Consider the following 66,664-nt stretch of genomic DNA (forward strand, 5'->3'; position numbering starts at 1 on the left):
ACTGTTTTCAAGAAATTGAAGTATATATTTATAATCATTTCAATGCTGCAGTTGTTTGACTCAGATAAGTATACAATTTTTGAAACAGATGCTTCAGATTATATAGTAGATGAAGTATTGATATAATATAATAATAAAAATATTCTATAATTCTGTATTTTCACTTCAAAGAAAATGTCATCTACTGAATATAACTATAAAATTTATGATAAGAAGCTTCTGATAATTATATAATATCTTAAAAAATGAAAATCTGAGCTCATGAGTATTGAGAAGTTTGAGATTGTCACTGATTATAAGAACTTAGAATACTTTACAATCATTTACAAGCTCACAGAGAGATATATATACTGATTACTATTTCTCAATTGTTTCTCATTTGTAATTCATTACTGATCAGAGATAGAAAATACTCTTACAGACACTCTATCTCACAGAGAATAAAATATATTCTCTGATAATTTAGATGACAGATGAAAGCACTGAGAATATCAGTTAATTAATCTCATAATTATAGAAAGTCTTATATAATCAGATAGCTTTTATATATATATTAATCTGTTCTGAGCTCAGAAATTTTTACTCAAAAAACAATGAAAGTAAACAGCAGAAACAGATAAATTCTGATAACAAACTGTGAAAATTATATAAAATAAAGTATCTCAATTTCTTACAGATGTATACTCAAGAATGAATATTTCAGCATACTCAATTAATAATAACAACTGTTTATATTTTTAAGATAGATAATAAATTTCTAATTCAGAACTTTTATAAATATAGATTATATAAAATATTCATAACTTATCAATAACTGAATATTCAGAGTATAAAATTATATACAGTATTATTATCTGAAAATTCTACTGATCAGATATATTAAAAAATATATATCAATTTATATACAATTGTAACTGCTGCAGCTCAGTAACAGTCTGATATAAGTATTAAAAAAAAATATTAAAATCTCTATCTATTTCTGAATAAACTTGATATGATATAGCTATTAATTTCACAGTTTTCTTATCTAAAAGTAATAATTTTACAAATATTCTAATTATTGTTGATTGTCTCAGTAAGAATATAATACTGCAGCTCTGTAATAAAATAAATACTGAAATTATTATAAATATCTTCATCAGAAGCTTATTCTATTATATATATAGTCTATTTTTATTCATTATATCAAATAGAAATAGTCAGTTTATAAGTATATTTTGAATCTGTATATATCAGCTACTGAAAATTGAGTGAAAGTTGTTAATAATATACTACTCAGAGATCAATGAAGTCACTGAAAGAATAATATAGATAGTTAAAAATATTCTTCAAAAGTTCTGTAATTATATATAAAATAACTGAAGCAATCTGCTGCTGTATATTGAGATTGCTATAAATAATCAAGATTCTACTACAATAGATATAAGCTCATTTTTTCTTCTATATAGTTATAATTTAGAGATTCTGAACTTCTCTAAAATTCTCTGAGAAATTATATATATCTGCAGTTCTGTACAGATAATAGAGAATATAGTCAGTAAGTTTAAAAAAACTCATAAATAAGCTAAAGCTTCAATAATTAGTATTCAATAAGATTATAAGAATCAAATAAATATCAGAAGAAATTCTACAATTCATTATAGTATAGAAGACAAAATCTGATTAGATTTCAAGAATATAAGAACAGATTATCTCTCATATATATTGAACTATCATCATATCAAATATATAGTAGTAGAAGTGTTAGATATTCACAACTATCAACTGAATATCTCATCTGATATTTATAATATCTTTCACACAAATCTGTTTTAATTCATAGCTGAGGATTCATTCTCTTTGCAAAAAATCTTCAACTGACAATCATCTGTCATTATAGAAAAAGACAATGAATTTGAATAAGAAATTGAAGCAATTCTCAGCAATAGAATCAATCATCATCACCACAAATATCTTGTTAAATAAGTAGAATATAATCACTCAATCTGAGAATCTGCATTTATTATAGAAGACACTGTTGCACTCAATGTCTACAAATTCTCACTCATCTCAGTAGAGAGAGATAATATGATAGATTAACATTTATTAGTAGTTAACTTACACAACCAACCCTCTATCACTCATTCACCCTCTTATATACTATTGTATAATCTTTAACAATTCCTCTGCATAACTCTTCTGCTTCACACTCATGTAGTCTCTAACAATTTCTTTATATAATTCTTAACATTCTTCCACTCCATACTTCACTGCAGCATAATCTTCAATATTCTTTCATTTCAATTCTTCTTCTATAAGAACTCTTTTATACAATCCCTTCTTCTGATTTTTCTTCTCTTTCTTTTCTTAATCAATTCATAAACTGTTATCAGAATAGTGTCAAGTCTGTTGATATTGTCATTGAAACAGATCATACAAACTGCACAGATGATATGAATGGTTTAATCTGCAACATCAGTAACATCTGCTTAATCAGTAGCACATTCATTACACTAAAAAAAGAAAGAAAAAGAAAAGAAAAATGTGCAGAGTATATATGAATATATATATATATATATAGAATTAGTGATAGTGAGAATATAGCAATAAAAGATAACAATAAATGAAAATAATATATAAGAAAATAGTAAGTGAGTGTGAAATAATAAGCAAGTGCATTATAAAACTAAACAATGTCCCACTGAATCTCAGTGCTATCTTTTGCAAGCATGACCTTCTCTATAAATACTGCCTGTTTATCATGTAATTATTGAAGTTAAAATAAGCAATTCAATTCATCTTTATTGTATTTAGAGCAATATTTGAACCTATTCAGTTTCAATATAATGAAATCTCTGCAGCAGTCTCAACAGTAATTCTATTAATTATATTACTTTTATAAATAAAGAGCTCTCTATTCAGAGAAATAATATTCAACTCATTTAATAGTATATCAGTTGCAATATATTCTAATTAAAATATTTTATTTTATTTAAAAATCTGCTATTCAGATCATAATCTGTGGAATGGTTAATCTTTTTATTGTATAATCACTAGCTAACTATATAGAGATGTCATCTGAGCAACTAGTACCCAACAATTTTAAGATTTCACAATAAAATGACTTAATCAAATGATATTCAAAAAAGATTGCTAAATAGAAACAAACTGAGTGGTTAAACGAGGTCTTTGGCGTGTGTATGTGGTATTACACCAAAAAAGAAAACAATTTTTATCGCAAATCCGGAAAAGTATCGAATCACACAAGATAAAGGAAAAGGAAAAACTTGTATGCAAAAATTCGAATGTGAAGATACCGTCCCCAAACGTTCCACATATAAACCAAAGAAGTGATCTCGTGGTATCAATATATAGCTCATGCAACATGCCATACTTCTAACCTCGAATCAGAATTACCTCCCCAAATCCAAACTCGGCACAATAACCGGTCCGAATTTAACAACATTTCCATAGGCACCTTCCCCTTGCACCAAGAAATCTACCGCAAGACTCAACTTGGGAAACGAGCCCGGTGCCGCCATCATTCCCGGTGTTGTTGGACTCATTAACCCGTAATTCGTCTGTACATTTTCCGGATCATATCCCACGATGGCCACGTAATTACGGCGGCCCATGAGTTTGCGGTGTTCGCGTGGTTGACCCGTGACATCCGTCTGGAAGATCTCCATCATGTCTTCCTTCGTGTCTGTGACGGTGCCAGGGGTGGCTCGTTGGCCGTTTGCGGGAATGTAGAGCGCTTTATTACCGCCGTGGAGGAGTTTCATGACATAGGATGGTGGGGGCGTGTTGACGACGGAGGAGGAGATGATCTGGTATATGGTTTTGTGGTCAGTTGGGTGCGAGGGGTCGTGGACGAGGCCAGCGCCGCAGCAGTTGACAGCGCCTGAGAGGAAAGTCATTCGGATGCTCTTTTGGTGGGCAATTCCTTGGAGGGTGCGGATGAGATAGGTTCGTTCAAGATCCTGGCAGAGAAAGGTAAATAAATTATTATCGTATTGACAGCAACTAAATAAATGATAAGAAATTTACCTTCGAGTCATGAGTCCACTGATCCCGCAGTTCATCGAGGATTTCAATTTCACCAAACGGACTCAAAACGCTACCCATTAGTCCGGACTTGCCAACAGCTCTTTTTACAGAGTTGAACCCAGATCCCACTGCGTTCTTAGCGCCCACAACACCAGCAACGGAGCTGGTCACTTTACCGAGGACATTGTAGGCTCCAGTAACAGCTTTTTTCCCGGTAGCTATCGTCTGCGCGAGGTGCTCTGTTGACTCTAACCGTGGGTATATAGGTGGTACGGAGATCATCCAGATGCAATGTTGCACGCTGGGAGGTAGCGTTACAACTTTGGGGAAGAGACCCTGATAGGTAGGCCCTGCCATGACTTGATGGGGGTTTCTTTCCGAACGGCAATCAGGCCCTACCACAGCGATGGCAGGGCCAAGGAATTTAACGAAATGCCACCCTGTCCCGGTTATAGTAAAAAGGTCCATATCGTTGCTTACATGGCGCAAAATCTCTAAAGTTGTATGGTGCTGGAAAAGGAGATACATCTCGATGCCGATTCTGCCAATGTTCTTGAACATATTCGAGAACTGCATGTGGTCCGGATATGAACCGAACCCGTCGAAACTGAAAAAGAAGGTATATTAGAAAAAGGTATGCAATCAAACTGTGCGAACATATATTGAATGGGGAAAAAGGCATACATATCATGATCATCAACTTGTAATACATGAGGAATCTGAGCAAATGCTTCGCGCATGTGCGGTTGATCAAAGTGGCTTGTATAGTAGTGGAAATACGCATGTGTAACATCCTCCTCATGGGCGGCCGTCCACACTGCGCTTTTCCTCTGCTCCTTGCCGCTAATGGTAAGCCATTGTTTGAGCGATGGGATCTCTTTCCAAATCCGATCGGCATTGATCTGGCTTCCAAGTCCAAGGTGGACATGGAAGCCTCCGCATTCCGTATGTTTTTGCATGATATCTTTCCACATGTATCCAGCACCACCAAGGCGGGCCCTCTCATTGGCACTCACACTAAGGGAGAAGTCGTTTCCAGATGTTGCAATAAAACGCCAGTTGGTTTCATTACGACCTGCGACGAGGAATTCATATCTTGTGCATCCTAGGTGCGAGGTGATCGCATATGTCCATTTGGCAGGGTACTCTTCCATGGTCAGATCAATGCTATATTTGTAGAAAGTCCACCGCTGGTGCGTTGAAATTGGCAGTCCTTTGAGTTGTCTCGGATTTGGAGACAAGTCCACGCTCTGATGAATGTGGATAGTTGGCGGCTGGGGTGCATCAGTTACCAGTAGAATTGAGCCCAACCAGAGTCCACGTTCCATGTCCATATTGGTGTAGCGAAGATAAGGGCCAAAGTATACTCCATTGGTTGGGGCAACTTTATACAATTCAACGCCGCTGGCAGGTGGTGGGCCAGTGAAGGCAGTACTCATACTCATAACGCTTCCCTCATACCCGGGTGTCATAGGGAGACCCGGTGACCCTAGTGGATGTCCAAAGGTAGATAGTCCAGGCGATGCCAACGGATTAGGCCCAAACGTAGAAAGGCCCGGGGAAGCAATTGTGTGGCCACCAAAAGTGGTGACTCCGGGTGACATGGGTTCATTCAAATTGAGAGGAGTCGGCCCCTTCGGAAATTCCCATTGGGTAGATTGAGAGGGAAGGTGAATGTAATAGTATTGTCCGGAGTTGGGATCCAAGTGTGCAATCCAGCCTTCAGGGAGTGGAGGAGGGGAAGCTGGGGAGGGCCCAGGAGGTGCAGGCGAGCCGTTAAGAGGAGCTGGTTGGACACCAGGATGTCCATTCTGGGTATTTGGTTGCGAAGTGCGAGGATCAGCTTGTCTGGGGTCATTGGCAAATGCTGGATGGCCCTGAGTACTCGGAGCAGGAGTGTGGGAATGGGGTGCCAGAGTAGATGGCGTCATAGCTGCATTGCTCATCGCGATCATTGAGGCGGGATGAGCGCCTGCGATAGCGACAGCGCCTTGCTTTTCATTTGGGTAGCTGTGGGGCGCAGGCCCGCCAGGTCCTGGTCCACCAAGGCTGGAGTACGCGGGAGGAGGAGAAGCAGTCAAATTCATTCTCTGGAAATCTTCCTCTAGTGGGTTGTGGTTCTGATGGTAGCCAGCAGGGTGGCCTGGGGGTGGATGGCTGGCCGGGCCTGAAGTCTGCGGAGGAGGCACGGATGTGGGAACGGGTCCCTGATATACGGTTGGTGGACCATGCGGTTGGCTACCGGGTAATTCTGTCGGCGTCCATGGTCTGGGAGTCGAGTTCTGAGGTTGGGAGAGGTGGGTTTGTGTTTGGGGAGCGGTATACTGCTGGGCACGCTGTTGCGCGGCAGCACTCTGGGCCTGGAGATTGGTGAGAGTCGAAGTGCCGGCGATTCCTGCTGCAGCGTATCGGGATTCAATATCGGAGCGACCTGGAGGCACAATTGGGGTTTCTGGTGGAGGAGGAGAGCCGCGGTTTGCTTTCGTCGTTGAGGTCGAGGCGGTAGAGCCGAGACGATTGACCGAATGGGTTGGCTGTGGGGCTGCTAGGCTCGACGAAGCCAGAGCATTGCTTTGCGAATTCCAGTATTGCTGGGGGACATCGGGATACGAGTTCACCTCCGTAGAAGGTTTTCTCCGTTGTTCTGGCATGCCTCCAGTGTGCGCGCCTCCTCCTGGTGGGCGCTGAGGAAGTTTTTGAAACAATCCTTCTTTATCTGATGTTTGAAGTATTGGAGACTCCGGTAAGGGCTTTGGGCCAGTTGTTCCTCTTCTCTCCGCCAGACTAGACTGGGCTGTCTTCGAATTTCGTCTTTCCCGAGGCCGCAGAGAAGGAGGTATGTCAGCAGGACTCGATCCTCCTGAACCAGAATAATGCGGCGAGGAGGGTTTGGACGATTGTTTTACAGTGGAGGGCAACGGCCCATGGTCAGGATAAGGGGGCCTGGTATTGGAGGGGCTAAAGGATTGCATATGATGCGGCCGTGGACGGTCGTCTGGGTATGGCAGGGGGTTTTGCGGGGGTGGGCTTTGCGGAGGCGGACTGAACGCGGAAGGCTGCGTGGTATTGCCAGCAGTTGGGCGGGGGGAGGGAGTATCTCGTTTGACAATTCTCAATGGGGAGACAGTCGGGGGGTCGCGGTCAGATGGGGAGGTGAGAAACATTTCGTCGTTCTGATCCATGCCATGGCGACTCATGGCGGGCGGACTGGCGCTGGTCGCAAAAGAGTATAAAGGTTTGCTTCAAGCTCTAGGTAGCTGTATAGTAGACGGGGAAAGAAGCACAGAATATTTATTTATAGAAGTCCGCACAGCGGAGGTTTCTGCAACATGCAGGCTGTTGCGGGCGCTTGGAGATGGTGCGAGGGAGACGGAAGCAAGGCGCCAGGTAAGTGGGGTGGATGGAATCTGTGGTTAACTTAGCCAGCGGTTGGTTAGCGCAATGCAGAAGGAGATATAAACTACGTTTTCAGAACGTATCAACACGAAAGCGGGGATATATATGCGAGTTTGTCCAAAATCAAGAACAGGAGATGAGAAAACAGTCAGAGAAGATGAAGAGAAAATGAATCGAGGCGAGGTTGAAGCAGTCAACGAGGAGGAGGAGGAGGCTGATTGTGTGTATGTATGGCTGTAATGATGGTATGGCGAATACGACAGGCTGAGACTGCACATGCCAGGCCCTACCATAGCTGGGCACCTGGAAGCGCCAATGACGTCTCCATACCCAGCCAGAGAGGAACCGTGCTGGTTGCCACAGGTGGCTGAGACTGCGCCTTGGGCCGGGAGTTGGGCGTCAATATCCGAACGGTGTGGAATATCGAGGCCCTGTGTGGAGGATCAAGACGGATATACGAAGACAAGATCACTGCAGCGTTCCCTCCAGGTCCAAACTCTGGACAATGGTTTCCCCAGACGGCAGAATAACCTTATCCGTTCCGTGGATGGTCCGGACGGGTGCCTGTGTGTACCGTTGTATTGTCCCGACCGTACCCGACCGTACCTGACCGTACCTGACCGTACTTGATTCCTGCAGCCAATCACGTGCTGCCGTTGCTGCCTCGACGACTCGGGTAAGCGCCGGGACAAAAAAGTTGAATGTCGGATGGATGAGTGGGATAGCCAGCGCTTGTCATGGCGAGCAGTTGCTGGCCATCATTGGCCTGTCTGAGGCCCAAGACATTTTGCGGTGGAGTCTGCAGCGGGATCACACACACAGTCCCGCAGATTGAGGGGGTGCATGGTGAGAAGTAAGACTGCCATTCAAGAAAAGTCTTATGGATATCCTTGTATTTACCCTGCGCAACATGCATCTGGGCATTGGACGGCTTTGTGGGACCTTTGGAGAAAATTCTTCATGAATTGGAAATGATGCAGAAGCAACTGGCCATGCTGGAATCGACCAAGAACTCGCGTAAGGGGCCTGCCTCAACAGGACCAGGGCCCAGTGTGGTCATGAAAGCTGTTCCCTGTTGAAAAGGTCACCAGCAAATAAGAACGGCCAATGTGACAACACACCGGCTGCGAATGCTTGGATGATGACCGGCGGCAAGAACTAAGTGCTGTTTCGCACGCTTCTTCCCGCCACGTTCATAAATGTCACAGGAGCATAGGAATGGACAAATTTTGCTTTGCCAGTGCACCCACAGCTGCCGGTTCTACCACCCAGAACTACAATTCGTGAAAGCTCACAGGTTCAGGCAATCATGCCGAGATCTCCGAGCTTTCGTGCGCGGACTGACAGAAATGTTGCTCTAGCCAATGAGACGACGGATGCCGTGTAGTGGCTAGAGCTAACCATATTCCACCCCCGACGCACTCAAACACAGGAACACTGTCGTCTCAAGAACGAACCCACGATCATAGCGAGATTGATAAACTGGAAATCCACCAGCATCGAGCCAGCATTTTACTACGCAGATCAGATACTGGATTTCACCCAACTCTTCCCCCCACCCTTTCCTACCCTACAACAGTCGAATAGGCGGCTGACCATTTTGCCATGATGTTCAGGAGCACGACGCATTACGTCCCTTGTCCCTATCCCTTCCCAAGCAAAAGAAAAAATCCCAGCCTGTTAAATAGAGTTGGGACTTCTACCAAAGGGAACGAGATTTCCAACCAGATATTACTCGTCTCATGGAAGTTACTGAAGATGACGGTGTGTCCTGAGACCTGTCGAAAGAAACGACATAGACGCATCAGCGCTTATTTGGGATGGCGATTGTAAGGAGATTAATGATAAGGAAAACGACTCATCCTGTGTTTCCGAGGCTTAATGAGTGTCAGTATTGGCTGCTCCCTCGGGGTGCTGGGGATAACTTGGTAAAATCTTCGGAAGGAATACCTTGAAATAACATTATATTTCTGGTGAATAATTGAAAATTACTATATACTGTATTCCACGCCGCTGCGATTTAGATAGAACGACCAGGCTTGACATTAATATGAGGGAGTGGTATGTACTAGTGGGGCCGTAGGCCCAGTGGAAAGGAAAACATTTAACACCGAAGGTGAAAGTATTTGAACTGTAATGGAATAATAAGGACGAAACTCAACCTGACAAACTCCAACGCTACAAATTAATTCAGAGACTGGATAGCGAAAAACAAATAAACAAGCAATAAAAAAGTGAATATGAATATGGAAATAAGAAATAAAAAGGGTATAAGGTAGTATGGTAACTAAGTACGTGGGACAGATGAACGGCAATTGAAGAAAGAGATGGGATGAAATTGACACAGCCAGATAAATATGGACCAGATATCAAAAGCCAAAGGGGAATCAAAAATTGGAAATGAACAGGAGGATAAAAAGCCCATTTAAAAAAAAAAAAGAAAAAGAAAAATCATAGCCCAAAATTCACCATCTGCAGGCCTTGTTCAATCATAATTTCCATCCAATCCACATCCAACGCATGTCCCTTCCGCATGTATCCCTCCGTCTGTCTCTGGAACACAATCTGCAGTACATGTCTCGTCGTCGTAACGTTGCGACCAACAGACTCATTCCCCTCAATACCAGAAAGCAAGTCCAGCGCGAGCATTTTCTGCGAGCTGGACGAGGACGCCACACCCGCCATGAACAGCGGGAAAACGATGAAGCGCAGATCAAAACGCCCTGCGTGTACGATACTCGAGGCAACGTGGAGGATGGCGGTGGTCCGTTGGGAAATTTCGAGCGCGGGGCCACCGCCGGTCTCGATGCTTTGGCTAGACCACATGCTGGTATATGAGTAGATGAGGCTGGCGTGGAAGAGAGTGGTGGCCTGCGGAAATGGAAGGTAAAAGTTAATTTCACTGTTACCATTCTAGCAAGGTACATTAAGGAGGGGCATGAAGGGAAGAGTGGGAAAAACGAACATGTTGAAGCATCTCCTTCGACCGACTGGGGAGCAAATCCATTTGTTGTTCCAAGATAGCAAGATTAGAAGTCTCCCATAAATGCCGTAGTGCTTGCTGGATTTCAAATAGGCGCTTTTCCCTATCGTCAAGCATTTGAGGAGGGAATACATGGGAACCACTTGAATTTGCGTTATTAATTAATGCTCCATTTGCATAGGCGCTCTGTGTACGGAATTCAGATGCCAGCAGCCCCAGGCGGACCGCCAGGACGAATATGTCATGGTTAAGCTGCAGGATGGTGGGAAGTATATCCATCTCCTCCGGATAGATAACGCTTGTCCCATCCTGGCCGAGCGGGTAGAGATGGTATCCTGGAGATGGGATCATGTCGTTTTTCAAGACCGTCGCAATGAATTCTCCCGTTCCTGTACCGCTGAATAACGCATATAAGTCGATGGAACAAACCCACCAGATGATAAAAGGGAATTTTTCTGTCTTAAAAATCTCATTTCGCATTAAGATGATTCGTAACAGTCGTTCCAGATGGTGGGACCAGAGGTTGGACCCTCCTGGTTCAGCTGCAGCTATCTAATATGTGACTTAGAGGTTATTTTCTTAGCAGAAGAGTTAGGGGAGTGACAGATACTTACCTCGTAAATTAGGAGCAAGAAATGGGTGAGGAACACTCCATCCGAGGAGAGATCTTGATGGCTGCGCATACTGGTTTGTAAGAAAGGAAGAGTTTGCTGATAGTGTTGTAGAGCAGCGATGCTTTGGCCCTTCCCTTGATGGGACAAGCTCAGAGCAGAAACGGCCATCATGGCGTGGAACAACTATTGGTGGAGAGTTAGTATTTGAGCCCAGGGGCGTCGAAAAAAATAGCCACTTATTAGACAGGGAGGTTACCGGGCGAAAAGTGGCCGCCTCCTGCTCAAAGATATCTGAGCCAGGAGCATTGCAAACGTCATAGACTGGAGATTCACAGCGAGAAGCTGTTTGCACGAGATGGCTCCAGACCACTCTCCTAAAATGCAAAAGTAGTCTTGTATCTTCCACATACTGTTCCGTGGTATCTATGTATGATTGATCAAATGATTCCACGGGATCCTGAACAGGCACTTCATCAACCAATTCCGCAGAGGACTTGGACCCAGACGTACTCGACCTCGACGGGGACTGCCTCATGTTAGTCCTCCAGTGGCCAGGGGATGAGATTGGAATGGAGTCCTCGAATTTCGAGAGAATGACCACATTCGGGTCACCCGTTTCTGTCAACGAAGAATTATCCCTATTGTGTTTTCTGCCTCTCTTCCTACTACCGGCATTGGTGGTATCGTCCTTACCAGAGCCAGGAGAACTCGACATGGATGTGTTGTCAGTTGTGTCGGAATATTCAGGCAGCGATGAAAAACTCTCTGGGTTCACAATAACGTGATAGGTGCCCGGAGAATATGCCTCAGCTTTCATCTCTCGTTCCAAGTCAGATGTTAAACACGCGAATGGGGGTAGCGTATCTCCTCCGATGGACGAGTTTGGGCTACTCGCGGTCAGACTTGGCGATGTTGCTACCATTAAACGTATTAGCCATGTGAGTGACGACAAGTGTACCGGGAGGTATAGAAGCAGCCGCAGAACGTACGGTCCCAGACTGCATTTCCAGCAGTGGAAACGGCCTGCATACGATGTTTGATTCTGTATGTATCGTCCCGAAACGCTAACCTTGGACTGTAATCGCATTCGTGCCCGAGTCTTGAGCATTGCTAGAGTGCAGTTTCAATAGTTTGTTGCATAAATTCTATATCTTCATGCTTAGTTGACTTACGCCACAGGTAGGATGACCCTCATCACATTTTACTGAGAACAACAATCAGCAAACCGCTCCCGCTGGTATTTATCACCTAGATGGTTGAGCAACACTGACCTTTGCGACTCTAAGCAACAGAAATCGACGGAGTCAGCAGTGAGTTTTCGTAGCCACAAGATGTCACAACAAGATATATAACTCACCCGACAGGTCCTGAGCCGAGAATCAAATGTTAGAAATGTATAACAGCGAAGGATTCAGGTTGCACAGGTCACGCAACTCCCTTACACGCATAAAAAGGATAGCAGAGAGAATCGACTTACCAGCACCCAGTCCTGGATCTTGGAGGCAAACGGACTCGAACAGGCATTTTCAGTTTCTGCTCATCCGCGGTTCCTGATTTAGCTCCGGACTCGGACGATCTCACCACGGCATCATCTTTCGGTGCAATAAGTGGAAGATGCGCGGTGTGCTTTGGTGAAGGCATGATTCGTTTGTCTGGAGTCACAACAGCGCAAAATTCATGGAGTCGACTTTCATACACTTGCGCCGTCGTTCCTCTTGAATGTTCTTTTTGAGTCTCTCATGCCCCGTTCTACCCTCGAGGCCCACTTTGTTTCCCCTGGATATGCAGTCTTGTATCAAGGGCGAGTGAAAGTTCAAGACGCAGCAGGAACAGTAACTAGAGACACAAGCAGGATCTGGCTAAAGATATATATCTATATCGATCCAAGAGATTCATGAAGAAACGGTGGCGGCCTCAAAATGGTTATGGAATGTGCAAGCCACTGCCACTAAGATGAGACAGGATCAAAGTTCGTTTCTTCAAAATCACTCAGGCTCGTCAACCGAGCCGTCATCGACTGAGATTGAGAGTACGTGGGGTTTTCTCGATCCGCTTGGTTTCGGCTAGCGACTGATCGCAACCATGAACGTCAGGCATTGATAGAGCGAGAAGGATATATATGTACGCGAAGTACACGAGGAGATTCGGGAGGGATAGTTTTGGATTTGAGCCAAGGGTTGAAGATAAAAACTCCGAGGGAATATGTGTAGGCGTGCAGGAAAGCTTTGACAGAAATGATAAACCAGAATATTCTTTGTTTCACAGCATAAAAAGGAATAAGAAGTGAAAAGAGAACGGATGGATATGCGCAAGAGACTTCTGTGGCGGGTCCACAAAAAGTTGTGAGAGATATATACTCTGTTAGTGGAGAGGAGCAGGGGCCGCTCAGATGCATAATGAAATGGTTATATTTAAATATAATATATCTCCTGTGCATTGTTCATTTTGTGAGGCTAAAACCCGCGGGAAATAGGCGAAGCCAATACCAAAAGGAGGAATTGCAGAGAGCGTAAGAAGCGGAGAGTGGAAGGAAAAATTTTCATGTCAGGGACACACTATCAATAAGGTCGGATCAATATGTTTTAGGTGAAAAAAAGTTGTCTGCAAGTCTGGATGCTTGCAGGTTTTTTTTTCTTTCTTTTTTTGAACCCCCATGCAGTGCCGGGCCTGGAGATCTGTCTGTGAGTTCAAGGAATCAAAACGCAAGACCATCATGAATAAGCCCATTATTTTCCAGGATGCCCTCGGTTTGACAGCGAACCCACGCAGGAATATCATCGCTGATCGTCAAACAGGGTGTTCTACTGCGGCGCTAGAAGGATTTCGAAGAATGAGGTGGGGTCAAAAACCGGGGATAAAATGAACACATCAGAAAAGAGACGGGCAATGGCTCCACCACCCTCTCGTCGTTCAAATTTTGAGAGGCTTTGCGTCATCGTCAACCGAGCGATCTGATCCCAACACCGAAATCCCACAGCAACGAGTTTGCTATAGGCTGAGATACCGGGGCTAAGGCATGCAGTCAGCACCGGGGCGCCCGACCAGAGCATCCCGTTGGACTGCTGGGATGCCGGCGAGGTTCTGGAAGAAAATCGAAGGGTGTCACGGACTGTGCGCAGCGAGAGCAAGTCGAAGGCCCCGGCGACATTGGCAACGCTGGGATCCAATGGGCGATGTTGGTTTGTCGGCTGAATTGGCCAAATCCCACATTGCCTGCCTGCGTGGAAAGGCTTCTGGATTCCTTCTAGAATGATTTCCGCAACCTTGTGGAGGCTTTTTCTTTCCCGCTTCTGCATTGTTGGATGCATGCACAGGGCAACATCAGGCTTGCATGAATAGGATGGTTAGCTGTCATGTCCCCCGCCCTTCATGCTACAGTTTATCTTGGCTGCGAAGTGCGCAGTGTTGTCTGAGGCCGACGGGGAATTTCTCGATTCTTCTCATGTACCCGGTAAGGCGAGTTTTTGGGGCTCTTGAGATGTATCCGAGCCATCTGAAAGAAATTATTGAGTCACGGAAATGCGGTTTGTGGCTGTTGCTCAACTTCACGCCGTGAATAGAAATGTCTGATATGCATTTCATGTTATATTATCTGTTTATTCTATTGGTAACCCGCTGGCTTCACACGATGCTGCAATAGATGACAAAGTGGGTAAAATAGTTGTTAGAATAATCATCCTAAGATAATTTTATAATAGCAACAAAATAATGGTAGCGTAAAAATCATGATTTTATAGTGAAATGGCGGAGGGGTGGACTCGCATTCGTCCTATTCTTAGGGAATAATTAGCATCCGACATTATATTGTTCTCTTAATTGCACACACGCTGGTTCTGATCCCTGTGGCTAATTAACAGGCAATAATAAGTCTCAACCACTTAGGTTGCATGCCGGGAATTGAAAAAAAATATGTTTTGTGCCATGCACGCGCTACGATGCAACTTCAATGTCGCATGCTCACTTCTAACTGGCTGAAAAGATCAGCCCTATTAAAAGTCTGTTTGCTTCGTGCAGATCTTCGTTTCCAGCTGGCAAACCCCACAACGACTTTAACCGGTGCAACGGCTCAAGAATAGATCAGATGCTGCTCTGACATGTCAGGAACAGGTAGAGGATGACCGAAAATAAAAAAATAAAATAAAAAACTAAACGAAACATGCGACAAAGCCGAAAGTCCGACATCAGACGCATTTTCATGTGACAATGACAGGGACCTCCTAGGGTAGAGCTCATTGCAGGGAGTTCTTCTAGGGCTTCGATCCTTCCACCATATCAGAGCTACCAATTTTGAGACATCCCTGCAATTCAAATGGATTTTGGCAATTTAACTGGCCTGATGGCAAACTTTAGGCGATCTTCTCCAATACTTGGCGCAGGGCCACTTGCACCTGCCTGGATCGCTCCGTTGCTAGCCACTCTTCAACTTGTTGGCGCTGTTCGTCAGGAATTTTAATTTCGATTCCGTTGCAGATTTGTATGTATGCAAGTGCGGCTTGAGCACGACTGTGCCTCGTGTTTTCCACGGACAGATTGAGGCCCCGAAACAAAAGTTGGTCGGCGAGAGAGAGTAATGCAGTCCGGAACTCAGTAGTTGATTTTCCATTGGGCAGTTTAGAATCGGGTTTTGAAACTTCTGCACCGAGTTTTTCGAATGAAGATTTCAGTCCGCTGTACATGATGCTATATATGGGCTTACCACCGTATGTGACAGCCTTGTCGATTACAGGGTTTATTTGAGATATATGATCGGCCAGTACTGTAGCCATTAGTAACGAGAGCCAGTCTCTTTGGGTCCCTAATATTTTGCATACCTGGTAAGGGAATAGTGGAATTAACGCAGTTGAAAATGCACTCCACACCAGCTGCAAGAGTTTGTTCCTCAACCCTGCAAATCTACAGTTAGTTTTAACAATAAAACTCATGAGTCTTCGATCATTTGACCCACTTTGAAGCCTTGCCGCCTGCTTCTGCATCTACCTCCATTGTGTCTTGCGTGTCATCAACTAGATCCTCAACCACTTGAGAAACAATTTTCAGAGTATCAGGCATGAGATCTAAATCATCTCGATCCTTGGCAAATTCACCAAGAGACCTGAGCGCATGAGGTCTATATGCAGAATTGTTTCGCTTAGCTTCTCTCACTACAATAACCTGCATCGTGACAGTCAGAATACGTTTGCAAACCCTGCCGATCAGGCGACGGACTGAACCAACCTTTGTTTGCTCACGGATTTCGCTATTTTGCGCCCAGAGAGCTTTTGACTTGAGAGAAAATTTGACAAATCCTTCCAGTACCATTTCTTTTCCTTCCCAAGTCTTCCCTGAAACCGCCTTCTCGATAATTGGCCAAATGCGCTCTGCTGTGCCAAGATCAATGTTGTCATCTAACGACGAAGCCACCTTTGCAGTTGCAAGGGCGGCAGTGTGTTTAATAGCCCACCGTGGTGAGCCTAGATGGATGGACACAATATCAAGTATTTCCCGAAGATACAATGATACAGCGCGAGAACCGCTGACATTATTATTCCATGTTTTTGAAAACAGCTCCGCAACCTGCGCTTCTGTATCATGCATTGCCACGAAGATGAAAGGAAGAAAAGCTGCCGAAAATGCCGCAACACGGTCGTTTGCAAGTTTAGAAATGGAGCTTAAGATCTCCCCTGAGATGACACGGTGAGATGTGTCTTCGCAACCAAAATAGAGCGATTTTGCAAACTCGATTGTTTTCAGCATCTGGTCATCTGATGCCAACCGCATGAGATAACCTATCGATGAGCTGTATGCAGCGCTGATTGTATCGTTCCTGTCAAGCACATATTTGCGCATGAGTTGAACGAAACGATCAGCATGGGGGCGGAAGAGAAAAGTTTTGGAACTGAGAATAACCAGGACACGGCTGACGCCAACTTTTGAAGGAAGGCCGATTGCTGATCGCAGAACGTCTTCCAGTTTATTTGAAACTTCCTTCATGGCTACATCATCTAGAGACTCGAGAAGATAGAGCTCTATAGCCTCCATCATTGGAGATGTTCGAATTGCCGACAATCTCATTTTATCGATGTCTTGCCCGGTCAAGCCATATTTGTCGGCGTTGAGGTGGATGTAATTGACAGCTTGTGGCTCAAGCGAGCTCAAAGAAGAAAGAAATCTCTCTAATATCTGAGGCACAAATTGGCGGAGTGTTTTCCCGGGGCTTTTCTTAATGATCTTCGTTAGAGTTGCAATTGCATAACCTTGCACTTCTTCCGCGGCAGACTCCATGCCCTCATGACTAAGCAGAAAGGGAATGATATGGTTTAGCATGACCTTTGCTCTTTTCGAATCGGAATCTCCTGACTCTAAGGTTCGGATAACAATGTTTGTGAGGACTTGACATAGTCTAAGCGCTGCTTGGCGGACAGAGGCCTTAATATCATCTAGAACCTTGAACGCTTTGGTAAGGATATCGCTAAGATATTTGTCGTACTTCTCAATAGGTCGCCCTTGGATAAGGTCAGCAATTGCCGCACAGCTCGCCTGGCGCACTCTCCACTCTTTGCCCGTCATAATACTTTTGAGCAGGTCATCCATGATGGCGTCAAAATTTGACTCGATTACGGCGTTCGAATCTTTGACCAGGGCGTTCCAAATGTCATTCATTGAGCGCTGCACATTCGAGTTGGGGTCGAATCTGTACCGATACAATTTGGGATAAAGCTTAGGATTTTGCGCGAGGTATCCATTGACGCTTGAGTCGGACAGCACGTTGCTTAATCCGAATCTGCCGAAGGCCGCACGGCTTGACCAAATAGCGTTATTTGAAGCAAGTGACATGAAGCGATAAACGAGACTCGGGTCTCCTACTTCAGATGCTAATCCAACAATATCCTTGTAAGTGGTGACGGATCCCTCGCCTGTCGGTAGGGCACCGGGCTCAAAAAGTTCTGTATCTGTGGAAATTTTCCCACCCCCGAGATTGGAGCCTTCCATTGTAAAAGATCGAACAAGATCGCGCACCAAATCATCTTTGAGGTCCTGGTTGCCCATCTCGTATACCAAACTCAAACCCCTAGAACCTGTCTCCTGCACAACTTCATCTCTGTCTGATAGGAGCCATACAAAGGTAGCTTGGCATTTCCTCAGGCGGTTTTGCACCTCCGAAAAGCTTCCACAATATTGGATTAAGCAGAGAAGCCAGATGACAGACGCCTTTCTTAGCGATGGCTTCGAGGCCTTGCAATCGACAATGATTTTGTCAAGCATTTCCGAAAGAATATGCGAGGGTATATCTGATTTCGGCCAGGCAGCGTCTACGTCAAACATTGTAATTAACGACTTCGACAACCATCCAACTGCCACTGTACACAACCCCTCTCCTACAGAAAATTGGACCTCTGGCCTCCTAATTTCATGGAGATCATAGAGAGATTTGAGTAAATATCTGAACGGGGAGCCTTCGCTGACGTCCTTGGGAAGTACCAGAGAGAGACGTCCTAAAGCCAATATCGCCGTTTCTTTTTCTTTTTTTGCTTCTTCCAATAGTTTTCTTATCACTTTATTCACAGCCTCATCTTTATTCTCCCCAGGGAACGATGTGGGGCGTAAAATAGATGCGAGACTCAGTTGCCCGATCGACACCTGAGCAGCCTCCTTGAGTGCGAGATCTCTAGAATTGTCCAACATATCAAACGTGATATCTACAAGCCTTTGGATCCGGTTTTTGGATATAGAATCTAGTCGACCCCGAAAGGAAAGGCGGGAGGATAGATGAGTCAACGCCATCAACGCACCTCGGCACTGATTAATGCCTTGACCGACCGCAGTTTTCCAACCCTCAATCAAAACGACAAAAGATTCAAACAATTGTTGCAACTGGGGGGGAGGATAATCCATGTGAGATGCTAAGATGCCTAATGCCTGTGCTGCTATGTCCTGGTTCGCAAGGTTATTTGACAGTATAGGATCTTTAAGGGATGACGCGTGAATGGCGAGAGGAGCCAGAAGGTTGTCAGATGCGAGCGCGCAAATTTCAACAAAATGAACACCACAGCGGCCTAACCCTTGACCATGCTTCCAGAGGAGACCGGCTAGAGAGGCCTTCAAGAACTCAAAAGTTGGCGCACGATCGCATTGTTCAAGGTAAGCCTTAAGGCTCGCCCTTGAATCTTCCTTTGTTGAGATAGCCACATCAAGGCGGTGTTCCCAATCCGGTTCGACACTCAGGGGAGAGCCAGCAAATTGATGGGATTCGCAAAGGAGAATATTGCGAATAAAAGCAATAGCTGGTGCAAACGAGGTTATGTAGGTGTCGGAAAATCGCATGGGAATAAAAAATTTTCCATCATTCATCTCAATATCATCGCTACTCGGATCGTTGAATAGAGAGAGTACTAATTCTGTAAACCGAGGAAACCGATATCTAGGGGGAACATCAGGTCCCATGACGGTCGAAGCTACCCAACTCCCCTCCTTGAGGGGATTAAGCATCCTATACCAGTATGGGTCCAGACCTCTCTGGCCTTCTTCTATGATTTCAGATCTCCCACTAGACTCCCCACCAATAGCCATAAGATCTATCCAGCGAGCCTGCACATCCCAGTACGGCAAGCACCGATTTGCAAATCGTACAGCAGCAAATCTCGTACTTCGGACAATACGGAACCCTGTATCGCGGTCTTCCGTGTCGGGTTCGGCGTTCATATGGTGGATTAAAAGGGGACGGATTTCATTTTGAAGATATTCAGCTGCATGATTTGCGATAGAGTTGAGGATACTCCCCAGAGCTTGTTCGATACTCACGAATATCTGACCACTTGAAGCGTCAGAGCTCAGGGACGTGAATAGCCACCGGAGCAGATCAAGATCAAACACCCGTTCCTCATCGTCCTGGGAAGTTCGGTCAATTTTCGGGGCTAGCACGCCAATGGTTTCATACGCAAGACTTCGAAGACTAAGTTCAGCAGAGCTCAGGTTCTGTGCGCTAGCGCGAGGATCAGGCCATCCCTGGTAGGAAACAAATTCTCTTAAGCCTTGAATGGCACGAGGTGCGACGACATTTAAATCCGCGGAAGAACCCATACGTGCTATCCACGTCACAAAAGAAAATATCTGGTTCCGGAGCTTCGACGCTTCGAGACCCTTGGCAGCCGTTTCATCATTCGACAAGAGGCCTTCATCAAGCAGCTGATTAATCCGCTCAGGTTCGGCGGTAGCTTTTACTGATTTACTTAGAAATCCGAGAATTTTAGCTTGTAGCGCTGGCCGTGCTGGTGGGGCCCCTTCCGGCCCTTTAGTTCCAAAGTAAAGTGTAAATAGTTCATCCACAACTTCCGCGTTTTCCAAATCTGGACGGAAACGTTTGAGTATATCTTCCCCAACATCTGAAAGACGACTATTTGGGTCAGCAGAGGCAATGACAGCACCGATAAAGCGCTCAGAATCGGTAAAAGCCCCGCTGGCCAAAAACTTTGCGAGAGAAACCTTAGTTTCGATCAAGTTAAGACCGCCAGCTGCCGACGGATTCCAAGTCTCGTCAGGCGGTGAATCTCTGTTCACAAATCTGTACTCCGAAGGAGTAAGGCCGGGACATTTCGTCGCATCCTTTCTACCGGGGAAGAAAAGAAGGATTTTAGAAAACCATTTTGCCAGGAATGCAGCGTCTTCATTCGAGATACCTAGTTTTGTTCTCAGTGCTAGATCTTCTTCGCTACCTCTTCGTGGCAGCTTCAATAAAGGTAGCAATCTCAGTAGGAGATTGAACACGATGGAGCCTTGTGATGAAGCTGAAATGGAACCTCCTACCCCGGCAATGCCCTGGATCAGATCTGGTATGAGATCGATGCGCTCATTGGCGGGAATCCGATCAAGACCCTGCTTGATATAAATAAGATCGAAATGTCTCACCAGCGGTGCATTAACATCTTTAAACTGTTTCAGAAGAGCTGCGATAGGCAGAGTGATAGATGCTGGCCGGATTCGTGTGTTGATATGTTGGCAGATAGAAATGACTTTGTTGCGCACTGCAAGACTTTCTGAAGCTAGTTTTAGGAGGAGGGGACCAAGATATGTCTGGAGAAGAGACTGTAACTTGGAATCGCTGTCTGCGAGGGCAATTCTAAGCTCGAGTTTTGATATAAGACTTAGTTCTCTGGCCTCGTCTGGTTTAGACATGACGGATTTCACTGTAGCACAGATGAATGGACAGTGGAGTGGTATGGTTATATCATGAATGGGTATTGTAGAACGAGAGAAAATGGAACTCCCTCCTGCAGGATTATCCCGCGATATGAATGCAAGACTTGGTTGTGCAACACATCCGGGTGTACGTAGACAGATAGATACCTGGCGTGTTGGTTCTTTGATAGCTTCGTGATTGGTCATCGAGAATACTGCTCGGAACTGGTCTCATTTTGAGTTAGTGCGGCTTGTTGCTTCGATCACATGATATGGCGTCTAGCAACCAGACCACTACGCCCGAACCACTTGCTTTATACATATCGCATCTGGGATGAATTTGGTACCTTCACACAATAGATTGATCGGAGCTGGCGAGGTGGGGTGCTGCTATCTCTTCGTGCAACTCATTTAGGATGGATGGTCCACATCTTGACGATCCCAGATCCTCAAAAGCGGGAAACAACTCGCGAACCTCTGGAACACTCCTGATTTGCTGGCTATGAGGTGGCTGTACCATGATATCTCTTGAAATTTTCCGCGCTGCTTCAGGATTTCTGATGCCATGCCAAATGAATGGGAGGCGTTGCTGGGGATTGGGACGTCTGTAAGATAGTATAGGGAGGTTTGCCGTCCTCCAGCAAGTTTTGTCGAAACGCAGGTCTCAGTCAACTATGAAGAGTGTTTTGTGTTTATTCCACATCAAGTAATTACATGAGGTAGTGGGAGTTATAGTAGCTAGTTTTGAAAGGCCAATGAGCCTGACATTTGTGTCAGAATGATAAACAGGACCGTGGTAGAATCAGCTGGTAGATGGACAAAACCAGTGAGGCACGTAGGAGTTCGGCGCCCCTATTTGCGGGCAATCTCTCATCATGGAGGAAATTGTACAGGAAGGGTGGAATTCTTTCAGCCCCCCTCTCTCTTTGCGGAAATTTCGACAATAGGCTTACCAAAGATACATGGCGCAAGCGGGGTGTTGATATGGAAGTGTAAAGGGAAGTCAAAGCGGCGCGGGACAATTGTTCTAGATCAGCGGTGATAGGATTATCTTATCATGAATAAAGCATTAAGGGACATAGGCTTGCAGGTGATTTCGTATGCAGGACCATGCAATGCACATGTACACATCATGCCTCTTTAATCCTTTAGCGGTGTTGTAATTTATAATTATCAAAACCAATCTGTATACCATCAGATGGGTTGCGTATTTCTGTTATCACCATAAGGCTGGAGTCGCACACATAAATTATGAAACTTTATACCCACCGCCAACGTGGTCGCACATGGCTGGGATACCTGTTCGGCCCAACTACATCATTATCGCCATTCCCAGCTGCTTCAATCCTCCCTTCCGCCGCTTCAGCCCTCAAAAGCCGATCAATATTATTTGGCACATTCCCTGAGTCCACCCTCGATTTCGCCCTCCTGTTACTCTTAGCAAACAAGCACTGCCACAGATCGTCGTCAGGAACCAGTTCTCCCTCAGCCGCAGTCCCCGCCATTAAATTGCCCAGCTTCGCATCTTGTATTTCTAGAGAGTTTGCAGCCTCAATGACTGTCTCTATAGGAACATGTCCATTTTCATCTTCATCATCTTCTCCTCCTCTTTCACCAATTCCCAAATTGTGGTTCTGGCTTTTCACACTATGCTGCCTGCGTTTTTGAGCAATGTGAGCCAGCCGCCGCGATACGGAAATATCGTAGATAGATTCCTCGACGGAATCAGATACGAGATACATCCAAACTGTTGTTTCCTGTTTCTGCCCAATACGATGAACACGGGCGATGGCCTGAAGCTCAATTGCAGTATTGATTAATGGCTCGCAAAGAAAAACGTGCGTAGCGTTGATGAGGTTTAGCCCCGAGGAATGAGCTTTCGCATGCAGGAGGAAGCACTCGACCTGTAGCAGAAAGGGATCGAAACATGAGTCAAAATATTAGACATAACATAAAGGAAGCTACCTCTTACAGAAGGATCAGTTTTAAACTGTTCAACCCCGTCAGAACTGTCAATGCTACTATATCCAATTTTGAAGTGCGAAAAAGCACGCCCAAGAATCCCCAGGAAAGGCTTATACTGCGAGAAGACAATTGATTTTGCACCCGGATCGTGTTGTCGTAACCAAATCAAATGGCGACCCAGAGTATCAATTTTTGTTCCGAAGGAACCTTCAATTTCAATATTTCTAATTTCCTTCAACATGCCTGAACTAATGTCGGAATATATCAAGTTCTCCAGAGAATGGCCAGAATCCCGGACGTGTGCTGCAATGGACTTTTCTTCCTGCGCGACAATCTCTGTGGGTTTGTAAGCAATTTGATGGAAATCGCTGCCTTTCAGGCGTATCTTGCACATCGGACAAGTTTTGTGTTGGCGCCACCAGGATCGCAGGCAGTCGCTGCAATATTTGTGACCACATACGGTCAAGACACCTAGTTATTTAAAACAAAATTAGGCAATGCTCGTACACCAAGTGGGATAACCTGGATGGGGTGGCGATTTTTACCGATTTCAAAGGTCGATTGGCATATGACACATAGTCTTCCTGACTCCTCAGCCCCAGAATCATCTCGAAGATGGATAAGATACCTATGTTTAGACTTCAATACTGATATCTTCTCCTGCATTTTGTCCTCCAAATCAAGCATGCTGTCAAAGAGAGCGGCATTAAGCGGTTTGCCTCTACTATCTTCATCGTAAGGCGCGACAGTATCCGAAATCTGCTGTAGTTGCCTATAATACTCCAAACGCCGATTCATGACATTGTGGAAAAGCTGCACTTCCTTCTCCAAATCCAGCGAAGTCTTTGCTTGCTCCGATGACATCTGGCTCGAGTCTTGCAGAATACGATTGACTATACCAAGTTCAGCACGGGCTCGAGTGCTACCCCGGGCTTCCTGCGATTCGAGAGATACCACAAGGCTACGCAATTCTGTAAGAATACCGCGAAGCGATCCGAGCTCATTCGGAGGCTTCAGTCTTTTGCGCGTCTTCATGATGGAGATGTAAACCTTAGGTGATGGGCCCTCTCCGATTTCTGCAAGATCTAACCTATTCCTAACATCATGCTCGATCAGGTGGTTTTTCTGACCCGTGATAGCGTCATGATAGTCGGCGAATAGAACGCGTAACGCTTCCATGTAGACATATACCTCATCCTGATGACGAGTGGAAGATTCGTACTCGTCGCCCTCCAACTTGGCATTATCGTCTTCTTCGTCTACTAGCGGCTCCAAGAGTAGCTTGAGAGCATGTGCGCGCCACTCAATATACTGCCGTGTAAGTTTATTCGTTGCCTCACAAAAGTCTTCAAGCTTGTCTAGAAGTCTTCGACTTTCGATGCCACTGAGATCCAGCCTTGGTGACATTTCAGGGATTTGTACAAGTCTTTTGCTATCAACTTTCGCTTGAAGCTGTTGGATAGATCGACTGGTTCTTTGATCTATCTCGGCTAGCATCTCTTTTCGAATAAGCTTTGCTGCCTCGTAGTTCTCTACCTCGAGCTTTTCCAGAGCGAAAAACTCTTTCGAGTCAGGATCTGTGAGTTCCGCATTAGTTTTGATCTGATAATACGCATTTGCAATGAAAAATTTGCAAATATGTTCGATTTCCAAGGCACTCCGGAGACGACTGCGATAAGCCGCCATCTTGGAATTCATCTCTCCTTTCCCGTCATCAGCATCACCCTCATCATCTGAGGAATTTTGCACACCACTCGGCCATGCGATCTGCTCCTTCTTACGTTCATTTTCAAGCTGAACTCGAGAATCCTTAACATTAGACTCAGCCAACGCCAACGCGGCTTGCCACAGCTCCAAGGCCTCCTTGGGCTGGCCAGCATTCTCCAGCAGCTGGCCGCGGCGAATTTGAGACAAAAGAAGTGAGCGTTCCTCTGTACGGATACGAGCTTCATTCTGGTCAATCATCACCTCCAAAACCTCTGCGACGGAGCGAAGTGGACCGCTACTCGCTCCCAAACCCTTGCGGCCAGCACTAGCTACTTCAGGATGGAGACAAGCCTGGCGAAGCCTTGTTAACCAGCGCCTCATTGCGTCAATGACGTGTTTCGAATTAAGATCCAAATCTGCTGTACGAGGGTCTCCTAATGCGTCGACTCCGCATTCGTCGCACATTTGTTCAAAAAGTTGATGGTAATGTTGTTCTTCCACTGGTGTGAACGGGATAGTTATAACAACGCGCTTCTGAAGAGGTAGGTGTAATTCATCACGTATCATATCCTTATTATGGCGCAGGACAATGCGACCAACAATTTCTTTGAATAGGGGCTTGTGGATCTCGTATAATCGAACCCATGCATCCGACCAATCGCATAATGGGTGAATATGTAGAAATGAAAGTATACCGAGCAAGTCATTCATATCCTTTCGAAGTGGTGTACCTGTTACTGCCCAAGCGTTGCGCCGCGGAATAAGCCTCGCCACCCTCGCCGCATGGCCCGCTTTAGTTTCAATCATTTGAGCTTCATCGATACAAACTCTCCACCAAAATATTTTGACCAGGGGGGATTTCCTTGGAATCGATTTCTTCTCACTGCGTAGTGAACGGTCAGGTGGATCTTCCGCGTAATGAACTTCTCCCTGTAAGATATTGAACGTTGTGAGAACAATGTCACGGGATGCTAGTTTTTGTACCAATTCCTCATCGCTCCCTTTCATGCGATTGATACCCCGATAGTACGTATATCGAAGATGTGGAGCACGAGATGAGATTTCCTGTTTCCATTGTTCAAGGAGAGTAAATGGAGTGATGATCAGGGTGGCACCGGATTCGGTAATGGCAGGCGGTTGCCGAAGTAATGGCAGGCCCTGCTCAGAAGCAGGCCTCCGGTGCAATAAAATCAGAGTGATAATTTCCACGGTCTTGCCAAGTCCCATTTCCTCAGCGAGAATACCGCCTTTCAGTGTCGTAGTACTGCTCCACTCCTTAATCTCGGAGGTCATAACCCAGTAAAGGTGACTGAAATAACAGATATGTCCGTCCGCATCTGTTATCTGAGAGAAAGAGTCGGGAAGAGCAGAGCCCGGAGGAGGTGAAGAACAATCCTGCACTTTACCATCCGGAAGGAGCTTTACACCTTCTCTTTCAAGTAGCCACCTAACTGTTCTCCTCTGGAAAGGGAAAAGCTGACATTGAACCGGTATAGTGCTTAGCGGCAGATCCAAACTTTTGGAAGGGACATGAGCACTCTCGTAAAACTCGCTAGGGCTCCAGATTCTCTTTTCAACGCGCCACTGCCGCCAATCCCGACGGGGGCGTGTGGTTTCGTGACGTTCCTGTGGCGCGCCTGGCAGATATGTTGAAAATGCTTTATTCTGCCAAAAGCCCCTTTTCCCGAGCTTAACTGTATCTTTCCAAAACACCTTTGTTTCAAGAATGAATGAAAGTTCGTTACCCTCAACCTTCCGCAGTGTGGACATTGAAAATACTGTTGGGGGATCTTTGCGCGGCGGAAAGGCTGAAGGCAGCTTCCCCGGGAGGATAGGGTCGTGATTCCATGTGTGGAAATCGAGTGTCTGGTCAAAGATGACATCCGAGCTACTAGTTCCAAGCTGAATCTTATATTTTTTCACAGGAGCATTGGATACGCCAGAGAAATCGTTTAACTTGGATACTGCTAAAATGATAACAGGAATTTTATCCGGAGTGCCATTTTCAAAGACCGAGGGGACAGCACTGGTGCCAAGTGCCGGCGAGGAAAACGTCTAGACAGAGAAAATAAGCGTCAGCTTGCGACAAAGGAGACGAATTCCACAGTCCCTCACTCAAAGGTATTGATCGTCATGCGGCTTCCCTTACTATTGTCAATTCTATGTGCGCCAAAGTCAAATACTCCGGAAACATAGACGAAGGAATGTCCTTATAATTCCATATCTTTGTGTTTAACTTCTGCCGCTTTCTTGGGTGATCTTGACCCGAGTCCGGTTCCTTCGATTTTGAGAAACACCCTTGAAGAATGTCTGGCACGGGGCCTTCATTGCATCGCATGTTAGTTCCCATTCACATAAACCTGAGATCAGCGAATAACCGTACCTGACGCGAAAGCCACATCTTGAAAAATAGACATATCAATATGGTCTCCAGATGAGCCCCGCCTTCAGTCCTGCCCCATCAATTGCAGATGAACTGTCCAAGACGTCTGACAAGAAAGGCAACAAACTAGGACAGCGCTTTTTGGGCGTCACAGCCCCGCACGTGACTGGCGAATACGGAGGTTTCTCCATGCATATAAGCACAGGTGAGCATCCAACACCGTGCTGACCATTCAAGCCTTAACGGGGGGAAGAAACCCAAATTTGGTAGGCATATTCAGTCCGCAAGGTCTCGTTTCGTAGGTGTTAAACTATGGCGAAATAAATAAACCATTCTTGTTGGGTTTCACCATTTGTGCTATTTTCACCCACCGGATAATCATGAGGGTGGGTAAATTTGATAGTTATATACCCTCTCTCTCGCACTATCTTCTAGGGATGAAAGAAATGGTTCTTGGTTACTTCCAGCCTAGAAATGTAGAATTATATTCGCCATGGTTCGCCAAATGTTTGGAAAAACCATCTGCGTTCGGCTATTTGGGCCCGGCAACTTCGGCAATGGAGAAGTGTTGCCGATCATTGAATTAAATTTTTATCAATCTCATATGTATGTGTACATGTACAGTACGACTATCACTGATATCAGACATGAGACTTCCCCCCCCCCCAATCCCCGGATCTCCTGAAATGCTTACATCGTTCGTTTGATGAGTTCTAATGTTGACGGAAATTATTGGTATCGTAACAGCAAAGTGTGAGGGATGAAATAAGCGTGGTGTCTGGGCTAACAGCCCGAGGGCTATTTTCGTCGTTAATACTCCCCATGTCCAAAAAAATATGTCTTAAGTCAAAGTCTACAACAAAGCCCCTCAGATAGAAGTTCTCCCGTTAAAATCTAGGAAGCTTCCCTAAAGTTCATGACGTGGTGAGTTTAGCAAGCTTAGTTCCCGATATCCCGGAACTGGCTAAATCGATGAACTTTCTCTGCACTGGTTTGGTTCTCCTTCTGAAACCACCTTATGAGCCAGAACTCCCAAACGCTCCATGTCTGGATGAATAGAGTTCCTGGAAAACATGAGTCAAATAAGAATTATATATACGAGGCTGCGATTTGGATTACCGAAGACTTCTCGTTTTGGTTCTCCACGACTTTTATCTACATTCGCAAGTCCTCGTCTCGCTGGCGAAGAGCCCGACTTTTACGGAGTAGGTGGTTTCCATCGTGTTGCGCTTGGAGACACCTTTGATGATGGCAGATACCGTATCCTAAGGAAGCTCGGCTACGGACAGTATTCCACAGTGTGGCTTGCTAGAGATTCCAAGTACGCCGTTTATTCTTGTGCTTTTGCATGATACAACACATGCTCATCCAGACTACAGGCATCAGAGATATGTGGCTCTTAAAATACCGAGAGCCGATTGTTACGGTGGCCCTGAGCGAGTTCTCCTCTCGAAGATCACAGAAACCTGCGCAAGAAGCAAACACGAGGGCCGACATTTCATCTTGCCCATCCTGCATCAATTCAAACATGCGGGCCCAAATGGGGTGCATGTTTGCTTCGTCTTTGATGTTCTTGGACATCATCTGTATTTCCAATGCTCAAAGTATGAGGACGGACGACTTCCTGTGCGATCCGTAAAACTAATCGCACGTCAGCTTCTCCTTGGGCTTGACTTCCTTCACACAGAGTGTGGTGTTATCCATACCGGTACGGTAAACTATATATTGATATATATATTAAATTAACCCATTTTTTTTGTGGAGCCACGGGGACTAACATCTCTCCAACTCATGAGTAGACATACACCCGAAGAATATCCTTTTAGGACTGGAAAACCCACACGCAGCAATTTCACGGCATCTATCGGAGGTCTCTCCACGGACAGATACTCGGTCTGGTGAAGTATTACCGCTTCGGGAAGTCATGAAAATTCCGCCAATTTCTGAAATCAAGGAACCTCACATTAGGATAATTGACTTTGGCGTAGGTGAGGAAGTTACAGTATTTTTCTGATTTCTTGATTTTATATCTGTCCCTCTCAATATTCCCGCGAGGAAGCTAATTTTCAAAATAGCTACGTGCAGACACGAACATCACTCACATAAAATTCAACCACCAGCCTTACGAGCACCGGAAGTGACAATAGGAGCCCCTTGGGACGCAGGAGTGGACATATGGAGCGTCGGATGTCTTGTTAGCAAACCTCTTCTTTCTCTATACATAAACCCGTTTACGACTTAACCATGACAATGATCATTTTTGCAATAGATCGTGGAGTTTATGCAGGGAATAGTGCTTTTCTCAGGGCAAGAATCAAAACATGGAGACTGGACAGCTGATGACGACCGATTAGCAAAGACGATTGAGGTCCTCGGCGCATTTCCTGCTGAACTTCTCAAGAAGGGAAACCGTACAAGAGAATTCTTTAATGAACATGGTACACATACCCAGTTCTGGGGGGCTATCATGCCAGTTCTATGTATTGATGCAACTTTTGCTACAGGGACTCTTCGAAGAATTGCGAATTTGAATCCCACCACTCTCGAAAGTATTATCGACGGACCAGAATCCCCTTTCTTAAAACCAGACGACATGCCTCATGCGGAGGTACCAATTTTTATCGATTTTCTTAAGGGGATGCTTGCAATTAATCCCGATCATCGACGGTCAGCAGCTGAGTTACTGAGACATGGTTGGTTGAAGCAGTGATGTTCCTTAAGGTATGGGGGAGCATGTAATAATGGGCTGTGGCCCAAGGCGGGGATTCTCTGCTCATTTTTGGAGTTAGTGAGTGCGGAAATAAATTTGTGACTTGTTATCTCACAAAACGCCCTGCTGGGATCTCGAGGAGAATGAACTGACGTTATCATAAAACTATGCTCTATAATTACACTGAGTCTTCATGGAATTCATGTTGCTAACTTGAAGCATTATACAACTCGTCCCACACACTGCATCTCGCGTCCACATCCTTGGAATCTATGGTTTCTAATACCTTTCTGTCTTCATCGCCTGTTCCTGTTCTTGCACCACCGCCAAACACCCCGAGTTGAGGAACTTTCTCCCATCCCGGCCCCTTATTTGGATTCTTGGCAAAATTCGCCCAAGCCTCCTGCATCCCCTTTCCAACTTCTATCTGGAACTTCGTGGCCCCTTCTTGAGGATACGTTCCAAAAATCGAATAGACTTCCAATCCATGATATGCTCCGCCTCCTTCGGCTAGCTCAGTGTTTGGAAAGCTCGCGTTAAAATAGTACCGCCATACATCAATTCCCGCGGCTGCGCTGTCATCTGTGTCTAACCTCGCTGGGCACTGGAAGGAAAAGTCAGTAAGGATGGCGGAGAGACGATGGGATTCATCGCTGATTCCTGGGGAACCAATAGGGTATGTATTCAGGATGTTTTGAATAGTCTTTTCAGGAACGCCCAGTAAATATCCACGGAGGAATCCCTCAGTGTCATTCATGCCTGCTGCGAAGGGAAGAGCTTCGTCAGCGTTGCTTCCCATCAACACCGGTACACGCGCAATAAGTGATTTTTGATCGGCCGAATCGAGACGCCTTTTGCGAGGAGAGTCTGCCCAGGTGACGCCACCATCAGGTGTCGGTCCAAATACTAGCTGTTGCCGTTCGATGATTTCTTTCAACTCCAAGGCAGGAACTGCGCGAACACATTCGAGAGCGTCATTTGAGGAAGAGCATCTAGTCACGTCCAGGAGCTTTTTCCATGCGACAGCGGGGTCAGGGTCGAGAGCCCTTATCGTGGACTGGCCAGATTGCATAATTGCAGCGCGGAAGGGAACAGGTTCAGGAGGAGCGGTAATTAGACCATCGACGCTCCCTCCTCCTGCGCTTTCTCCGAAAATTGTTATTTTCTCTGGATCCCCGCCGAAGGCTGCGATATTACGTCGAACCCAATCCAGGGCGAACCGTTGATCCAGTAATCTGGAACTCATATAATTAGATTTCAACTTTCTATTTCTTGACGAATTTGAAACTCACCCCAAGTTCTTCTCCGCTGCTGGTAGCTCAGGGGATCCAGGGAACCCAAATAGATTTGTCCGATAGTTGATAGTTACCACCACAACATCTTGATTAGCAGCCAAGCTGGAGCCGTCGTAGAGGTGCAAAGAGCCAGACCCAAAAAGGTAAGAGCCTCCATGTATCCAGACCATCACGGTCTTGGGGCTTCTGTATGAGGACGCTGGAGCAAAAACATTGAGATTTAGACAATCTTCGCTCTCTCCAGCGGGAGGCGGAGGCGTGTTGAACCACCTGATTGACTCGTTGCGCACTGCTTCCGGGTAATTGAACTGCTGGAGACAAGCGGGCTTGTATTTGGAGGCGTCATACGTCCTTCTCCATGGCGTGACTGGCTGTGGAGCCTTAAATCGAACAGGAGGTGCAGCAAAGGGAATACCGAGGAATTTATTGACGGAGCGACTGGAAGATGGAAGACAGGCGACAGTCCCCGCAATAGCCCCGGAGTCTATGGTAACCGTAGGTCGACTTTTCGGGTTATGGCAAGGAGTTGAGCTGGCAGTGAGCGCGTAGAGAAATGTAGTAAGAAGTAGGACGGAAAAATACATGGCGTTTGTTTTGGATTTTGATAATTAACTGAGGGCTTGGAGGAGCGCAGCCATGCCCCAAGAGAGATACATTTATATATATATATATATATATTGCGAGCCCTTTATATGTGAGGCCATAAGGTCTCAATCGAGCTGGAAATCTGTCGAGAATTTTACCCTAAACGAGTCAATCCTCTGCGTGGGACTCCTCTTTTCTTGGAGAAAACTTCAGCTCAACTTCAAGCCCGAACAAACTTTCACATCCTCTTTGAGGCATCGGAGAGCTGAATCAAGTACATGCTAGCCCTCTGCATAGAGCGATCCTTATGCGCCCGATTCGGAAGGGATCGCATGGCTTAGGTCCGCTTGTTCTTGTGGATCCGCGTATCTTGAGGAGAGAATCCGCCTCGGCTGAGATGCACTGGTATATCAGCAGCGTGTGCCAAACAGTCCAGCCTGTCACTTGTGAGACGCTGTGTCGTGGTTGATTTAACGTCTTGACAGCCAAGCTCCTGCTGATATCTGTTTTCCAGCATTTGCTCCGACTTGAGTTGGTGAGTTACTCAATTATTAATTCCCAGGCGGCGGTCTGCAAACAAAGCTGTCGTGAAACCTGGATTGCCATACTAGCCAATGGCATCAGAAACCGCTTCCTCGCGGGACATCCTGGCTACACAGATGATGTAACAGCGCATACGTGCTTCGAGGCTGTAACATTGCATTGCCACACCATTCTCTCCACAGCTCGATGGATGTGTGGGGGCAGGTAGTATTGTGAGATAAAGCCGAGTTCTGTATTTAAGTTACCTTCACTGATCCGCTGGATAAACAGATCTCCAAGTCTAAAAAACATATGAAAGTCTGGCAGCCTAGTGTAAGGCTTTTTGGAATTCCTAGAGAACCATAACTAGCGATCTCAAAGTCATGATTTCTCGGGCTGCTTCTTTTTCGTGACCGTAAGACTTCCCTTTCAACAGTCAACGAAATGGAGTTTGTTTTAGGCAAACAAGGACACACAATCTTGTTTGGTCCACTGCCATTCCAGGGATTTTCTTCCCGTGTCTTCTCATTCCGAGAGTTCGAATGTTATTTCATTTCTACCTAGGGATGTGCTGTATCGCATCGACATCTTTTGACGACGTCAGCCCAGATGGCGCAACGCGCTTAGCGTTGCTGGTTTTCAGGTAGGACCATGATCAGCCACCCGTAGCTGGCAAGGGCTTCCCTAACAACAGGAAATAAACAATATCAGATATCAGCACCCCACACCAGTGAATGAACTAGCAATATTTGGATGTAAGCCCATCAATCACTTGCTCGGTACCGGCATCTGTATTCTTCCAGCCTATCCATATCCTCCTTGTTACCTTGGGTTCCCATTAACGTAATAAGATCCTGCAGCGTAACAATACTTGCAGTTGGGACGCCGAATTCTTGTCTAATCTGACCCATAGCACTCATCCTCGGCTCGTCGTCGGTTTCAACATCTTTCGGCCCGGGCATTTTCTCCTGTCGGTCAAGCGCAACTACAAAGCCCACCACTTTGCCGCCTTCTTTATCCACTAACTTTAACGTCTCTCGCATCGCAGTACCGGCGGTGATCACGTCGTCTATGACAAGAACGTTCTTCCCCTTTAACGGGGATCCCACGATGCTCCCACCTTCTCCGTGATCCTTGGCTTCCTTCCGGTTGTAGCTGTAGGAGACTGAGGACCATGTCGCCGGGTCCATACGGTGAAGTTCAAGTAGCGTTGCGCACGCGAGAGGGATTCCTTTGTAAGCAGGCCTTAGGAATTCTCCAATCAGTAATCTTACGGCTTCTGCGATCGGTATCAAAAGATTTATGTGCTTGCTTACCCGAAGATTACATCGGGCTTCAGAATAGAAGGATTGGAGGCGAGGTAGGAAACGATAGTGTTAGCGTAGGCGGTAGAAATAGCGGAAAGGAGTGACGATGTATGAAAGAGGCCCGCATTGAAGAAGTAAGGCGACTCTAAAGCGCTGTATATATCAGCAATCGGCAACTCATGCGTATCAATCATGCGGAGAGTAAAAGTATATACAGACTTCGCCCGGATTTAAGGGTGAAAACCCCGAATTTCAGCACATTGGCGGAGAGACAGGACTCGAGGAAAGTCGTTTTATACGCAGGAAGGGGAGAGCTTGTGGACTGTGCCGAATACATTGTAGCAATTCCCGCTGGGTCCTCCGACTTGTTAGATTAATGTTAAATTCAAGTTCATATCATCAGCGCAAAAAAACGAGGGGAGAGGGGTGTTGGTGACTAAGCAGATCTGATAAAGTCAACCTGGGCGACTTCCAACAATCTTTTTGTAAGATATGAATTTTCCATTTTGATGACTCTGGGAAACATTCATCTGCATGGGAGTGGAGTGGATCGCCAGTATTAGAGCAACCGGGTCACATCACGGAGGGCATTTCCATCCGAGGATTCCTCAAACTTGCACGGAGAGGTTTGCGGCTAGAGGGTGATTGCAACTCTTCTTCCACTTGGAAGAAGAACGAATGGCTGAACACGAGTAATTGTCTATCGAAAACTCTCAAGTTTATATAAAGCTTCAATCGAGTCAACCACATCGTAAGGTTTACTCGAAGCACATCTGAAAAACCAAAGATTGAAAAGGAGCGGATTGGAATCCTAGTGAGTATTCAGTTGATATCGACACCTACAGAGTAAACTGCTAAATTTTCGTCAGACCCAAAATGGGAGCTCCTGCGACTTGAAGTCAACACCTGAACATGGGGCCCGCCGTTGCGCTTTGATGAAGACTAACTAGGTCTTAACTAAACACCGGGTCCAAGTCAGCTACTATTCTTAAATTTTCTAGCTAAGAGTCAATGGTCGTTTGGCTCTACATAGTAAACTAAGCACACCTATTGCCCAGACGTCACAACTCCACTAAATCAACCCCTGGCAAACGCTGGGGTAAACAAACTGCCTAAGTTTCAGTTTCTGCCAGCAAAAGTTTAGCGCTTCGCAAAGAAACAGAACCCGCGCCAGACGTCAAGTGCCAGCCTGATTGGCCCAAGCAGTCAAACTGGTCAGGGCATGGATGGGGGACGTGCTGTAGCAAGAAAAAGCAATTATGGACACAACATTTCATTTCGTTCGGGGACAGGCGCGGGGAGTTCCTTCTGTGGATTCTCTCAATCCTACTCTTGTTGATGACACCAGCAGTTTTATTTTATTTTCGTCATCCTACTCAATATGGCATTTAATGGATTTTCGACGACCTTTAAGAAGTGTATGCATTTCCAAACACCGCTTAAAACTAGCACGTTTTTGCTGACTGCCTGAGAATGATGCCAGATCTCGACGTTGTTGGGTATCACCATGTTTTGATGTTTCTTTTGCTTGTTCCAATTGTATTTCTATGTATGTTTCGTCGCCCTTCCTCTTTCGTCCCTGTTTGTATCTGTATGGAGCGAAATATTGATTTTCTTTCCAGCGGTTCTTGTCGCAGGCTGCTCGAACTCTGCTCTCATCAACGTTTATTTAATATCGTTATCATACGCTACGAATATCACCTCTTCGCCGCTTCAGGATGAACACCCAGCAAAGCTTAATCCAAATATGCCAGGGATATTCGCAAATTTAACAACTGGAGCGCGAAATAATGCAGATTCGTTTGAGATCAGGACAGGATATCTGAGCCATTGCTTGAAGCAAGCCTCAGGGCTCTGGGTTTGTGCTCGAGACATACAGCCGCTAGCAAAAGTCATCAGTGACCAAAAAAAATCAAATATCGACCCGTTAAATCTGATATATATGTCCAAGGCCTTCAAGGATCGGATGGTTTTCAGCGGCCTAATGTAGGAGTCGCCCATATTCACTTTCATCGCATGCGCTCTCCAAGAGCGGCCATCCCATGCGTCGATAATTCCTCGTGGAGAATTCACTAATTTGTCAACATAGATTTGCATCTATTCCGTTTCTATTTGTCTGTTTCCTGCTTCTCGCAACCTTTCCCACCTGGCAGGATGAAGTTGATTCGAATGGCAGCGAAGTTCAGGTCAAACCATTTCCCTCAAAGGTGGTGTCTCGTGTCACGACTGTTTTAGTGGTGCTTGCTTCCTTGTTAGCCTTTGTATCTATATTTTGGCAGCATATATCGAGCTCGGCAAGTGTTACCATGAATGAGGAGCTCTATTATGGCGTCGTCAGATCTCACAGCGGAGTAGTTGCTATGATACTTGGCTGGGGTGGAGTTTTTGCTGCTTTTCTTGTTGTCTTAGGGTTGGTTGTCATGCTTGTGAGCTTAGACCTTGTAATAAAGCTTAGCGATTAGCGATTTGGCGTGATTTTATCTCTTGTTTACGCCGTTTCTTTTCGTTTAGTCAAATCTTTTAAGTCAATATATGAGTTATGCTGGGACAACTAGTCTGGGAATTTTTAAGCTAGATGGACTCTGAGAATGCAATGTTTCAAGCTATGACCTAACAATCTATTCAAGAATATGATGATGAATAAGTAGAAATGCTCTCGTTCGCATGCAACTTGTTGAACAAAGGGTATATACTGCGAACTGCAAGAGCCAGTATTGTCAACAAAACAATGAAGACAGTCACAGCCGCTTTCATTCCTGGCGCCAGATCCCTGGTCCAAATGACTGAAAGTAGTATTACCAGCGATAGAACGATAAAAACTACAGTCGCCGTTGGTTTTCCATGGCTCTTTAAAAATTCTGCAATGCGATCCTGGTTCAATGCAATCAGAATAAAAGGGATGGATATTGCCCCGGATATGCTGACTGCTAAGTATGTTAGATACGTAAAGGACGATAGGTTGTAAAAGGCACAGGAAATTTTGCATACACATGTATCTCAAGACGTAATCCATTGGGAGCTTATCTCCTTTATTCCAAGGGAAAGAATCGATATTAATGGCGAAAAACGCAGCCATAAACGATAACGGAAGCTGAATCTCTCGATTAATTTTTAGATCGGGTTTAAAGCGCGGCAGAGGATTCCTCACAAATATAATAGTGACCACGGTGAAAACTAGCACTGTTCTGCCTTGCCGTATGGATTCATCTGCTTGCTGGCGGGCAAGGTCCGCATTCTCCAGACCCCGCTCGGTAAGGTCCTTGGTTGCTCTTGCTTGCTGCGAGGCATTTTCGGCCTGTTTACGTGCGGACAATGCTTCAGAGACATTGTTTTGTTTTTGCTTCAAGTCGAGAAGATTATAGAGCTACAAAATATTAACAGGGGGATATCATTTAGTCTGCTTTCATGCACTTACGGCTTTGGAAGTCTGGTTCGCGAGCCGTTGCATTTTTTCAACCCGATATAGATGGCCCTCAAGAACTGGAAACCGTACTGGTGAGGAATGGTCATCACTCGGATTTGCATTTTTAGGTTTCTTGTGCTCCACCAAATATTTGGAAAACTCCTCTATAGGTATTGTCTGGTCGCTTAGGATCATGTGTAAAATTCCAAGTTCGTCGATGATGTCTTTGATTTCGACAAGCAATTTTGTTTCAGCGCTGATGCTGAAGACCTCTGAGCTGGGCGTTATCCGCAGGCTTGATCGAGCCAGTCTATTTGCAAAGTCCTCAAAACATTGCGTTTCTTGGTCAATCTAGTTATTTCCGCAAGTTAGTTTGGACCACACTCTCAGAAGGGGTGAAAAACCCACCACAGCACCAATAGATCGTTCGAAGAAGTCAAAAAACTGATACTCATCCGGGACCTGATACTCATCAAATAAACATATACAAAAGCCGGTAATGAGCTGCGCTAGATCGTGAGCTGATCTGAGAGGGTCACGCGTTTTCAACCCAATGTGGCTGAGTATCATTTGGTGAACGTTCAAGGGGTCGCGTTTGAGCAATGCCAAACGCTTCTTTTCGATAGAGGACCCGCCGTTGCTACTGGCCGGAGATCGGTGATGCCGTTCCTCGTTGATTACTGATGCCCTCCATCGTTCTGTTCTAATATGCGAGTCCTTTCTGCTAAACCCCGATTTCGGTTTTTTCCCTGTCACCCAGCCAAGCATAAATCCCGATTCATTCTTGTTTTTATCCTTCATCTTACCATGGCTAAAGTGGTCATGCCCCTGTCCACGACCGTGAAATTGTGAACGATTAGCTCTGGTATCAGTATCCTGAAACGGCGGAATGTCCAAGATGGCTGGATCAACTGGTGAGGTTTCGAAACCAATGCCGGCGGCTGGTGGGGATTGACCAGACCAGACATCCCATCGCTGTGGAAAACAGCTTATAACAGTATCTGAAATTTGGTCAGCCCGTTGAACAAAATCCAAATGAAGACATCAGGTAAGTGGAGGTAGGCAATTACTGTCGTTCAGTATCCAGAGCCACAACTGATCTACCATGAAAATCTTAGGCTCTGCAGAATTCTTTAACGTGTATCGATAGACTACCTGGCCGCGGTCTCTTGCAGCAGTATCTGTGAGATGGGCATAGAAATATTGATCAAGCGTTCTTCTTAGGTGAAGTGGTGAATCTGTAGGGCTCAGTGGAGACAAATACCCTTTCACGAGATGCTCGTCGAAGGGTATAGCAGGTTTCGTGCCTTCAGATTTAGTTCTATTGGCTGTTGCATCTGCCGGTTGGCCGTCATCCCCAGGTATATCAAAAGCAATTCCACCTCCGGTGCCTCCGGGCACAGCATTAGCAGGGACGTCGTCTCCCTCAATTTTATAACCATCAGTCACAGGGAGAGCAGTATTTTGGTTCGCGGCAGAATCATCCTCGGCGTGGAGGTCCAGAGTCGCATCTGCCTTTCCTGGCTGGCCAATATGTGTCGAAATATCCCTAGCTTTTCGGCCGGGGGAATTCGAATTTTCAGCTACAGAATTTTGCGAATGGTTTTTTGCAATATTAGTGCTCGGGGATGGTAACGGTTCGGCGACCTGGGGGCTTGCTGTATTCCTTGCTGGGATATCGGTGCCTGGTCGGGCTAAATCTTCCACATGGAAAGAATTTCGCGTATCATTGCTTGTTCTATTGATTGGCGGCATTTTCGGATATCCTGTCTTGTCTTCTTCTATTTTGTCTGCCGGTGTCGACTCCATAGGTTCTTTATTTTCATCACGCACATTTCCATCACCAGAATCGATATTTTGAAACTCATATTCCTTGCCAAGCTTTGTTCGCTCTGCCTCAAGTGCGTCCTTTTCTGCGGGTTGACCTTCATCCTTAGCACTTGTTGTGCCCCCGCCTTTTTCTAGGTCGTCTTCATGGTCTGATGATTTTCGTGGTGGCTTAACAATGTGACCCGACTTTTGGAGAATTTTACTTCCGAGAGTACGAATAGTTGACAGTATATCCATCCCCCCGTGAAAAATGTTCCGAGAGTGAGAAGGCTCCTTGGTGTCTTCTGAACTGGAGCAACTGGAGCTGTATTGGCTATCTACAACGGTCTTAACTGACCTTTTATTGACTCCCCGGTCTCCTGGTCGCGCGCGGGAAATGCTTACTCTCGCCCCGGGTCTGATTCTACCATGACGAAATTGCGATACTTTTGAATGTTGTCGTTCACCGTCGTGTACAGCTCCTTCCCTCCTAATCTTCTCGTTTGTTAAAAATGCAGCCATTCGTTCGTAGCCAGCATGGGTTTCGAAGTGGAGAAACGGAACCTGCCAGGGACTTAGTAGATGGGTTCAAGAGCTGCAGCAATCATCTGGCTTACGAATAGCATGAGTTGATCTGCTTGGTCGTTTCCCAGAAACAAATCAGGGGACTATAATTCAGATATTACTAACTGTAGTAAACGGCAAATATAAAAGAGTAATGTTATATATACCTTGATTGTTCGACACAATGGCCTCATATAAGATGAAAGAGTAGAGGAAGCTCTATATCGTTGGCCAATCCCATTAGCCAGAGCTAGTTTCGATTTCGATTCTTCGCTTAGTACTATCGCGCCTGACTCCCTTTCACCAAAATGTCGGCTAACTAGAATCTGTTGATTATTAGTGTCTTGGGTCTTAGTTTTAGACAACTAGGAACGATGAATACTATACCTCAACCCATTCAATCTACAAAATAGTTAGCATGTAGTATTGCGCTTGCCCAAGGTAAATGCACTTACATTGTTTGCGGGTAGGTGATACCACCTAAAGCTTGCTTGCTTGTCCATCTTACTTTTTTTTGCGGAATTCATAATTGCTTCCGGGCCTTTGCCGTAAAGCATGTCATAAACCGACGCTGTCTTCTCGATCCTCTTCTCCGTTCCTTCAAGAAAAAAGTCAATAATAGTGCCTTGAAATCCCTGGCAAGAATTGAATTTGTCGGTCTCCTCAGTTGGAAGAGATGGAACCGTATAATGAATTTCCGGTTTCTCCCTGCCCCTTTCAATTGGCGGGCCATGCAATACCCTATCCGATCGAAGCAATTCAAGCATATGATCGCTCGTTGCTAATTTGTCCACTGTTTCGCCATTATCATCACGTAAATATTTATTGGCGCCATTATCTAGCAAGAATTCAGTGATCTCCAAATCGTCGTGCATCACGGCACTGAACAATGGCGTGTGCCCATCCGGAGTTAATGCGTCAATATTGGCTTTGTTTTCGAGGAGGGCCATGGCAACACCGGCGTGTCCATTTAGAAGGGCCTGGTGAAATGCTGTATATCCAGTTTCATCATTGTGCGATTCGACATCGGCGTTGAATCGCAATAAAAGGTTGACAAGGGCTAGACTTCCTAACTCCGCCGCAATATATAAAGGCTTGCTTCCGTTATGACTGGCACTTTCCGCGTTGGAACCGGCCTTGAGCAGAAGTTCTGCCAGCAACTCATGATCGTTTACCACCGCTAGGTGAAGAGCTGTGAGTCCATCGCCGTTTACAGCTCTCAGATCAACACCATTGTCTAGAAGGCGCAGCAGCTCGTCTTCGTTGCCTTCACTCACGACCTCAAGAACTCGTAGACTCTCAGAATCGAACTCGTGTTGCACATCATACTCGTTCAGGGGTTCGTCTGTCAGTTTAAAATGAGTATTTTCCTGGTCACTATGAAAAGCATTGGAAGGGCTATCCATATTGAAAGTAACATCCTCTCCTTGATTTCGCTCTCTGATGGAGGAGTCTTTCGAGAGTTCTCATATTCTCGAATGGAGCTTTCATTTTTACATTTTGCAGCACTAGCACATCAGGCTAGCAGGCTCAGGTTAACAGCCCGACCAGCGAGCGAACCAGCCATTGCAGCTTGCGGCAAGTGGGCAGGATCCTTCGGGCTTCATGGTCATTGGTCATATCCGCATTTTCAATATTTTGGCGACAGGAGAATTCTGTCTGATCTGGCGGGCTGAAGCGTGCTCATTTCTGCTGATTCGAGGGGAATATCTTCTGCAGCAAGGCTCGTGCTCCATTTAAAAGCGATGCCACGTCTCTTCTGGCCCTAACTTGATTAGTTAAAGCATCCTTGTTTGTGTAGGTAACTAACGTTAACTAGTAAAAGAACTATACGAGAGAACCGAGACCATCCTTGTACCTGACACTGCGATTGGAGGATGTCTTGTTGGTGTTTTTCCCCCACATTCTGCTGCTCATTGTCGCTGTTTCTTGAATTGTCGTAATTCAACGAGTAGCGACCAATTTTTTAGACCAATACAGCATCAATATATCCTCCAATAACCAGACAGGCTGAACTTTTTGTCCGCCCTTCCACATTTCAGCCCACAGGCAGATGGAGAAACCCACATTATGTTGATATCCGGGTTCGGGATCGGAGGGAAGGGAAAATATATTTTGTCCAGCGATGAGAATGGGAGGCTTAGCCCCATACAGAATGTTCGCGGGGATGTCCTAAATATCGAGTTTCTTGAGCAGAAACTGGGTCAACTCCTTCGCTATATCTACCCGATCAAACTGCTCTTTTTTGCCTCTTATATTGCGGAGGATAGCTCCGGCACGATAGGATACCGGCCCATGCTCCAGAAGCCCCTGACTTGAGAATGACGATCAGCCTCGCAGCTGTCCAGCGCAGCACTAGAATTTTTAACCGCTCTGCAACTACTGACAAAGTATGTCACCTCATCCACGAGGCTGGAGAAAGGGAGCGGATGTTATTCGGTTCCCTGAAGGCTTTATCTTGTGCTCCCATCCCGGGTGACAACGCTCCCACTGGTCTCAGAACCAGCCCTCCCTTTACCCCGGGGCTTTTTCCACGAAAGCGCCCAGGTTCCCGTTGCTGGTGGCTAAGTACTGTTCAAGCGGCATGTCGAGATGTCAATATATCTGTCGTTGTGGCATAAACGAGAGACACATTGGTAGTATCGCATTCTTTTCAACACACAATTAATATTCGGACAGTATGGTCAGTTATTGCACAATCATCAAGAGTACATGCCAACCACTTGGAGAGCGGCTTATCCACGACCCGGAAACTACGGGAAATAAACCGTCCGTGGAAACCAGCTTTGGCTGCTAGAGAACTCATTTGTGAGTATGGGGATTCCCTGGCTATTTATCCCCCCTCACGATAATCCGATCGTGCACGTAGCCTCATCGCAGCCAACTTCGGCCGGGAATCATCCCAGCCAATATGCAGAGGAACACTTTGACCTACAGCAGGAGGACTGACTGGCAACATCTCTATCTTGTTTCATCAACAGTTCCGTGGCAGGGTAATTGAAGCATATGGCCACAATGGAACCGGGAAGGCAATTCCTACGCAAACACAAGAGAAGACTGGCCGCTTCAAAATCCTTGGACCCAACGGCTCCACAGTCGCAGGAGCATTCGAAGAGGTGCAGGGAGGAATTTTATATGTAGATGTGGGCACTGATGATTTCGCTGATTCTGAAATACGCGACCTGCTACCGAGTATGCCTGAAACCATGAGGAACCGGAGCTCTTTGCTCGCTATATCGCGAAGTATTTCGAGAATATTATCAAGCCAATGAAGCACAGCTCAGCCATGATTGTATATTTATTTTCTGTTCCCGCCAACTTTATTTCCTTATGTTAGATAGGTATTGATTAAATGAAGGATAAATTCTATGAAACAGGTTCATATAGTTGAGCGTTGGTACAGATCGAAGCAAAAGTGTCCGTAGATGCGACATGGTTGAACCAGTGACGTTGAAACCAGCCAGGAGAAAATTACCACTATGACATCTGCCCCTCACCACAACAATCCACGTCAAACATCAAGCGCAGCACCTCTTGTTCTACAATACATTCGAATTCTCACCCCAATTCCAGATACCCTCGTACAGGGCGACCAGTCTTCCGTTGTAATCACATACTCCAGCAAAAGAAGATAAACACAAATGGCTGAAGCAGCCGCTGTTTACCCCCCACTTGAAGCCAGGCCGCTCAAGAACACCATCTGCCTTTTCGATGTCGACAAGACATTGACGCCAGCGAGAGGGGTGAGCCTTTGCGCCTTTTCCCCTTCGATTCTGTCTTCACTTGATTTCTACTCCATTTCGTTATGTGGGGAAGTTTCTTCTAGCATACCAATGACTGACATATTTCGCGCTCTGTGTATTATCCAGACAGTCGCCCCCGAGATGCTGCAGCTGCTCTCACAATTGAGACATAAATGCGCCATCGGATTTGTGAGCTACGGCCATCCCCAAAGCATACTACAACACATCCTAACTGCATTGTAAACTTCCCAGGTCGGCGGATCCAACCTGCCCAAGCAGCAAGAGCAACTAGGTTCCGCCACGGTTGATGTTACCACCCTCTTCGACTTTTGCTTCGCGGAAAACGGCCTCACGGCGTATCGCCTAGGCAAGCCCATGGCCTCCAACAGCTTCATCCAGTGGCTGGGCGAAGAAAAGTATCAGAACCTCGTAGACTATTGCCTGCGGTATATTTCCAGCGTGAAGCTTCCAAAGAAGAGAGGGACATTTGTGGAATACAGAAACGGAATGGTCAATATTAGTCCTGTGGGGAGAAGTGCGAGCACTGAGGAAAGAGATGAATTCGAGGCGTATGTGTGTCCGTCCTAATTGCGGGGAGTGAAGGGCACTCACCTTGTTCGCCCTTCCCACCCCCCACCCCCCTGGTGAAAACGGCCTTTTATATTTTCTTATTTTGGACTAATAAGGTTGACCAGGTATGACAAAATACACAACATCCGCAAGACCCTGGTGGAGTCCTTGAGAAAGGAATTTGCCGATTACGGCCTCACGTAAGTTTTTGCGCACTTCATCTAGCTTAGACCTCTAATCCACTCTCCTAACATCTCCTTCTATATATAGCTTCTCAATCGGTGGCCAAATCTCGTTCGACGTGTTCCCCACTGGCTGGGACAAAACATACTGCCTCCAACACGTTGAGGCAGAGAAAAACATCAGCGGTGTCGAGTACACCACGATCCACTTCTTCGGTGATAAGTGCTTCGAGGGGGGGAATGATTATGAAATTTACGTAGACCCCAGGACGATTGGGCACGAAGTCACGGACCCGGACGACACGATGAAACAGCTAAGGGAGATCTTTGGGCTATAAAAGAACAGAGACCAGGGGTTCACCAGTTGAGGTGTGTGCAGGGAAGAGGGAGGGGAAAGGGCATTTATGCAAAAGATCAAATAGAGGCACGTTTTTACTAGATCAGCTACACAAAGACGATGACTATTTAGCGAGAATGTTGGCCCAGCTTCCTCCATGCTCTTGATGTGATGTTCCGTTGTCTTACCTGGAAGGGGAGAGGGCGGGAGAGGGCGGGAGAACATAGTGTACGACCTGATTTGTTTTGCAGCATTTTAGATATGACACTCTGGGGAGCACTGGGATTTCTCATTTCAATATCAAAGCCACAGGAACATAGAATCGCAGAAGAAAGTCATGCATAGATTGAGATACTTATGCTTCATGGTACCTCCTAACTCTGTCTTATATTTTCCTGACCGATTGCTACGAATATCAGGAACTAAGCCCAGAGAACAGCAGAGTTCGGAAGACCAAAGAAACATCGTCCCATCTACTAGTAGTCTCAGGAGATGCGACAGCTTCAAACCTATTGCATCCACGTTGTTGCCATTGTGGTCTATCAAGAAAGAAAGTCCCCCGGCCGAGTTTTTTTCCGGGCCGAAAACTCCTCAAGCGTCGGCTTCCAAGGTTTCTTCGGCGGAAACTACGACAATAAAACTCTCCAGCCTGCATCATCATCATCTTCCACCCTCTTCACCGATTTCCTTTGCATCCTAGATCACTCTGGTGAGATACGCAACCCACACAGCCTACACGCCCCGGTTTCCTGCACCATGAATACGGCTCCAGGCCGAAGCCACAGCTAATAAACGCTTTCCCGGCTACGCCCATATCGACAAGTCTACCATGGCAAACTCGAAGCAGGTCGTCAAACTCCCCCGATTCCTCGTCCAGCCCATAACGTGGAATGCATCTTCCTCCATTGGAAACCCACAAGCTGTGACGGTTGCATCGTCTCCTGGCCTTTCTCTGCACCTATTTGCCCCAAAACAGAAACCACTCAAAGTCCCCAACCGGCCATTACACACTTCACCAGCGATTCCGCGACACTCCCGATCCTCCCCCCTTTCCTCTCGCTCATATCTTACCTCCATCGCCAGGACACCCCCCTCCTCGACAAATATTCCCAGCGATGTCAACTCCGCTTCAATAAGACATAATGGCGTGTACGTGGCGGTATTCAAACCTGCCCGCCGCGCATTCCACAGTACACCCGCCAACTGTCGGGATCACCATTTCGACACGCTCAAAATTGTCCAGCGACTCAAAGGCGAGGGCTTTAGCGAGGAGCAGGCAGTGGCATTGATGAGGGTGCTGAATGATGTGATCGAAGAGTCCATTCAGAATTTGACACGCACTATGGTTCTGAGAGAGGGTGCGGCCCCCCCAACTCTCCATTTTGCCAAATCCCCCCTTTGAAGATGTCCTCCTAGGACCGCTAATCCTAACCCCACTATGAATCTTCAAATAGATTCCGAGCGATCCACTTATACCCAAAAAGTCGACTTCGCCAAACTCCGCTCCGAACTGTTAAACTCCGACTCCACCGAATCGCAGTTAACCCGCGCCTCCCACGACCGCATCGCGGGGGACATCCAAAAACTGAACTCACGCCTCCGTGACGAAATAGGGCGCACACAGGCCTCTGTGAGACTAGATTTGAACCTGGAAAAAGGCAGGATCCGCGAAGAGGCAAACGGACAGGAGATGAGAATCAAGGAGACGGAAACGAGAATCGAGCAAGAAGTTGCCGGCCTTCGCGAGAGGGTGGAGGCGGTTAAGTTTTCGACTCTGCAATGGTTGATGTATGTTCCCTTCTCACGTTCCTTTGTTTCATTTATTCTTTTAATCATCGCGGCTTTGCTGACTTGGGATTCCTTTTGGTTCTTCCAGGGGTGTCTGCACGGGTACAGCTGCTCTGATTCTTGGTGCTTGGCGCCTGTTGATGTGAGGTGTATATTATTACGTCTTTTTGTGAAGGCGAGTTGGGGATTTCTAGCACCCCGACTGTGTGGGAGAAATGCAATACTATTTCTCCCTTTCCGACATTCCCCATTACAGCAAAAGATAGACTTAGACACATACTTCACGACTGATATTTTCTTTTGTCCACTCGAATGATGTATACTATGAACCCAAAACCATGACAAATTCAATGGCTAATCAAATGTCAACGCAAATATTCATTTTACACACCAAATATACCCCTGCCTTTACTTTGGATAAATGCAGGATAACATACTTTCTCACAGGAGAAGAATAGCTTTAAAATCACAATGTTTCCCCGTGGCCATCATCACTAGAATCACTGCTAATAACAATCACATCAGCATTACCATTTTCGCAAGGAGCTTGAACTCCTGCCATTGACCTCGCGGCCAAACTTTGAACTAATCCCCTCTGCCGCACCTCCTTCTTCCCGTCTGCCAAGATCGTGCACACTCGTTGCCCAACAGACTCAGCGCGTATTACTTCACCGTGCTCCTGCAGAAACATCTCAATCGCAACCAGCGGAACACCATGCCTCATTCCCGTCCGATCGTCCCAAGACGAATGCAACCCGATCAAACTCCCATCCGCTGTATTTAACAGCGGCGCGCCGGAGTGGCCCCAATACGTCCAGGCATCATGCTTCAACGTGCCGATTTCCGAATTATCACACGGGTCTGCGCCAGGGACCATCCCCTTAAACGCGCCGCGCGATACCTCTACAAGACCGTAATCGGTTTTCCGGTCCGTTGCAGACTCCAGATCCTCACTGCCAGGCTGGCCGATACATATGATCGGCGTATGCACGGCAGGTTTGCAATCGGCAAGGGCCACAAACGGAAACGAAGCATCGGCATCGTGATCATGATCAATACGATTGTTATTATTTCTACTGTTCGGGCCAATTCCTGCACTGGCGCCACCTGACTCAATGGCGATGATCTTCAAAAGCGCAAGATCCCGCTTCGCGTCCCAAGCGCGACATTCGGCCTGCACGGCTCGTCCGTCATAGAAGAACAGCCAACGGGTTTTGGGAGAGGCGAGATATTCTTCCTCCGTTTCACCGAAGCAGTGCGCGCAGGTTAGCACCCAGCCAGCTGGGTGTATGCAGACCGCGCTTCCGGCCTCGTGCTGGGCGAAGATCAGGCTAGCCTCAAGCGCAGTGCGGAGGTGTTGGCCCGATACTGAGGCGCGGGTGTGTGGGGTGTCGTTGGAGAGGCGGAGTTGTTTTTCACGGAAGAGTTTGCATTCTGCCGGTGAAAGGTTTGGCAGTTTTGAGCCTCGGAGGATGGTGATTATTGGGTGTTCAGGTGCTGGTGGTGCATCTAAAGGAGGCCTGAGAGAGGAAGGTTGAGATATAGATTCCTGTTGCTTTGCCGCGGACCTTAGGATTCGCCTTGTATCATTCGACATACTTGACTATGTGTTGATAAAGAGCAGTTTCTAACATATTACTTTATCCTGCAATGCAGCTCCAGGGCTTCAAATGCTGGTGCGCAATTGTGATGCTTATTCGTCCTCGTATACGGAGTAGATGGGCCAGCAAATCTCCTCCACAGGCAGCAGCCATATCACATGATAGAAGTCAACACGATTTCATTGCTCGCTGTCTTCGTGGGATGTCATTCAACATGTTTATAACCGAATATAACAACAACCACATAAGAAAAATAGATCAATTATATTGAGAATTATTTATTCTTGTTGGCAATCCCTAATTTTCCTTTGTCAGAATAGTACTAGTGGTACTAAGTATATACTGATAAACTGATTAACTGATGACTGTATAGTAGAGATAACTATGATTGTGGGAGCTGTTTCTGATGATTCTGAAGCAATCTTGCACTTTGCAGTGCTTAAGATAAAGGAGATGACCCCCATTTTTGTGGAGTCTTAGCTATGCTTCTTATTGACAAGAAGTGGCCCCCAGATAAAAGTGTGGAGGCCACGCATTTTGAAAAGGTCACCTTGCCCTTGCGTGGTGATGCAGGTGTAATGCAGCTCTGATATGGCCCATCCTCGGCGCCGGCTGAGACCCTTTTCTCCCCAACCTCCGATCCAGTTCCTGCTTTCGTTTCCCTCCTCACTGCTACAGCAGACAGGTTCTTCCACTTCTGCTTTGCAATATATCGCTTCTAACATGGATGTCCGGCGTCAATTTCCTACTGTACACTGGATCTGGGGAGGAGGGATTTCATCTGTGTATGAGGTCCATCCTCTCATCGTCGTCAAGGTCCCAAAGCCTGGCGAATTTGAGAGAGAGCAATTCCAAAGGGAACTTAAGATCTATGAGGCCTTTTCGCAGCACCCGCCGTGTCCCTCTGTGGTGCAGTGTTTTCACTACACAAACAATGGCATCTTTCTAGAATATATGAGGGGTGAGACTCTATTTCAGTTCGCATGTATGTAATAGGTACTGACAGTGTCAGTAGATGTCTGCCTTTCTTACAGGATACAATGCAATCACGTTCGGGATCAGCAAACTATGGTGGTTACTAAAGTCGCAAAGTTGGAGCCTCTCTCTCTGCGCAAGGAGTGGATGAATGACCTTGCTCAAGCTGTTGCTTTCCTTGAATCACTCAACCTTGCCCATGGCGATCTACGACCTGAGAATATCCTACTTGATTGTGACCGGCTGAAACTATCCGATTTTGATTGTACTGTAGAAATTGGGACATATTTTGAAGCTTGCATACCCCCATATGGAAGAGTACTGAACAGTAATGAGACAGATCAAGGATCATCTGGATCTGCGGGCTTCTTAGGTCCTCGAACAGAGCAGTTTGCCCTTGGTTCCTTGTACTATCTCATAAATTATGGCTTTGAGGTTTACGGAGATCGATGCCTTGCCGAGGATCCTAAGGAGCATGGACGTAAGACTGTTGACTTACTCCAGAAAATGGAGTTTCCGAAGCTAGATGGTGACCCACCGATTGACAATATCATCAACAAATGTTGGCACAACAAGTATTCCACTGTCGCGGAATTGGCTGCAGACACCCAGATGCTCCTTAGAGGAGAAATCAAGGGGGAAGTAATCGCCGAAACGATCGCCATCACCCGATGGCGCACGGATATAAGCAGTATAATTCGTGGGTTATGGTGCAGCCTCGGGGATTGGCTGCCGTTTTCACGACGGAGCACCAAAGATGATGAAAACAACACCGAAGATATCGATGGCAGAGAACGCAATAATGACAGCGATTGCAACGTGGACGAAGATCACTTGGCAGAGGATTTGGCTTCGAAGAAGGCGTTCTGTCAGGACTTGGAGAAGCGTGGACTTCTTCATTTGCTTTCTTCGGGTGAACCTGAACAACTTGGTTTCACTTTCGACTGGTACAGGTACACGTCCTCAGTTGCGAAAGAGCAAGCACAATTTTGAGCCGCGGGTCTGCATAGGGGAATAAAGATTATCTGGGGCCGCTAGGTTATGGGAAGAACTTTGCAACCGAAGTCAGACTTATGGCTCACTCTGAGCTCGATCTGTTCCACGGATTCGTTGTCACCATCCTCTAGTTGTTAGATGGATGCACTTGTGTGCTTTTCCTACAGAACTGTTCGCTGCTTCCGCTCCATCTACGTTCCTCAAGCAACACTTCAATCTCAAAAGCCACTTCTCCCATCCAAAAAAGCATGGCCCGGAGTAAGTGAAAAAAATGGTCAATCACCCGATTTTTGTCCACCCAGTTTGGTGGAGCCTTCAACCATACCCATGCTTGTTTTGAGGGGATGCAGGTACAGCTGGAAAAACCAAAATGAAGGTGCTGTGATGAATCTGACTGCGCGTCCTGATCCCGTTGTGCCCGCCCCCCAGAGGAATTGAAAGCACACAATTCCGCTGTTCAATCCGCTGCGCACCTTAAACCGATTTTTGTCGCCCGGTCTGCTGTGAGTCGTGGAAATTGCAGATCCGTAGGGCAATTGCTTTGAGGGAGGTAAAACTGCTCCCTGCTCCAGAACCATAGGAAACTCACCTTACTTTCCTTCTGATGTGCCTTTACCCCCAGCAACACAGTTTCCAGATAGCTGTGAGCGTCCGCTCTATTTTCAACGTCATGGAGCCTTCTACGGAGTTTGAATGGAGGGGCCACCTCTACGGGTGTGTTGTCTTTGCGGTTGTATTTGGAAGGCGTATATGTAGGGACTGTATGTATTGTAGTAAATGGTCCGTTTTAGAGTGCGATTATTGAACATTTATTCTTCCAGGCTACTTTTTTCCCAATCAGAACAACTTGATAATATCGTTGCTAGCTATCATCGCTAGCCAAATATTATCGCTAACTATCATTTATAAATATGTTTATCTACTGATGATGTTGATGATATGATATCCAGCGATGATGGATAGATACTAGCATAGGTAGGTAGGTGGGTGGATCGGTGGGTGGTGCATGGTCTCTTGACAAAAACATTTGCATGAGCTCTCAAAACATTACCCATCTTCATAATGTAATACCTCAACCAATATTCTTCATCAAAGCTTCTGTGGTAGCAGAAAATGAAGCTAGATAGACTAGAAATTCAAAAATATAAGATCCATGATGGTTGAATGGATATTTGAGGTAGATGTATGACGTTGAAGAGTGTGTATGATATTATATGCATGGGAGGGTTGATTTCTTTGATGGCTGAGCATGCTGAGACAAGTCTTCTCAACGTCAACCGCGTAAAGGCAACGATTTCTCTTAGAACACGATTAAATGCGTCTTCAAGCCGGCGCTGGAACGAATGTTCAGGCTATTTTAGTAACTATCCCATGATACCCTGAGGGCGTGATAGCGGATAACGCACTAACGCGACAGTCGTTTTTTCGAGGCAAATTCGCCCCAATTTTGAGGCTGGCGCTCACGCTCCCATGGCTCCTATAAAGAAACCAACTATTCAGGCCAGGCGCATCCTCCAAGTTATCAAACTGGGACTAATAATTGACCACAGATGAGATGGGCGCAAAACGGCAGGGCCTAAAGAACCTCGCTAGGGTGCAGGATCTCAATCGGAACAATACTAGTTTTTGCAGACGTCCAACATATGCTCTCTGCGTCTTTACTGTGCTTTTTATGCTTTTCTGCAGAGGCCACGCTTCTCCAAATCCAGTATCACCAGACGAGGAAATTCTTCGGTTGAATGCCACGCAACTCCGAGTATTCCAGGTGTACAAGCCGGTTCCTGATGAACCATCACCCGAAATCCCAGGAGGATGCAATGCGAAAATTTTATTGATGCGACATGAGTTTGGTTCTAGCTATGGCCATCCGTTTGTTGGTAAGTCCAAAACCTTTCGTGTTTAATTAAACCTACGTCGCATCGCTGTAACATGAATTCACACTTTGATATCAAAAAGGAAACTATGTCCCTCCTCGATGTGATTTCGACACTGTAATCATGACTATGACAGTAACATCCAAAGGTCGCCAGTTCGATAGACTTGCGCTGATGTTTCTTGGAGATACCGAAGTATTCCGCACATCAACGGCCGAACCTACGACTAATGGTATTATTTGGACCTACATCAAAGACATGTCGCTCTACAAGGCACTATGGGCCAAGCCCCAGAAGTTAATTTTCGATCTTGGGAACTTAATCAACGATAAATACACCGGCCCATTTGACGTGACGCTGACCGCCAAGTTTTCCTTGAAATTTCATGAGATTAGGGCGGCAGATATTATACTCCCGATCTCCGCCCGGCGTTCAGTAGCAGATTCTCCAAGTGGCTTTCATATTCCAGATGATAACGCAACTGTGACACATATTATACCTCCAGATGTTTCGCGAGCCACAGTGTCCATATCTGCCTGTGGCCAATCCACGGAAGAATTCTGGTACAGCAATGTCCTGTCTTCCGACGTACTTACGTTTAATAAAACAGCGGGGCCACTGTACGGATACTCCTCTTTTCGGGAGATTCAGCTATTTATAGATGATCAAATGGCAGGAGTTGTATGGCCTTTTCCAATCATCTTCACCGGCGGAATTTCGCCTGGCTTTTGGAAGCCAATTGTCGGTATTGATGCTTTTGACCTTCGCGAGCCAGAAATAGACATTACCCCTTTTTTGCCTGTTTTGGCTGATGGCCAGTCTCATTCTTTTACGATAAAGGTTGTTGGTCTTGGAGATGTGGAAAACGGAGTTGCAGAAATTTCAGAAACGGTTGGATCATATTGGGTCGTAACCGGGAAGATATTCATTTATCTCGATGGGGAGAGGGGCTTGGTCGATCAATCTACAATAAATCGACGCGGCGATTTGGTCCCCGTTGTTTCAACAAAGTTCGGATCGGATATTTCACACGAATGGCAACAGAATCCAACCACGGGTATGAATGAAACCCTATCGCATACGATTCGAATTTCTAGGTCATTAAGCGTCACATCTCCTTCTTCGCAATGGACTCAAAGCCTAAGCTTTTCCAACTCAGGGACCTTTTCTGAGCAAGGTCAGACACAGTTGATCAAACAGGTGACAGATGCTACATCAGAATCTCTCGATTTGATGGGCGAAAAGGACCTCGTTATTAGCAGAGTAGCCAGCTCCTATCCGCTTGAAGTGTGCTCAACGTATCAATCCAACCCTAACGGCCTGGAGATCAACGCCTCCCTGTCTCGCGGTTTGCAATTCTCCTACCAGAGTGACGTCAGCTATTATTCCCCTTATACCCTCACAACTGGTTCCTCCGAATATGATGCGAGACAGTTTGGCAAAGCAACATATCGGTCAATGTCCAAGGGCAGTTCAAGCTCTACAGGCGATACGTTGGAGATTTTCAAAGAGAAGTCTGCAGGGGCAACCTTCGACGTAAGAATTCGGGCGGTAAATGGAACTGTTGTCAAGGAAGATGAGCAACCCCTGGTATTAAACCAGTGGCTAAATGAGGATGTGCTAGCGGGCAGAGGAAGTATAAAAGCAATTTTAGGCAGAGGGCCAGGAAAAGCAAATATTGAACGCCTCTTATCTGGCCGTCAGCACCATGCATGCATGGACGGACATCCATGTCCATATCTCAAACAAGGCGTCCAAACTCTCCGAGCTGACTGTTCTTCACCTGTCATTCCCTGCCCACAGAAACCCGGGCCATATTAGAAATCCACTCGCCAAGCAAAAATTCAGGGACGGCGGCCGGCCTATTCTGATTTCGGCAAGGTTGCATTAGATCCCTACAACGAAAATAGATTAGCTCACGAGGATGGAGTGGATCCATAACATGCACCAGGAAAAGGGTTAGCGAACAGAAGAGCAAATAATCTCCTCCAAACTTTGCTGGATATGAGAGCCCATATCAACAGCAAGCCCAATGGAAAAATGATAGCCTATGTAGTAGTACATCATCATAATCTCCAAGTTTTGTTCTTCCAACTCATTTTCCAACGAATTTGTGAAAAAAGTGGGTAGGGTTAGGCAGCGTTCGCATTTGACGCGAAAAATTCCAGCAAATGGATAGATGCATGATAACTCCAGGCCCGTTTTATCCAGGCCTCAAAGGCTGTGTTTTATTTTATCAGGCACGACGTTGGCGCTTCCAGAGCTCCGGCCTGGGGTTTGGGAAAGTATTAAGCTCGCGAGATCTACTATTTGGCGCTTGGGCTAACTGACGATTCCTGTGCACTCCAAGCCTGGGCCGTTGAACTGTGGAGTTGACTTACGATCTTGCCGATGACCCCATCGGGTCATGCTTCGAATGCTTCTTTTCCTTGCGGGCCAACAACTCGGGATGAGCCATCCTCCTGCGTAGTGGGAGACTACGTGTGGCTAAGGAAACTCGGTCAGCCTACCATCGGGGTGCGAGGCCAGCCACTTCGGATACGGCTCCACCCTGTTCGTTGCACTGTCGAAAGACTCGGGGTTGGCGGCGCCCCTGCTTACTTGTCTGACTTGTATCATGTCCTGGGTCTCCAAGCTCCAGAGCGCCCCTCAGCTTCCTTGAAGGGTCCATGGGGAAGAAAAAAGGAGAAAACATCACAGGCTCCCCCTCTCAGCCTGTCTTTCGATTCCAGTCATCCAAAAAACCATCATGGCGACAAATACACTACCCCCAAACATACACCCACAAAAGAGGAAAAACGAAGACCACCTTCGTCCGAGCACGCGAAGGCCTGTTCAAAAGAGAGCCTCCGCCGCGTGTCGCAGCTGTCGTGCTCGGAAAGTTCGCTGTGATGTTCTACTGAAGAGCACGCCCTGCACTAACTGCCGCCTGGATGGCGCCGAATGTATCATTGCAGAGAGCAAACGGACAAGATTTGCTCGTACAGCGGATGGCACAACGATACTCATTGGAAACCCGCGAACATATACTGACAACAACGATGGGAACGCGGGAATTGTCGCACCGAACAATGATCTCATTGAATCTTCAGGCAATCCAAGCGTTGAACAAAACAATGGTAAGTTAATTTCCTACTAATGTTTCCTCCACTTTTAACAAATTTCCAATGTCACGTTCCTGGAGGTTTTGGTATATATGATATGGAATAAACACCGCCCGCTGACTTTGACAAATTCAAGACTACGATAGTAGCAGCGACTGCGAATCGCGGCAGCAGAAATCGCCGGCCGATCCAATCATCGCGCATGACATGATCTTGACAAACATGTTCTCCATCATGAATCAGCTTTTCGGGCCCGCGCCGGAGTCCATGCGTAGAGAGCCTGATATAGACCTTCCCCGATTCATCAAGCAATCCCGCGTGGACCTCGAGATTAACGATTTAAATTACCTGCAGAAGAAGGGGGCGTTCGAAATACCCCATTTTGCGTTTCGGAATGCACTTCTGAAAAGCTTTGTAAACTATGTTCATGTTTACATGCCCTTCCTTGACCTTAAGGATTTCCTACAGACCATCTACGAGAACACTGGAAGAAAGCGTATAAGTTTGTTGCTTTTCCAGGCTGTAATGTTTGCCGGGACGGCGTTCGTTAATATGAAGCATCTACGCATGGCAGGATATGAATCTAGAAGAGCAGCGCGGAAGGCCTTCTTTCAGAGAGTGAGGGTAGGTTTGACAGTTTGCTCTTTCTGAGATGTCTTTGAGATTTTAACCCGACGATTTTTGCAGGCGCTCTATGACCAAGATTATGAAGAGGAGCCGATTGTTATTATTCAGACATTAATGCTCATGAGTTATTGGATGGAAACTGCGTTTGATCAGAAAGACTGCTTTCACTGGATCGGCATCAGTCTAGCCTTAGCTAGACTTAATGGCATGCATTTTGATGCCACAAGCGCTTCGATGGATCTTGATCAAAGACGAATTTGGAGACGTACCTGGTGGATTTTATACAGCAGAGACAAAATGATCGCGCTTGGTCTGAGGCGCCCTATAAGGCTTAGAGACGGTGAACATGACCTCGACATGATCAACCTGGACGATTTTGACCTCCAGCCATTTCCAACCCACCTGTGGCAAATGATCGGGGCGAGCGAAGTCCTTAACAACCCAGAATACCAGCGAGTTTTGGCACTACTGTTCATTGAGAAGATAAAATTGTGCAACCATTTACATCGTGCACTCATTTTGCAGTACCCCACTCCGGCCGAGGGCATCGAGATGATGAGAGCTGCTAGGATGGCCCTTATTCCGAAACAAGTGGTACCGGATGTCACGCAGATCAGACATCTTGATGAAGGCCTAGACACATGGTTCGCCAACTCCCCCCAGGAAACTCGATACTCCCCACAGTTCGGCTGCCAATTGTCCGAAGGCGAGGAAGTCCTGCATGTTCACCGCGCGATGCTAAGATTAATTTATCTCGCTACGCGAAGCACACTCCATCTTCCAAAGATCATACGCGCCCTCCCAAACAAACTCCAGCCGATCGAATTACACCGACAATCACTCGAAAAGGTCCGGCACGCCGCTGCCGGAATAACATCCATCACACAGGACCTGCAGCACCTAAACCTAATCCGCTACCTCCCCTCAAACGGCACCACCCCTCTCCTCTCCGCCATCGCAATGTTCGTCATCGACACCCTCGTCTCACCAGGCTCCTCTATCAAACTCAGCAGCATAAACGGCTTACACCAATGCCTGCGGACAATCGTCCGCCTGCGGGAAATCTATCCGATCGCCGACGACTTTGCCAGCGCCGTGGAAATGCTCATTCGCAACATCAGCGTACATCAGCACCTGGAATACCTACACAACCCGTTGTCCATTCAGGACAGGACTGCGGATTGCTTCGACCTTACCAGCGCTATGACGGAATGCTACGGCCCCGCGTCAGAGCCCAAGACATCTCCCCCTAGCCTGAAGATTTTAGATTCTATCATCTGTCACCCGCGCATGCGGGAGGGGAGCAGTGCCTCTTCGTCGGATACTGGGACCAGTGCTGAGATTGTTAGGGATATAGTATATCAGGATAGGGAGCACTACGGATTTGCAAATATCCATGCAAATGCCAACGCATATGCGAATGCGAATGTGAATGCAACAGGAAACCCAAATGAAACGGGATTTCTTCTTGGGCCCGAGAACCGCATTGGCGGTGGCTATAACGCGTCTACCTCGTCGTCCAGCTACAGCAGCCCGGGCAGCTATGGCCATTGCGACTCCAGCACGAACACCCTAAGCAGTTACGCCGTGAACTATCATATGGCACAGGTACCCTTCCAAAGCGCAAACCAAGCTGATCCCGCAGCGGCACCACGGACGGGAGCTGGGATCGAATCCGAACCGCAACCGCTACTGCAACCGCTACCACCACTGACCGAACCGGGGAGGCCATATCCAATGCCCGGCCAGGGAATGGATGACCAATCCATCCAAAACGTGCTATCTATGTTCTCGGGGCATTACCCGATGTATGATATGGGCTACACGCAGTGCGGGGACAGGCCCGTCCATGATGTTTTGCCTAGAAACCAACGATGAGGATCTGGATGGCAATGACGGTAATAAAGCAGCGAGGGAAGAAGGGCAAGCTAGAATGGAAAGGACAGTTAATGGTTTCGTTGTTGCGGCGGGACTGGAGCAGGAAGTCGGCTTTTCGGTGTGAGATGGTCTATATGGGGGGTTTTTTTTCTTTCTTTCTTGAATTTTTTTTTTATAGGTGGTTGGTGTTATGCATGTGAATAACGAAACAAATATGATGTGTGATAATAACTATGACAATATGACATTTTAGTCCCCACCTCCCTCCTTTTTTTTTTTTTTTTTAGAATCGTCAATACAGAAAAGCAACTAATTAAACGGGCCACAGCCGCAGTAGACCAAACAACGCAATGAATGAATGAATGAATGGGCTACCTACTACCGTTCATGACCGAATATTGTAACTATCTACCTAGCGGGCGCAGCACTGCTTAAATAGGTGTGGTCATGTGGTCTTCCAGCAAGTGATAAGGGATGCCAACATTTTTTCGATTATTTTTTTTTCTTTTCTTTTTGGCGTTGAGCGATTCCTATCTCTATATCTCCAAGTCTATCTAGCTCGAACAAAAGAGAGATGAAAATGAAAGTCCCTTGCTGGCTCCTGCTTGATTCATTAGAGGGTGACTACCACCCTCCCTTCACGACATAATTCACAAAGGAATAAGATGTCCAAGGGGGAAAAAGAACAATGGGTGGCAGTGCAAGAAGCTGTCGAGAAATATTAAGAGCGGGAACTGAGCTGGGGCGAGGTAAAGGTGCTAGGCAGGGCATAGCAGAATTTGTGGAGTGGAATGTGGTATCATAATACAAAAAGGAGAAAGTATAAGCAAAAAGAAAAAGAATGAAAGAAAAGAGAGAGAATGATACAATGGTGTATATTGAAATGGGAATCAAAAAGAAAAAAAAAATATCAAGACACCGGATATTAAAAATATTATAAAGAACGCAAAGAGAAAAAAGGGAGGACGAGAGAGAGGCTGTTATCCGATATCCTTTCCCTCTAAGCAGCCGAAGCACTAAGATTCTTCCCTTTCACGCTTTTCCACTCAACACCGAAGGCTCCAATAATGCCCAGCGCCGACATGACAACAACGCCGTACCACGTTTGTGTTAAGGCCTTGTTATACGCCACCTGCGCCGCGTCGAGGAATTGAGGCGGAATCACTTTCGTGAGCGACGTGGCACCTTGACCCAAGACGGCCTTTGGATCCACCCCGGGCGCCGCAATCATGATACCCTTGGAAAGTTTATTGGTAAAGATGTTCTGGGCGACGGAGATGAAGAGCGCGCCGCCAAGGAGCTGCGAGAACATCGTCACGACGATCCCAACGGCGACATCGTCGATGTCCAGGACCACCTGCGGCGTGAGGATGGGGAGCTGGAACCCGAGTCCGACTCCGAGGCCGTAGATGACCTGATAGCCGATCCATTTCGGGGAGCCGGTGTCTGTTTTGAAGGTGGTGAGCATAGCCGCGCCGACGGTGCTAAGCACAGCGGAAATGTAAAAGAATGGGGTGAAGTATCCAATTAGCGAAATGAAAAGACCGCCGATGATGGAGCCGATCACGAGGGTAAGGACCATAGGAATTGTCATGACTCCGGACTTGGTTGCGGAGGCGATCTTGATCGCCTGGAACCAGATCGGGAGGTAGAAGACCAGGATGAAGAACGAGGCGCCGAGGGTGAAGGCGAAAAAGCTTGCGAAGGCCATGCTGCGTTTCATCACTATGCGTGGCGGGACGGTTGCATTTTCTCCCTTCCAGATCTGGATGACGACAAACGCAATAATAAGAATACCGAAGAGGATGAACAGGACGATGATGCGGGCGTTACCCCAATTGTACTTGGTCCCCCCCCACTGGAGCGCAAGAAGCAAGCAGACGATACCAGGCATGAAGGTTACGGTTCCCCAGGGATCCAGCTGCGCCAGCTGGCCCTTCCATGAGTCCGGCTTCTTCAGCGTCTGTTTGGGGTGCTGGAGGAAAACAAAAATGGCGAGAATGGTGACGGCGCCGATGGGGAGGTTGATGTAAAAGCACCACCTCCAGGAGACATGATCGGTAAAGGCACCACCCATCAATGGGCCAGCCACCGAGGCAATGCCGTACATACTGCTCAATACGCCGTTGTCTATTTCCAAGATGGACAGTCAGCGTTGTTTCATCAGAGGAAAAGAGGCAAAGAGGCAGAACTGCATACACATGGGTCGTTTTTCCAGTGGGATAGAGTAGGTGATGATGATCATGGCACCGCTGAATATGCCCGCAGAGCCAATGCCAGCAATGGCACGGCCGACGATCAAGGCCTCCGAAGTAGGCGCAGCACCGCAGATGGCGGAGCCGATCTCGAAGATCAGGATTGCGGATAAGAAAACCCATTTGACTGGGTAGAAGCTGTAGAATTTCCCGAACATCAATTGGAAGGCGCAGGTTGTTAAGAGGTACGAGCTGCCATACCAGCCCACATCCTCTAGGGCTTTGAAATGGTCTGTGATCCTGGGGATAGCGGTGGCAATAATCGTATTATCCTGGGAGGCGAGCGAATTAGCCACTGGGTTCCGTGCATAGGGAGATTGGGGTTGTGGGTTGAGAAGGGAACAAGGGAAGAAGAGAAGAAAGGGGGGGGGGGTGTATTTTCGACATACCAGTGCAACCAGGAGAACAGCGAGGCACAAGCCGATGACAACGATTGCCAGAGGAAACCCTGAGAGATAGGTTACTCCAGCGCTGTCGTCATTTTCTATTGTTTCAGATGACACTTCTTGCCCATCTGTTGCATCTTGTGTTTCTAGGGGAGTCTCCTCGCTTGGGCCAGCCGGCACCTGTGAGGTGGAAGCTTTTTCATTTCGTGGAGATGCTAGTGCTTCAGGGGCTGTCTTTTCATTCGGGCTGGCCATCATCTGTGAAGCGGGAGCTTCATCTTGTGGAGATGCGGTCTCCTTCTCTGCCTCGACGACCGAGCCGGAGTGGCTTGGGACTGCTGTAGAAGCGGAGGACGCTGGCGCCACTTGAGTCGCAGCTTTCGCATCCGAGCTGCGGGAGAAGAGAGATTTCAAAGGCTTCATCGCTCGGTATCAGCGGGCGAGATAGATATATGTTAGTGAGCTTTATACGGACGGAAGGCTGGCAGGCAGGCGTTCAAGGGCTTCCAATAGAAACAGCAGAATCACAACATTTCTGAGAGAGAAAAAAAAAAAACAATTACAAAAAAAACAATACAAAACAAATAAAAGTCTAAAAGATCTTGCGGATTCTGAGTTTAATGTAGACAAGCTCAACGAATCTCGGTCGGGGCAGAGGCCAAAAACTTTCAAGCATCTCGGACTCGGATAGTTTCTTTCCCGCCTCAAAGTGCCCGGAGCAAGCTAACACGCCTTTGCCGGACGGAACATAAGCTTAGCGTGGCGCCGATATCCCGATCCTCGGCAGCGAGATCGTGCTTCGCATCGGAGGCGGATAAAATAATTTCATCACCCGCATGCGGACTGGATCGGGCAGCTCCAGCTCCAGCTCCAGCTCCAGCTCCAACCACTAGCTTTGTTGCCTGGGGAAGATATCGGAGGTCAGGCGCTGGGGATTTCCTAGATTCGTGGATTGCATTCCGAGCTGCAAAATCCTCGAAAGCTGAATGCATGGGCTAGCGCATCGGACATCGCATTCATTCATCCGAGATCTGTTGGTTGCCTGCCTCGTATTCCCTGTGTTGTAGCGGGGGATCGTGTTGGGAGTGAGAAAACGTGGGTGCCACAAGAGCTTCATCTTCGTGGCGTCTTCGGATCCGAGGGCGAACTCTGCCTGGGGATGGAGTATCCTCCGCTTGTCATCAGCATGCATGCATGGCATAGTGTGATGGTGTATGGTGGCACAAGCCCGGCGCATCTTGATGCTTCTATATATATATATATAAATCCACTGAAAAGTAGATAAAAGCACCGTCGACCGAAGCTGGTTCCTGCAATCTGTCTGCTTCTCTTCGATGCTCCCTCTGTGCGAGGAAGACATAAATCCTCTTGCTTGGGATAGCGTTTCTCGCTGGATCCGGCGCTGATGGAACCAAGGAACCTCTCTACCTGTAAATCCCCAAACCCATATCCCGACAAGCTGCGGAGACCCGGGCGGATCCAACTGCAGCTCGTTCCGGTGTCTGGTCGTATCTGTGTGGCACTCCCTATCTATTCATTCTCGATATTCATGCATTCTCTCAGTCAGGGAGGGATATAATATCAGGATCCCTGCACAGCTCAAGTTATGTATACAGAGAAGAAGACCATCGGAGCCCATGGGAGCAAACGAGAGGCAAACGAGAGCTATCCCCTCCTCCTCCGATATGGAAAGGCCCCGGCTCTGTTTAGGGACCCAGCTGAACAAATCCTGCCGACAGAAACAAGACATCCCTAACCATTTGAGCTCCTGGATCAAATTTGATATACTTCGATTCCAGAACTATAATCAATAAAATACCCTGCACTCGGAGAAACTCTCGTCCATCAACTCCCCCGTACTCCCCCGTACCCCCCGACTTCCCCCCCCAAAAGAAACAGCACAGAACACACATACCCCCACCCCTCCCCGCGCAGCTCACGAAACAGCAGACCTCAAAACCCTCGCGGCCAACTCTCCCAGCAACCGGGCCTTATCCTCCGCCGGCAACGCCTGAAAAACCTCATAAACGCTCTTCCCCTTCGCATCCCTCACCGCTCCAAGTCGATTCCCCGCAACCGCGCCGGCCACCGCCCCCGCCAGATTCGCAACAATGAATCCCAGCGCCGCCCCACTCAGGCCGCCCACAACTGCCCAGAACCGGCCCGTCGGCCGCGTCCTCCCGCCATCGTCCTCCGCCAGCCCTTCCTCGCGCAGCATCTCCTCGAAGACGGAGGCAAACTGGCGCGAGGCGAAGGCGGCGGAGGCGGAGCCTGTGTCTGTGCCTGTGTCTGTTGCCGGGCCAGGTGAGAACGGCGGAGGGGTGTCGGGACGCCGCTGCTGGCGGCGCTCGAGGTCATATCTGCGGCGGCGAGCGGGGTCGGAGAGGACGTAGTATGCTTCGTTGACTTTCTTGAAAGCCGCCTCGCGGGCGGGGCGCTCGGGGGACGTGCTGGGCACGCGGTCCGGGTGGCATTTCAGAGCGGCGCTGTATATATATATATGTATGTGTGAATGAGTAACTATCTGGATCAATATGTGGCATTCACGCCCCGGACACTCCCGTAATTTGATTCAGTTGATTCAGTTGCCGGTGCGCACCGTTTATATGCGAAGCGGACTTGCTGCTCCGTGGCCGACGGGTCTGTTTGCAGGATCGTATCTGTGCTGGGTAAGTACTCGTAGTGGTAGGCAAACGGCCAGCAACAAGCAGATGAGATGCAAGTGAAGTGAACATACAGTAATCCACACCAGCGTCTGTTGGATATAACATATCCCATGATTAGCCGCTGGATTGCACCCGGCGAGCCTAGGGTTCTTACCGTCCATGACGCATGCTCTGGTTGTCCAGCTTCAAATCGCACGAATACAAGAGATGGATTCTATGAGTAAAAAAGCCCACGTCGATATTGTCCTGGAAGAGATCTTTTCACCGAGAGCTCTGAGAGCAACAATGAGTTGTAAATAAAGTCAGTCGTCACCGTAAGTTAGTTAGTTCGTTAGAAGGTTAAATATCGATGGGCCTGGATTTATGTCTATACTATATACTGCATAGACTCTAGATACTAGTACTGCATTTCCTTTACGGCGTATATACTCCAATGACGATATGGCAACTGGTTTGTAATGGTATGTTGGCGGCAACACACTCGCTTGAACAGCTTTGCCTTCGTCCTCTGATATTCTGATAAAGACCATCTCCAGCCCCAGACACAGCACATCACCGACTCCAAATCCACCAACGGCTATCCAGGCATGCCGATTTGATTTTGGTAGTGCCAGGGAACTTGGTGTTAGCCATACTTACTTACCGGCATGGCCTTGAGTTGTTCTTCGACGTGCTCTTCTGGCAGTGTGCCCGTACTGAGTCCTGTAAAGAGCAGGCTACAGAAGTGGTGAAGGTGATATCTACAGGCATTTGACAAGGCCATCGAGGACAGTGAGAAAGCAACTGAGCAGGCGTTGTGCTTGGAGTTTCTTCTTCTTCTTCTTCTGCTTCTTGTATTTTCTTCGTAGGCAGCCACTAGCCCGCATCACGTTAGACGGCGGCCTATCCCCAGCCACCGCGAGGAGACATCTAGATAACTAGGAGACCCAACATCCAACCACCCGCGGGACGGTGGACACTTCACTTCGATGCCATCCATTGTCCAGCAATCCCGTCCTCCAATTGATGCTATGGTCAGATAAAGCAACATATGTCCATTGCCCCTCTGAAACACCTCTAGCTCCGGTGCGCGAAGCCTGCGTTTCAACCGGGCCTCTCTCTCTGTATCTACTACCTATCTACTGCGCATAACATTGTTATACAAATATATTTCCTCAATTTTCCGCCGCATAAGACCCAACGCACTCATCCGGCCGAACCAATTAACCCCTAGATCGCACAATTGCGCACCCCACCAGGGACTAATCACCTGCATAACTACCCTTAAGGAACCACACCACTCCAGCAATGGACTGGCTGTACCCCTTCAGTGGCATCGGCCGCCGCGCACGCAGTCGAGACCGCTACTCCACCACTTCCTCCTCCCGCCACAGTCATAGTCACAGTCACAGTCACGGCCACAGTCACGGCCACGGTCACGGCAAAAGCCACAGCCGGTCCTCCCTCTTCAACCTGGGCGGGCACGCCAACCGCTCCACGACGTCTGCCGCCTCCCTGTTCTCCATCGGCAGCGCGGGATCCTCGTCGTCGCGCCGCGCAAAGCCGCGCTCGGGCTTCGTTGCCCGTGTCGTGCGCAGCATCCGGCGCCTGTTCCGGCATATCGTGCGCTATGCACGCAGCCATCCGCTGAAGGTGTTCTTCATGGTCATCATGCCGCTGATCACGGGCGGGGTGCTGCAGAAATTGCTCTCCGTCGTGGGCATACGCCTGCCACCGTCATTGGGTGGGGGTCATAGTGGTGGCTTTAAGACGGGCAATGGCGGTGGTGCGGGGGGAGGGGGATTGGGAGAGAGTGTTGGGGGGTTGGTGTCGTTGGCGAAGATGTTCGTGTGAAGCGGATATATAGATATAGATATAGATACAGATATAGATATAGATATATCTACAGTCGCTCGAAGAGGGCGGAGCGGGGAGGAATTGAAGGGAGCCAGTGGAGTGGGCGAGTTAAACTTATGGGGCAGCGGGCACGCCACTCAAAGATCTATCTATGAATGCGCAGAAGGGTCCACCGCCAGTCCGCACAACAACGAACTGTTCCGTTTATTTTATTATTACGATATTTTGTTGGCCTTTTGTATTTTTTTGTATTTTTTTTTTGTATTTTTCTTTTCCTCTCTCTTTCATGGGCGTTTCCTCTTATACAACGTTTTCTATATACTGATTTCCATATCAAAGCTTCTTTCGAAAGCACTCAGCAAAAAAAAAAAAAAAATCACTCTAAGCCACCGACTGAATTCATATCTATAAAAAGCCACTCTCGCAACCAAAAAAAAGAGAGTGTGCACATGTCCAGTACAAAAGCTACAGAGCAACACAGTACCATCCCACCGCATATCCAACTCAAACTCGGAAAATGCATCGGTAAGTTGTGCAGACATACGTGCATACATACATACGCCAGCATCCGTCCCTCTGCTCTGCATCCTGCCGTTTCATCATCACTGCACGTAAAAATAGCAAACCGCCCCAGGCCGGCCGATACTTACACAGGAGGAATCCTGCATCCTCCACCCCCACCCCAAGCAGACAGGCAGCCTGCTGCAACCTTGTGAACTGACTAGCCTGTGCAGCGCCGTCGCAGGCTTTTCAATTCAAGCTTTCGATAGCGTTGAGCAACCGGGAAACTCAATTGGAATGGCATGCAATGCAATGCACGCAGGACGGCTCTTTGGTTTGGTGCAAAGAAGCAGTTAGTTGTCGTCTGAGGGGTGGACGAGGAGCATGCCGTGTTGTTGTTGATTGGTGTGATGAGAATGGGGAGAGGAAGTGTATGTGGTTAAACTTAACCGGCGGAAGAAGTGCGATGGCCAGGCTAATAGGTAAGCATCAGAACGGATATAGGAAGTGTTATAGATAGTACAATAAAGAAAAGGACCGAATGGCAAGGATGGGCAGGATATGGGGAAAAAAATTATGTAAAAATGTATACATATATATATCTATAAAATACAGATCAACGCATAGCCGCTAACCCATCGAAAAGTTGAAAATAGGAAAACAAAAAGGAAGAAAAGGAGAAATATAGAAACTGATGAACACACGCCCTGATACCAAAATCAGAATTGAATCAACCTTTCTTCCCCTTTTTCCGCGATCCAGAGTTATTCGGCCGCTTCTGAGTCCCCCCAACAACAGACACATCCGCGTCAGTATCTACGCCATCCTCTCTACCACCCTCCGCCACATTGCCGTCCGCTGAATCAGCCTCACCAGCTCCCAAAAACCGCCCCAGGGTTCGCTTGTACGCCCAGAGCGGAAACTTCACCGCAAAGGTATCCCGCAGACCGGGCCGCGGAATCTCGTCGACATCCAACAAGAATTCCTCCGTCACGCCGTCCTCGTTCTCCTCTTCCAGAAACACTTTGCCCCCAGCATCGACGATGAGAACCTTGCCGTTCTCCGCCATCACCCGCTTCCGATCGCCGCGGTAGCCGATCACGCCCTCGCCGTTGGGCGTCGCATTGCCAGATGACCGCCCCTTCTTCTTCCCGTCCTTTCGATTCTCCTTATCCATCATCCGCTTCTGCCTGCGGTTCATCGCCACGGCACCATCACCGGGATCCGCGCCTGATCCCGCTCCGGACGCAGCGGCACTGCCATTCAGCTCGCCCAGGCCTGCAATGCCCTTGACACCCAGCTCATCGCCCCACGCCGCCCGCCTGGCGTGTCGAATATAGCGATCCACAAACTCCCGCTGCCGCTTCCAACTTAGCACTAGCGCGCCATAATGGGCCGCGCCGCCAAAAGTCACAAACAGGCCGAACAGCACGCTGCCCAATCCTGGGCGGAAGCGGGAATAGTAGTATCCCGTCCCCTTCCACTTGGGGAAGCCATTGTGCAGGAAATGGTCGTAGCGCTCGCGCTCAGGGCCCTTCAGGATGTTATGGACGACGCCGAGGCGGGCGTAGCGTTCTGTCGCGAGTTTGAGAGCGTGGGCGATTTCGCGTTCCGAGGGGCCCTTGGAGACGCGAACGCCAGGTTTTTGGCGGTTGTTGGTTGTATAGGAGGCGATGAAGGTGCGTTTGGCTTTGTCCGGGTGGAGTTGTTTGGATTTTTTGCGGAAGGCCTTGAGGAGGTCGGCCTGGGAGACGGTGGGTTTCACGCCGAGGAAATCTGTGGGGGAGGTGTTTCTCCCGGGTTGGGGAGTAAGTGTTAGTGGATAATTTTTAGTTCTTCGCAGGATCAATTATATTATTGTTGCTGTTAATGCTGTTGTTGTTGTTGGGTGGTGGTGGTTTTTTTTTTTTGGTTTCAGGTA

General features: G+C 47.1%; 23 protein-coding genes across 23 annotated transcripts in view; 10 read left to right on the top strand and 13 right to left on the bottom strand.

The window, feature by feature from the left end:
• Nucleotides 1-3,392: 3,392 nt before the first annotated feature.
• Nucleotides 3,393-7,226, bottom strand: HCBG_00002 (WW domain-containing protein; the record flags this gene model as incomplete). Its single annotated transcript, XM_045427052.1, has 3 exons — nucleotides 3,393-3,962; nucleotides 4,030-4,636; nucleotides 4,714-7,226. 3 exons carry the CDS (start codon nucleotides 7,224-7,226, stop codon nucleotides 3,393-3,395), a joined length of 3,690 nt encoding a protein of 1,229 aa, XP_045291027.1.
• Nucleotides 7,227-7,358: 132 nt separating this feature from the next.
• HCBG_00003 (uncharacterized protein) lies at nucleotides 7,359-8,260 on the top strand (the record flags this gene model as incomplete). Its single annotated transcript, XM_045427053.1, has 3 exons — nucleotides 7,359-7,416; nucleotides 7,721-7,991; nucleotides 8,065-8,260. The coding sequence occupies 3 exons, from the start codon at nucleotides 7,359-7,361 to the stop codon at nucleotides 8,258-8,260; spliced, it is 525 nt and encodes a 174-aa protein (XP_045291028.1).
• A 1,616-nt stretch (nucleotides 8,261-9,876) lies between these two features.
• HCBG_00004 (uncharacterized protein) lies at nucleotides 9,877-12,663 on the bottom strand (the record flags this gene model as incomplete). Its single annotated transcript, XM_045427054.1, has 6 exons — nucleotides 9,877-10,296; nucleotides 10,391-10,960; nucleotides 11,023-11,205; nucleotides 11,279-11,937; nucleotides 12,012-12,097; nucleotides 12,500-12,663. The coding sequence occupies 6 exons, from the start codon at nucleotides 12,661-12,663 to the stop codon at nucleotides 9,877-9,879; spliced, it is 2,082 nt and encodes a 693-aa protein (XP_045291029.1).
• A 1,160-nt stretch (nucleotides 12,664-13,823) lies between these two features.
• On the bottom strand, nucleotides 13,824-14,318 carry HCBG_00005 (uncharacterized protein; the record flags this gene model as incomplete). Its single annotated transcript, XM_045427055.1, has 1 exon — nucleotides 13,824-14,318. One exon carries the CDS (start codon nucleotides 14,316-14,318, stop codon nucleotides 13,824-13,826), a length of 495 nt encoding a protein of 164 aa, XP_045291030.1.
• Nucleotides 14,319-15,368: 1,050 nt separating this feature from the next.
• Nucleotides 15,369-21,171, bottom strand: HCBG_00006 (proteasome component ECM29; the record flags this gene model as incomplete). The annotated part of the gene is made up of 4 exons (XM_045427056.1): nucleotides 15,369-15,778; nucleotides 15,834-15,907; nucleotides 15,968-16,173; nucleotides 16,237-21,171. 4 exons carry the CDS (start codon nucleotides 21,169-21,171, stop codon nucleotides 15,369-15,371), a joined length of 5,625 nt encoding a protein of 1,874 aa, XP_045291031.1.
• A 1,262-nt stretch (nucleotides 21,172-22,433) lies between these two features.
• HCBG_00007 (ATP-dependent DNA helicase) lies at nucleotides 22,434-27,302 on the bottom strand (the record flags this gene model as incomplete). The annotated part of the gene is made up of 6 exons (XM_045427057.1): nucleotides 22,434-23,078; nucleotides 23,147-23,610; nucleotides 23,685-24,235; nucleotides 24,362-26,901; nucleotides 26,996-27,168; nucleotides 27,230-27,302. 6 exons carry the CDS (start codon nucleotides 27,261-27,263, stop codon nucleotides 22,434-22,436), a joined length of 4,407 nt encoding a protein of 1,468 aa, XP_045291032.1.
• Nucleotides 27,303-28,302: 1,000 nt separating this feature from the next.
• Nucleotides 28,303-29,939, top strand: HCBG_00008 (serine kinase; the record flags this gene model as incomplete). Its single annotated transcript, XM_045427058.1, has 4 exons — nucleotides 28,303-28,550; nucleotides 28,609-28,937; nucleotides 29,305-29,423; nucleotides 29,499-29,939. The coding sequence occupies 4 exons, from the start codon at nucleotides 28,303-28,305 to the stop codon at nucleotides 29,937-29,939; spliced, it is 1,137 nt and encodes a 378-aa protein (XP_045291033.1).
• Nucleotides 29,940-30,070: 131 nt separating this feature from the next.
• On the bottom strand, nucleotides 30,071-31,818 carry HCBG_00009 (carboxylesterase; the record flags this gene model as incomplete). Its single annotated transcript, XM_045427059.1, has 2 exons — nucleotides 30,071-31,174; nucleotides 31,232-31,818. The coding sequence occupies 2 exons, from the start codon at nucleotides 31,816-31,818 to the stop codon at nucleotides 30,148-30,150; spliced, it is 1,614 nt and encodes a 537-aa protein (XP_045291034.1).
• A 1,287-nt stretch (nucleotides 31,819-33,105) lies between these two features.
• On the bottom strand, nucleotides 33,106-33,985 carry HCBG_00010 (orotidine-5'-monophosphate pyrophosphorylase; the record flags this gene model as incomplete). Its single annotated transcript, XM_045427060.1, has 3 exons — nucleotides 33,106-33,586; nucleotides 33,658-33,793; nucleotides 33,868-33,985. 3 exons carry the CDS (start codon nucleotides 33,983-33,985, stop codon nucleotides 33,106-33,108), a joined length of 735 nt encoding a protein of 244 aa, XP_045291035.1.
• A 1,044-nt stretch (nucleotides 33,986-35,029) lies between these two features.
• On the top strand, nucleotides 35,030-36,192 carry HCBG_00011 (uncharacterized protein; the record flags this gene model as incomplete). Its single annotated transcript, XM_045427061.1, has 4 exons — nucleotides 35,030-35,066; nucleotides 35,132-35,197; nucleotides 35,271-35,634; nucleotides 35,738-36,192. The coding sequence occupies 4 exons, from the start codon at nucleotides 35,030-35,032 to the stop codon at nucleotides 36,108-36,110; spliced, it is 840 nt and encodes a 279-aa protein (XP_045291036.1).
• Nucleotides 36,153-41,121, bottom strand: HCBG_00012 (serine/threonine-protein kinase ripk4; the record flags this gene model as incomplete). The annotated part of the gene is made up of 9 exons (XM_045427062.1): nucleotides 36,153-36,572; nucleotides 36,637-36,739; nucleotides 36,797-37,012; nucleotides 37,064-37,402; nucleotides 37,460-37,879; nucleotides 38,156-39,185; nucleotides 39,266-39,350; nucleotides 39,592-39,643; nucleotides 39,880-41,121. 9 exons carry the CDS (start codon nucleotides 40,828-40,830, stop codon nucleotides 36,271-36,273), a joined length of 3,498 nt encoding a protein of 1,165 aa, XP_045291037.1.
• A 624-nt stretch (nucleotides 41,122-41,745) lies between these two features.
• HCBG_00013 (uncharacterized protein) lies at nucleotides 41,746-42,696 on the top strand (the record flags this gene model as incomplete). The annotated part of the gene is made up of 2 exons (XM_045427063.1): nucleotides 41,746-42,018; nucleotides 42,406-42,696. The coding sequence occupies 2 exons, from the start codon at nucleotides 41,746-41,748 to the stop codon at nucleotides 42,694-42,696; spliced, it is 564 nt and encodes a 187-aa protein (XP_045291038.1).
• A 247-nt stretch (nucleotides 42,697-42,943) lies between these two features.
• On the top strand, nucleotides 42,944-44,266 carry HCBG_00014 (phosphomannomutase; the record flags this gene model as incomplete). Its single annotated transcript, XM_045427064.1, has 5 exons — nucleotides 42,944-43,167; nucleotides 43,294-43,356; nucleotides 43,420-43,736; nucleotides 43,863-43,937; nucleotides 44,008-44,266. The coding sequence occupies 5 exons, from the start codon at nucleotides 43,066-43,068 to the stop codon at nucleotides 44,255-44,257; spliced, it is 807 nt and encodes a 268-aa protein (XP_045291039.1).
• Nucleotides 44,267-44,933: 667 nt separating this feature from the next.
• HCBG_00015 (DUF1640 domain-containing protein) lies at nucleotides 44,934-46,190 on the top strand (the record flags this gene model as incomplete). The annotated part of the gene is made up of 3 exons (XM_045427065.1): nucleotides 44,934-45,614; nucleotides 45,711-46,044; nucleotides 46,133-46,190. The coding sequence occupies 3 exons, from the start codon at nucleotides 45,086-45,088 to the stop codon at nucleotides 46,188-46,190; spliced, it is 921 nt and encodes a 306-aa protein (XP_045291040.1).
• Nucleotides 46,191-46,510: 320 nt separating this feature from the next.
• On the bottom strand, nucleotides 46,511-47,641 carry HCBG_00016 (AT hook domain-containing protein family protein; the record flags this gene model as incomplete). The annotated part of the gene is made up of 1 exon (XM_045427066.1): nucleotides 46,511-47,641. One exon carries the CDS (start codon nucleotides 47,639-47,641, stop codon nucleotides 46,511-46,513), a length of 1,131 nt encoding a protein of 376 aa, XP_045291041.1.
• A 727-nt stretch (nucleotides 47,642-48,368) lies between these two features.
• Nucleotides 48,369-49,613, top strand: HCBG_00017 (protein kinase; the record flags this gene model as incomplete). The annotated part of the gene is made up of 2 exons (XM_045427067.1): nucleotides 48,369-48,630; nucleotides 48,661-49,613. The coding sequence occupies 2 exons, from the start codon at nucleotides 48,369-48,371 to the stop codon at nucleotides 49,611-49,613; spliced, it is 1,215 nt and encodes a 404-aa protein (XP_045291042.1).
• Nucleotides 49,614-51,171: 1,558 nt separating this feature from the next.
• Nucleotides 51,172-53,381, top strand: HCBG_00018 (peptide-N4-(N-acetyl-beta-glucosaminyl)asparagine amidase A; the record flags this gene model as incomplete). The annotated part of the gene is made up of 3 exons (XM_045427068.1): nucleotides 51,172-51,493; nucleotides 51,573-53,026; nucleotides 53,145-53,381. 3 exons carry the CDS (start codon nucleotides 51,172-51,174, stop codon nucleotides 53,379-53,381), a joined length of 2,013 nt encoding a protein of 670 aa, XP_045291043.1.
• Nucleotides 53,382-54,239: 858 nt separating this feature from the next.
• On the top strand, nucleotides 54,240-57,099 carry HCBG_00019 (fungal specific transcription factor domain-containing protein; the record flags this gene model as incomplete). Its single annotated transcript, XM_045427069.1, has 3 exons — nucleotides 54,240-54,609; nucleotides 54,731-55,218; nucleotides 55,282-57,099. 3 exons carry the CDS (start codon nucleotides 54,240-54,242, stop codon nucleotides 57,097-57,099), a joined length of 2,676 nt encoding a protein of 891 aa, XP_045291044.1.
• Nucleotides 57,100-58,099: 1,000 nt separating this feature from the next.
• On the bottom strand, nucleotides 58,100-60,163 carry HCBG_00020 (major facilitator superfamily transporter; the record flags this gene model as incomplete). The annotated part of the gene is made up of 3 exons (XM_045427070.1): nucleotides 58,100-59,229; nucleotides 59,299-59,626; nucleotides 59,744-60,163. 3 exons carry the CDS (start codon nucleotides 60,161-60,163, stop codon nucleotides 58,100-58,102), a joined length of 1,878 nt encoding a protein of 625 aa, XP_045291045.1.
• Nucleotides 60,164-60,444: 281 nt separating this feature from the next.
• On the bottom strand, nucleotides 60,445-60,941 carry HCBG_00021 (uncharacterized protein; the record flags this gene model as incomplete). Its single annotated transcript, XM_045427071.1, has 2 exons — nucleotides 60,445-60,642; nucleotides 60,750-60,941. The coding sequence occupies 2 exons, from the start codon at nucleotides 60,939-60,941 to the stop codon at nucleotides 60,445-60,447; spliced, it is 390 nt and encodes a 129-aa protein (XP_045291046.1).
• Nucleotides 60,942-61,676: 735 nt separating this feature from the next.
• HCBG_00022 (uncharacterized protein) lies at nucleotides 61,677-62,567 on the bottom strand (the record flags this gene model as incomplete). Its single annotated transcript, XM_045427072.1, has 4 exons — nucleotides 61,677-62,226; nucleotides 62,340-62,382; nucleotides 62,418-62,495; nucleotides 62,561-62,567. The coding sequence occupies 4 exons, from the start codon at nucleotides 62,565-62,567 to the stop codon at nucleotides 61,677-61,679; spliced, it is 678 nt and encodes a 225-aa protein (XP_045291047.1).
• A 1,126-nt stretch (nucleotides 62,568-63,693) lies between these two features.
• HCBG_00023 (uncharacterized protein) lies at nucleotides 63,694-64,239 on the top strand (the record flags this gene model as incomplete). Its single annotated transcript, XM_045427073.1, has 1 exon — nucleotides 63,694-64,239. The coding sequence occupies one exon, from the start codon at nucleotides 63,694-63,696 to the stop codon at nucleotides 64,237-64,239; it is 546 nt and encodes a 181-aa protein (XP_045291048.1).
• Nucleotides 64,240-65,306: 1,067 nt separating this feature from the next.
• HCBG_00024 (DnaJ domain-containing protein) overlaps nucleotides 65,307-66,664 on the bottom strand; it is a gene marked incomplete at both ends in the record, with an annotated part of 1,672 nt that continues 314 nt past the window's right edge. The window contains one exon of the mRNA XM_045427074.1: nucleotides 65,307-66,519. Within this exon, the coding sequence (XP_045291049.1) occupies nucleotides 65,474-66,519 (1,046 nt within the window). The remainder of the gene's footprint in view (nucleotides 66,520-66,664) is intronic.

Source organism: Histoplasma capsulatum (assembly GCF_000150115.1).
Source record: "Histoplasma capsulatum G186AR genomic scaffold supercont2.1, whole genome shotgun sequence".
Lineage (NCBI taxonomy): Eukaryota > Fungi > Ascomycota > Eurotiomycetes > Onygenales > Ajellomycetaceae > Histoplasma > Histoplasma capsulatum.